This window comes from Peromyscus californicus, unplaced genomic scaffold, assembly GCF_007827085.1.
Source record: "Peromyscus californicus insignis strain IS unplaced genomic scaffold, ASM782708v3 Scaffold_16__1_contigs__length_79575227, whole genome shotgun sequence".
NCBI classification, from domain to species: Eukaryota; Metazoa; Chordata; class Mammalia; order Rodentia; family Cricetidae; genus Peromyscus; species Peromyscus californicus.
The window spans coordinates 15128281-15199540 of NW_026294458.1; the positions used below are offsets into that span (position 1 = coordinate 15128281).

General features: G+C 44.8%; 1 protein-coding gene and 1 pseudogene across 3 annotated transcripts; both read left to right on the forward strand.

The window, feature by feature from the left end:
- The first annotated feature begins 28615 nt into the window (after nt 1–28615).
- Nucleotides 28616–52272, forward strand: Tfrc (transferrin receptor). Of its 3 annotated transcripts, none has more exons than XM_052740508.1 (19): nt 28616–28741; nt 34203–34259; nt 34970–35171; nt 35323–35521; nt 36346–36495; nt 36698–36800; nt 37818–37931; nt 38281–38379; nt 38676–38815; nt 40269–40426; nt 41470–41589; nt 42456–42541; nt 42902–42965; nt 44273–44340; nt 45158–45216; nt 45351–45432; nt 46441–46662; nt 48428–48568; nt 49544–52272. In XM_052740508.1, the coding sequence occupies exons 2-19, from the start codon at nt 34224–34226 to the stop codon at nt 49784–49786; spliced, it is 2286 nt and encodes a 761-aa protein (XP_052596468.1). In that variant the 5' UTR covers nt 28616–28741; nt 34203–34223; the 3' UTR covers nt 49787–52272. The 3 variants fall into 3 exon arrangements, with proteins under 3 accessions (XP_052596468.1, XP_052596469.1, XP_052596470.1); XM_052740509.1 differs by lacking the exon at nt 28616–28741 and adding an exon at nt 28895–29080; XM_052740510.1 differs by lacking the exon at nt 28616–28741 and adding an exon at nt 29077–29178.
- Nucleotides 52273–64403: 12131 nt separating this feature from the next.
- On the forward strand, nt 64404–65340 carry LOC128111679 (ADP-ribosylation factor 1-like; annotated as a pseudogene).
- The last annotated feature ends 5920 nt before the right edge of the window (nt 65341–71260 follow it).

Below are 71260 nucleotides of genomic sequence, written 5' to 3' on the forward strand. Positions count from 1 at the left end.
CACTTTGTAGGCCAGGCTGGCCTTGAACTCACAGAGATCCGCCTGCCTCTGCCTCGAGGCAGGATTAAAGGATTAAAGGCGTGTGCCACCACTGCCCGGCATCATTTTTATTCTATAAAGATGTGTGTGGATTCCAGGAAAGGCGCAAAGCTACACAGAGAAACCCTGTCTCGAAAAACAAAAACAAACAAAATAAACAAACAACAACAACAACAACAAAAGATGTGTATGGAGGTCAAAGGGCAACTCTGTGGAGTCTGTTCTCTCCTTCCACCTTTTCATGGGTTCTGGGGATTGAGCTCAGATCCCTAGACGTTTGTGGCAAGCGCTTTTCCCCTGAGCCACATCGCTGACCCAGTTGGATTTTTGTTCGTCTGTTTGCTTGTTTTTAACTGAGCACACTTTGAATGTGATATGTTATCACTGCAGAGTTCTACCTCCTTCTATTTTTGGTTTATCTTGTTTTGCTTTTTGATATAGGATCTTATATCATCCAGGCTGACCTTGAACTCCTGATCCTCTTGCCAATACCTCCTATGTGCTGGTATTACAGGCGTGTGCCTCTATGACAAGCCTTCTTTTAATTTGTTTGTTTTTAAGTATTTATTTACTTAATTTTTTTGAGACAGGGTTTCTCTGTGTAGCCCTAGCTGTCCTGGAACTCACACTGTAGACCAGGCTAGCCTTGGACTCAGAGATCCATCTGCCTCTGCCTCCTGAGTGCTGGGATTATAGGCGTGCGCCACCACCGCCCGGCGAGATTTTTAATTTTTAAAAGTACATCTACTGGGCTGGAGAGATGTCTCAGCAGGTAGGAACATTTGCTGCTCTTCCAGAGGACCTGAGTTAGGTTCCTAACACCTACATCAGGCAGCTTACAACCAACCATTTGTAATTCCTGCTCCAGAGGATCTGACACTTCTGGCTTCTAAGGGCACTGGCATTTACATGTACATCCCCACGTGTGCACACTTGTGCGTGCACGCATGCGCGAGCGGTCTGCAAGTGCCTGAGAGACCAGAGACACCAGGTTCCCTGGAACGGTTGTGAGGGGACTGATAGGAGCAGTCGGAACCAAACCTGGTCCCGTACTAGAACAGTGTGTCTCTTAACCGTTGAACCATCTTTCCAGTCCCTGGTGAGTTTATAGCAGGGGTTCTCAACTTCCCAGTGCTGTGACCCTTTAATCCAGTTCCTCGTGCTATGGTGACCCCCAGCCACAAAATTATTTTTGTCGCTACTTCATAACTGTAATTTTGCTACTGTTACGAATCGTAATGTAAATACTTTTTGGAGACAGAGGTTTGGCAGAGGGGTCGGCACCCAAAGGTTGAGAACTTTTGGTTTATAGGCTGTCTTTCAGTTGATGTCTGGCTGATACTTTTCTCATTAGCCTGGATTTGGAGCTGGAGAGAGAAAAAACCACAGGAGTAAAGCACCATTTAGCCTCATTATCTCATTTTTATCAAGCATTACACAACACGCTGCGTAGAATATAATATACTGAGTATTCTCCTAGCAGAAGTAGATGACCTTAATAGAGGTATATTTTCCATTAGTCCAGAAAATGCTCTCCTTAAAGTTCGCCAAGCTTTCAAGCTCTTGGACACATAGCAACAATCGTCGCCAGACCTGCCTATCCCATCCCAGCAAACCCATCCGCATGGCAGTCAGGCAAATCTTTCTTCTTTTCGCCATTAGTGAATTTGTGGACACAAGCAGTAGCCACTCCAGGGATGAGCAAACACACACCCACGATGCCCAGTCCAGGGAGAATCTCGAACTGCATCTCTGCACAGTTAAACAGACTAAAACCCTACCCTTAAGCTTTTCAAAGGTGGCCCGGCTTTGGCTCCCATCAAGAGAGGCCCTGCTTGGGAACCTTCTTTACCAAAGACGTGTCTATTCTTCACATATTTATTTAGCCGACCATTTATTTATATTAGTAAGCTCTCATTTGTTGCTATTATTGTGTTTGTTTTTTTGAGTCAGGGTTTCTCTATGTAGCTCTGGCTGACCTGGAACTGTGATACAGAAGATATACCACCACACTTGGACACGTTGCTTGAAGAATGCTTTTCTTTTTATTTGTTTGTTGTTGTTTTTCTTTCCTTTCTTTTTTTTTTTTTTCCTGGAGACAGGCTTTCTTTGTATAGACTTAGTTGTCCTGGAACGCTCTCTGTAGCCCAGGCTGGCCTCGAATTCACAGAGATCTGCCTGCCTCTGCCTCCCTAGTGCTGGAATTACTGCCCCACCATGACCAGGCTTGAAGAATGTTTTCATTTCTGCTACTATCAGATTCTCCAGGTTCATTTGTTTATCTTCTGATCCAATTTTAGAACTAGCTAAAGGGAATTGGGCAGTGGTGGCACATGCCTGTGATTCCAATCCTCGGGAGGCCAAGGCCAGTGAATCTCTGAGTTCAAGGCCAGCCTGGTCTACAGATTGAGTTCCAGGACAGCCAGGGCAACACAGAGAAACCGTCTCTCAAACAAAACAAAATAAAACAACAAAGAAAATGTTTATTTCTGGCCACCTGACTAGTCTTCAACAATCGACGGGGAAGGGTAACCAAAGCTTATATGTTGTTAACAATCCAAGGAGTCATTCAGCCCAGACACCATGCTTCAATGCAAATGGGATGCCATTATTTCTCACTATTGATTTTCTTCTTGATAAACAAAGTGCTATCCAGATGCAGAGAGTCACAACCTTGATTCCACTTCAACATTGCAGCCGAGAGGAACAGACCCACTACAGTTCCAACCTAAAAACCAAATGACGGTTACATCTTTCTCCTTCACTCTGGAGCCTTGGCTGGCCTAAAGCTCAGTGTGTAGAGCAGGCTGGCTCTGAACTCACAGAGATCCACCTGCCCCTGCCTCTGCCTCTCCCAGTGCTGGGATTAAAGGCATTCGCCACCATACCCCAAAATAAACATTTTTAAGTTGTCAAGGCCAGCTGAGGGCCTAGTCCTCAGTGGACCCCTGGGTTTGGGACGAGACTCTGGCTCCTTTAGTTTTTCTTTACCAGTCGTTTCCTCCTCTGACATGAGTCCCTTCCTCCTGACTTCCTCTGGAAACGCTGAGGGCATCTTCCCTGGAGTCTCCTGTTGGCAGAAGGTACAGTGGTTGGAACCCAACCTCTAGGCCTCCTGATCAAGAGGACAGGTGACTCAATAGAGCCGCACAATCTTTTGAGAGATGCGCCAGAGTCCCCTGAGGGACCTAGCTGACCTTGGAAGACAAGGGGCAAAATATTGTCCCCCTGTCCTCACAGGTATAGGTCTCCAAGTGCCGTTTCTGAATACCCAGAAGGTTAATTGCAGCAGTTTGGTACTTTACATTTTTTGTTGTTTGTTTTTGTTTTTGTTTTTCAAGACAGGGTTTCTCTGTGTAGCTTTAGCTGTTCAAAACTCACTCTATAGTCCAGGCTGGCCTCAAACTCACAGAGACCAACCTCTCTCTGCCTCCAGAGTGCTGGGATCAAAGGCGTGCGCCACCACTGCCCGGCCCTATTTTTAAAAATAACCAGCCATCTTAACTCAGAAAAAAAAAAAAATCTCTCATTCTATGGAAATCCAAAAATTCTTCAGTCTTCATCTTTCTAACATTCTCTCTTCTCTCTTATTGGTTCCCTTTTCCTTTCTGTCCTTTCGTAACATCAGGAGACACCGTAACAGTAACAAATGTATTTACCAGCTTATTTGGAGACTCACTCTTGAGTCCAGTGCTGTCTGGCTAGGCTCAGTACTGGTCCTTCTCATAACCTGTAGACACCTGTCCAGGAGTCTTATCCTCAGCAGGGTCATGCATTAAGAGCAGGGATTGACAAGAGACAAAAACCAGTCCTTTTCCTTTCGGGGTGTATCAGGGGACACTTGATTTTAGGGGTCTCCTGAGATCTCTCATGGCTGCAAGGACTCTCTAAGTTTCTTTTAGAACTCAGTGGGTACAATAATGCCTCAAAATCAAAAGCTGATTTTATCAGCCAGGATTCCAAACAGAATCAACAGAGTGTGAGTGTGTGAGTGTGTGTGTGTGTGTGTGTGTGTGTGTGTGTGTGAGAGAGAGAGAGAGAGAGAGAGAGAGAGAAGAGAAGAGAATTTATTTTGTCAGCTTTAAAACAGTAACAGCAGCAAAATCACATCTGAGAAGCTGAGAACCTAGTAGTGAGTCCTCAAGGCTGGATGCCCAAACAGTGGGAACAGCCCCCACAATAGCTGTCTTTCATTGAGGGGTGACAACTAGTAGTTACTCAGTCCACGAGGCAGGGTGCCTCAGTAGTCCTAACTTGACGCTGGAAGCCAGGAAGGTTCCTGGAGAGAGGCTGGTCCCCAGTCCAAGAGGAAGGCAGCAAATGTGGCTGTTTCTGCTATCAGCAAAGGAACCAGCAGCATCAGCAGCGACAGGGCACACTAATTCTGAGGGGAGGCCAAGCAGGCCTTTGGAATTACCCTTTTTATCTGGGCTGCTACCGGAAGATGTGCCCACAATCCGGGCAGGTTTTCCCACATCGGCAATCAGAACACTCCTTCAGGTAAGGTTTCCTACGCAGTGATTCTGATTTGTGGCAATGGGACATTAAAACCAACCATGACACTGATAGAGGAGACACATTGACCTTATCACACGGCAATGTGAGCTCCCAGAACACATTACAAACAACACACACATACACACACACACACACACACACACACACACACACACACACACACACACACACAAGGCAGGAGAAAGTGGCCAGAAGCGTGTAAGAAGGAATTTCACAGTCTCAACCCAAGGAAGGTGCACCCTTATTCCTTACCATACATAGGATGAAGAGAAAGGAAATCCAGTTGTAACAGGAAATGCCAGAAGATATCACTTGGGACTTTCTTTGTTTTTGTTTGTTTGTTTTTGGAGACAGGGTTTCTCTGTGTAGTTTTGGTGTCTGTCCTGGATCTTGCTCTGTAGACCAGGTTGGCCTCGAACTCCCAGAGATCCGCCTGGCTCTGCTTCCTGAGTGCTGGGATTAAAGGCTTGTTCCACCGCAGTGCCGCCCAGCCACTTAGGACTCCTGTAACCATCCCTCAGCTTCCAGGGTCTTGGTTTTACAAGCTGTGGATAGGCTAGGAGCCCGGGAGAGAACTCAATGGGAGGGATGAAGTGTGCCCAGGGTGCATCCCCTGCTGGGAAGGAGAAAGTGTCCTCCGGTATATGGAGAAGGACAGACGGCTGACAGAAGCAAGGCCTATTGTGATGGTGTTCAGACCACTTCCCACATTGTTGTATGAACTTTTCTAGGTCTTTAGGAATTTCAAAGTCAAAACTACTGCTCTCAGGCCAGAGGCTGTATTGGGTTTTTTGTTTGTTTGTTTGTTTGTTTTTTGGTTTTTTGAGGGCTGTGTCGTTTTTCAAAGGTGTTGTTTATCAAAGGTATTGTGGCCAAACGACATTACAAGAGAGAATAGATTTTTAAATTTGATCTCACACTTCAAATAGAAAAGTTTAAGACTATGAACAAACTGGGTGATGGTGGCACATGCCCTTAATCCCAGCACTTGGGAGGCAGAGGCAGGTGTATCTCTGTAAGTTTGAGGCCAGCCTGGTCTACAGTTCCAGGACAGGCTCCAAAGCTACACAGAGAAACCCTGTCTCGAAACAGCAGAAAAAAGAAAGAAAGAAAGAAAGAAAGAAAGAAAGAAAGAAAGAAAGAAAGAAAGAAAGAAAGAAAGAAAGAGACTATGAACAAGATGTTCAAGGGGGTCAGAATCCTTGCTCAGGCAAGACTGGGGAGGGGAGGGAGTGTTTTGTTTGCTAAGTGGGCCCCAGAAAAAGGGACAGATAACAAACAAATGTCTTTGTGAGCCTCAGTTTATCCTTTTGGAGATGGGCAAATTCATTCGAGAGTACAATGAGATCCTAACATCTTAAAATCAGGGTAACAGACTCAGATCCAAGACTAGTCGGGAGTCCTCGATCCAATGCTGAGAATTTTGGCATATCAACCAATGAACAGGGGTCCTGAAGAAATCAGAGACCTACCAGGGGAATGGAAGGCAGAAGCTCTGGTGAGGGCAAGGGCCCAGAAATGGGGGCTAGGGGAGAACCGCAGAGATCAGGCAAGAGCCACTAAAGAGGGACCACTGGAAATGCAGCAGTAAGCAAAACAGAGGGGCAGGGCAGGGAGGAAATGGGGGCATGTGGGACCTTCAGGGCTGGCGAGCTGGTGGGATGGAAGAGTGGCGTGGGGTAGGAAGAGCAGGTGGATATGAACAGGAGATGAGCTGTCAAAGGCAGGGAGGGAGGGACCGGTGGAGGTTTGGCAGAGTGGCAGCTGGGCTGAGTGTTAGGGCCAGGCCTGCGGAGGATGGATGGACAGGGTAGAGGAGGTAGGGGAAGGGACTCCTCATTGTGAGGAGGCAGTAGCAAGAGAGGGGAGCTGCAGACTCACAACTCAGGGAGAAAGGGAAATTAGGAGCAGGGTCAGATTTGAGAGGACGGGGGTCAGATCTGGGAGCCTGCCTGGGAGGATATTTGTAGAGGACCTGAGGGTCCGAGCAGGATAAACAGAAAGTCGGGGATGAAAATAGAGAAAGGCTTGAATGGACGGGATCTCGGCCCACTTTCTGGTGCACTGGAGGACGTTTCCAAAGTCCCCATGAATGTGGAAGTCAAATGCACCAATGATGGGCCAGCAGTGACGGTTGTGGAGGAAGGACCCTGGTGCCTGTCCTGGATCTCACTCTGTAGACCAGCCTGGCCTTGAACTCAGATCCGCCTGGCTCTGCCTCCCGAGTGACATTAGGGAACACAAGACACTTGGGTTTAATCAAGCCTTTTGGTCTCTGGGCTGAAGACGTTTGTGAAGAGATTCAGCAAAAGAGAGTCTCTGGGCATTTTAGAGGATTGTTGGTCTATGCCTGGAGAGGAGTGAGGAAATAGAACTCTTTTCCCAAAAGAAAGGAGCACTGGGCGCTGGACCTGCTGGAGTCACCGGAGGGGGAGGGGTCCAGGGAGGGAGGAGGGAGGATAGAGAGAGGAAGGAACAGAGCGGGACCTCACCTCACCCCATGACTGCCAAGTGTAAGGTAAAGACAGACCAGGAGCAAGTAACTCAACTATGACACAGCCTATGATAAAAGGGGTCTCTGGTGTGACAACCAGTTTGTCATCTGCTGAGGGGCTGGGATGGTTAGAAGGCAGAAAAGAGGAGAGGTGGGAACTGGGGCCGGAGGTCAGCCACTTCAAGGGGTAGCTAGGGAGGTAGGGTAGTGGGTTAAAGAATGTCAGGTGACTGATAAGCATTTGCGTGGTGTGGTGGCCATTACTGGGATGGACGGGACAGGGAGGCAAGAATCTAGAAAAACAACTTGGAACCCAGTGACTTTTAGTCTGGGGAATTATCATTGTTTCACTAAAATGGAGGGGCATTGCAAAAAGAGCCGAGCTCTTAGGTCTCTGAGGCATCTTAAAGACGCAGAAGGCAGACAGAGCCCAGGGTCTGGCCTCAGCAGGTGAGACTGTGTTTACTAGCACACACAGCAAAAAGGGTAACCTTTCTCCTGTGGGAAATGGAGAAAGAAAACCTGAGGTCTCATATAATTAGAGCCTAATTGCACACCTAATTGCATACTACCAGCTGGGAGGAATGATTGGCATCTCAGGTGAGCATCCAATGACCTTGCTGAGCTCCTCCTTTCTTTTCCCTCTCTTTTCTCTCTCTCTCTCTCTCTGTTTTTTCTTTTGTTTTGTTTTGTTTTTTCATTTTAAGACAGGGTTTCTCGTATAGCCCTGGCTGTCCTGGAACTCACTCTGTAGACCAGGCTGGCCTGGAACTCAAAGATCCGACTTCCGAGTGCTGAGATTCAAAGGCGTGTGCCGCCACCACCACCTTTTTCTTTTTCTTTCTTTCTCTTTTTTCTCTTTTCTTTTTTCCAGACATGTCGTCTACGGAACAGAGCAAGTTTCAGGGCAGCCAAGAACAGCTAAGGCCACACACAGAAACCCTGTCTGGAAAAACAAAGGAACAAAAAGACGAGAGGGGCTGAGCACAGCGGCCCACTCCTCTAACCCCAGCCCTGTCTCGAAAATGAATAAATCAGGGCTGGAGAGATTGCTTGGCAGTTAAGAGCAGTTCCTGTTTTTCTAGAGGACCAGAGCTGGGTTCCCAGCACCCACATCCGGTGGCTCACAACGCAGTTCCAGGGGATCCCATGCCCTCTGGCCTCCTCAGGCACCATCCACACACGGCGCACATAAACTCACCCAGGCACCTACACACAAATAAAAATAAATTGAAAAAAAATATATATATATGTATATGTATATAATTAAGTCTTAAAATGTTAGCAGGTGATGGCCACTGTCTACAGGATAAAACCGTCGTATGTTTTTCTCAGATCTCCAGCAGACAAATATAAAGCACACAAATTATTTTTAAAACAGCCATCAATATCTACCCACTATACATTTTAAGTGCCAAGCAACTGACCGGCCTCCCTTTTCAGCATCCAGAAGTCTCTCTACCATTGACAAAATGGTTAGTGAATGGATGACTAGGAAAGAAAAGCAAAAAACAAAAATTTGCTACCTTTAAAAGAAGCTTGGGGGGTGGGCAGGGGTGGGGAGTGGGGGTGGGGGGGCGGGCAGGGGTGGGGACAGGGGGTGGGGGGGCGGGCGGCATGTCTACAGAGCTAGTTTCAGGACAGCCAAGACTGTCTCAAAAAAAAAAAAAAAACCAACAGACAAACAAACAAAGATCATTTCTTCCTGTGTGTGTGTGTGTGTTTCTTTTTTGAGACAAGAGTTTCCACCATTTACATTTTGAAATTTTATTTTGTCTTTTTTTTTTTTTTTTTTTTTTTCAGAGCTGAGGACTGAACCTATGGCCTTGTGCTTGCTAGGCCCTACCACTGAGCTAAATCCCCAACCCCCTACATTTTGAAATTTTAAAGATTGAATTACATTCACCATTTAACCTACAAGAACTTTTGTTTTGTTTATGTTTGTTTTTTCTTCTTTCTTTTTTGAGACAAGAGTTTCCCTGTGTAGCCTTGGCTGTCCTGGAACTCGCTCTGTAGCCCAGGCTGGCCTCAAACTCAGAGATCTGCCTGCCTCTGCCTCCCGAGCGCTGGGATCAAAGATGTGTGCCATCCTGCCCAGCCCACTTACACTATACTTTTAATCCGTTAATATTTTTAAAGTTATCTTGATGGCCTGAGAGTTCTAAGATGAAATAAACCTTGGCTTCTTTCCCCACGTTGGTTTTGGTCCTGGTGTTTATCACAGCAGCAGAAAGCAGGATAGTGCAATTTATCCGCTAATCCCGGAATCTAAATTTATGGCTCTTTGCTAATCTTTCCTGTGCTAATGGATCTAAGGTCCGGGGATACAGTGGGAAAGTAAGGGTGTGGCTGGACAAGAGATATGGAGCCTTTAATTTTATAAAGGGCAGCACTGAAATTAAACCCAAGGACAATCATTCCACTCTGCTAACAGTTAAGGACTGCTGTTGTAGGGAGAGAGAAGTCTTTCTTCACTGAACCCATAATAATAATAATAATAATAATAATAATAATAATAACTTCTTCTTTTCTTTTTTTTGGTTTTTTGAGACTGGGTTTCTCTGTGTAACAGCTCTGGCTGTCCTGGAACTTGCTTTATAAACCAGGCTGGCCTCCGGGATGCTGGGATTAAAGGTGTGCACCACCACTGCCCGGCTTATTTCCATTTTTTAAAGTATTTATATTATCTTAGCCTTGAAGTGTTGGGCAGCCTTTAATCCTAGCACTGGAGAGGCAGAAACAGGCGGATCTCTGAGTTCCAGCACAACCTGGTCTACAGAGCGAGTTCCAGGACAGCCAGGGCTACAAAGAGAAACCCTGTCTCAAAGCAAAGCAAAACAAAACAAAAAAGATACATCTGTGGTAGGAGCAAATAAATATGGCACTGAGATTTCTGGCTTTAAGGAGATCCCAATGATTGACAGGTGTTGAGACAAGCATGAGGAGAGATGTAGAATAAGTCTCATTATTGTCTGATTCAATGGCCCTGCTCAAACTTGCCAGAGACACACTCTTTCCATTTCACAGAGAAGAGTTAAGCAAGACCTCAGAGCTAAAGTGCATGGATCAGTATCTCCAAGGCAATTAGAGAACTTAAAATGAGTTTCCACACTAGGTTCCTTTGGACCCAAAGCTGCCTTGAATACTGTCTCCACTGCAGGGGTGGGTGTTGGGAGTGGGTGCCGAAGTCCTCCTGGTCTGCCTCAGCCTCCTCCTCAGAGGTGGTGTCGTCTTGCAGAGGGAATCCATCACACAACACAAGCCGGGCCATGTGAAGCCAGGCCAAGCCAATGTCCTTGCACTTCTCAAGAAGTGGCCTGGGATGACAGGCTGAAGTACCAAAACAGGATGTGCCAATGTTTCATTTCCTTGTGGAAAGTTGGAACTCTCCCCAAGAGAGAGAAGATACTGGACTGTTGGTCAACACTGGCAGCCTCCAACCTTGGGACAGTCTCTCCCTTCAGGGCCTCTGATCTGAAGACGTTACTGACCAACAGGGTCTGTAGGACTTGAGTCCAGGCCCATAGGAGCTCCGTTCAGGAAACGTTTATTGAAAACCTAGAAATGGCTACAGGAAGAGGCCCCAGGACTGTAAAGACTTCCCCCTGAACCTCCAAAACATGGAAGCAGAAGACACGGGTTGTAGGAGTATCGGCCATGGGGAGCAGGATGTTGGGCTGTCTTTGGGGCAGGCTGAATTTGAGTGCATCCCCAAGGCACCTGAGAGTGAGTGAGGCTCTGGGATTTAGAGAAAGACCCAAGAGTCAGAGAAAAATCCCATAAGCGTCCCAGACCTGAATGGGAGTTGTGGAATCTGGCCTTCAGCTCACCACATACCTTCCCTTAGGCAATGCGTGGTGTTTGTATATCTCATAGCTAGTTTGTATCTACAAAAGCTCTTGGAAACAGGGTCATTACAGAAGATTTTAGTGGACCTTCTATACTGGCCATTTGTCTATGACGTCTACTCATGAAACAAGAATGCTTTACCTGAACATTCCAAATGCTTCTGATGCGGGACAGGATTGGCACATTTTGGAAAGACCTCTCCCCGGCTGGCACTTGACGGACACATCATCAGAGAGAGCTGAAGGGTTACTCAGGAGAAACTCTTTATTACTAGGGCTCAACATAGCCTGCTGCACAGTAGATACCTGACAGATACTTTATCAAAACACCAGGGAAGAAGGGGGAGAAGAGTGGGGTCACGGGCTTTGAAGACACAGCCATTCTCAGTCACAGAGTCTGTTCTGTGGACAAGAGGAAAATCAGAGGCATCTCTGAGACAGGAAGTAGGGGCCGGACACATCGGCCCAGAGCCATCTCAGGCTTAGGAACAGGGTGAGGCAATACGGTCTCTGACAGAGGCAGTGGCTGCAGGTCATGCAAGCACCAGGTAGGTGCCCTCTGCCACTCAGGCCTCGACACAGATTTGGACCCAGCCCAGGGACTGTGCCCAGCATCCAGAGAGAAACTGACCTGGGCCGAAGGCTGGACCTTCAGGAGCTAACTGCCCAGAGATATCCAGATAGGCTGGGGTGGGAAAAGTCTGGGTGGACCACAAAAATGCTGATTAGAGTCTCTTGAAAGGATAGTCGTTGAGCCTGTTCTAGGCAAGAGCTGATTGGTGAGAAGTTCTAGCACCCACCCTCCCTGCCTGAGAGATTTTATTTATTATTTGTTTATTTTTTATTATTATTATTTTCGAGACAGAGTTTTCTCTGTGTAACCACCCTGGCTGTTCTGGAACACCCTCTGTAGCCCAGGCTGGCCTTGAACTCACAGAGCTCCGCCTGCCTCTGCCTCCTGAGGGCTGGGATTAAAGGTGTGTGCCACCACCGCCCGGCTGAGAGATCTTGCTTGGAATCCGAGAACTGGAAAAGAGGAAGTGGGCCAAGTCTGGTGTCAGACTCAAGGGATCTTTACCCAGACTCTCAATCGAAGTTCTCCAAATGTGGAGATCACTCCAGGATCTGCTTCCTTCTTGTCTTGTGACTGTATAAGTGGGTGGGGGTAGGGAAAATAGTGATTTTGGTATTTGTTTCCCAGTAAGATTTTTGTTGTTGTTGTTTATTTCTTTGAGATTGGAACATTGAAGATATTTGCTTTAGAGCAATCCTACCCTAGCTCTAGCCCTTGGCCTGTCTGCTGGAGTGGTTCCAGTGTGGGGCTGTGGGGACTACCTAGTCAGAAGCTCTTTCCAGGGCACTCGATGTTCACAGGTGTTCTTCTGGTTTCAGAAACTCCATTTTATTAGTTCAGTCAAGGTTATCACGAAATCTGTTACTCTAGGGCATGGAACACTGACTTGTAAGGCCACTTTATGAGTTTGTACAGAGCAAAAGAACCAGTGTGTTCTTCAGAATGGGATCTAGTGTCTTCTCAGGAGAAAAAAATCCTCCCAAGAATTAGGACAGGTGGATTGCTGGGTAACCGATTGCTGGGTAACCAGTAGGGTCCCAGCAAAGGTACTGAATGGTCTTAAGGGGGCTTTATTTAACTCAGGGTGGGATAGCCTCAGGAATTGCCAGTGTCATCAAGAAATATCGTAGAATAATAGATCACACAGCTAAGAAAAAATAGCTGCCAGGCAGAAACCATGCCAGCTGGCCACCCAGTGTGCTCTGTCTGGGGGAGAATGAGGAGCAGCTAATGTAATTTCCTTCCCCTGCAGCCCAGCCTTCACCCATCAGCTCGTTGGAAATGCGAAGTCATCCCCCATCCACTTAACCTTCTAAAGTAGAATCTGCATTTTACAAAGAACCAGAACCCTAGGTGCGCATGAAAGTTTAAGGAGTTCTGGGCTGGAGTCAGGCCCCTGTGGAAAGGCACTTTTATCCTAACTACTGCAGGGATTCTGCGGTCTCTGGAAGTCAAGGTGAGAGAGCTCCATCTTAGCCCCAGATGGACTGACTCTTCCGGGATGAAGAGAGCAGGCAGGCTCAGGAGGATGGGCTTCTTTTCCCAGGATTCTCTCCCTTCAGCTCTGGTTGCTGGTATCGCTCACAATAACTGGATTTGACTTTATTACAGAATCGAGGCATATAAATAAAGCTCCAGATCTCACTGGAACCCAGCTTCAGAAGCAGCAAACTTCTTCTTGCTTTCTTTTTCCTTTCTTGCTTTTTTTTTTTTTTTTTTTTTTTTTTTTTTTGTGGGGAGCGGGGAGTTCCGAATAGAGTCTCACTATGCGACCCTCCCTATCCTGGAACTCACTCTGCAGACCAGGCTGGCTTCCTCCTGCCTGTCTCCTGAGTGAGTGCTGGGATTGAAGGTTCATGCCACTTTATCTGGCTCAGAAGCAGTATTTTCTTTTTAATTGGTGTTTTGCCTGCATTATGTCTATGTGAGGGTGTCAGATACCCTGGAACTGGAGTTACATGTAGGTGTAATATGAATTGAACCCTGGGAAATGAACTCCGGTACTCTGGAAGAGCAGCCAGTGTTCTTAATCGCTGATCCATCTCTCCAGCACCCAAAAGCAGTAATTTTTTTTTTCACTTTTTTAAGTTTATTTTTCTATTATCAGCTTGATACAGTATAAATTCTTATCCTAATAGTGAAATGTTTCATTGAGGCTTGCCCAGTAATTGAGTAATACCAAAACTTATTATAAGCCACAGTCATCCTAGGGTCCCCCCTGCTATATAGCCTCCCTGGTTCTGTGGGTTACAGTCTGATTGTTCTTTGCTTTATATCTAGAATCTGCTTATGAGTGAGTACATACCATGTTTGTCCTTCTGGGCTTGGGTTACCTCATCAGAATGATATTTTCTAGATCCATCCATTTGCCTGCAAATTTCATGATGTCATTGTTTTTTCTCTGCTGAGTAGTACTCCATTGTGTATATGTATCACATTTTCTTAATCCATTCTTCAGTTGACAGGCATCTAGGTTGTTTCCAGGTTCTGGCTATTACAAATAGTGCTGCTTTGAACATAGTTGAGCATGTATCTTTGTGGTATGATTGAGCATTCCTTGGGTATATGCCCAAGAGTGATATGGCTGGGTCTTGAGGTAGATCGATTCCCAATTTTCTGAGAAACCGCCATACTGATTTCCACAGTGATTGTACAAGTTTGCATTCCCACCAACAGTGGAGGAGTGCTCCCTTTGCTCCGCATCCTCTCCAACATTGACTGTTATTAGTGTTTTTGATCATAGCCATTCCAGAAGCAGAAATCTTAAGCAAGCGTGGAGTTGTGTTGTCATGCTTATACTTCAGGTTGGCTGCCTTTAACCACGGTTTGGTTAGAAGGCACGGATCTTCATCTCATTAGTTAAGCTAATTATAAATCCCTCTGCAGGGGAGGCCACTTCTAGGGATCGTTACCCTGGGCACACTTTTGACCTGTTCACTTGTTTGGTTTGTTTTGGTTTTCTTTTGGTTTTTTTCGAGACAGAGTTTCTCTGTGTAATGGCCCTGGCTGTCCTGGAACTCGCTTTGTAAACCAGGCTGGCGTTGAACTCACAGATATCCACCTGCCTGCCTCCCAAGTGCTGGGACTAAAGGCGTGCGCCACCACTGCCCAGCTAGCTCACTTGGGTTTTTTATTGTTGATGCTTAATTGTGACCCTGTCATCAAAATCGCAAGATGGACACCGTTATAAAACTCAGACAGGAGTCTAGCTGTAAATCCTTCTACAGTGAAAACAAAGCTTCATTTTTTGTTTTGTTTTGTTTTGATTTGATTTTGGGGGGGACAGGGTTTCTCTGTGTAGTCCTGGTTGTCCTGGAACTAGCTCTGTAGACCAGGCTGGCCTCAGATTCACAGAGATCTACCTCTTGAGTGCTGGGATTAAAACAAAGCTTCAATCTTTTGTCTTTCAAAATAGCTTTTAAATAATTCAGTACCTGGTATACAGTCATAAGTGGTTTTAAGGCCGGGCAGTGGTGGTGCATGCCTTTAATCCCAGCACTTGGGGGCAGAGGCAGGAGGATTTCTGTGAGTTTGAGGCCAGCCTGGTCTACAAAGCGAGTTCCAGGACAGGCTCCAAAGCTACACAGAGAAACCCTGTCTCAAAACCCACTCACCCTCCCCCAAAAATGTGGTTTTAAGACAGAATATCAAGACTTCAAAGAATCTTAAAGTTGGGCTCTGCTGTATGACAAGATAATTGTAGTCCAAGTAATTTTATCATCTTCCTCTATAAAATGGGTAGGTTTCCCAACTTACAGAATTGTCGGAGGCCAGATAAGGGGGCAGAGACAGGAGCATCCAGCTCTGAACCTGGATAGTTAGGGATTTGGTTAACACGAGCTGACTCTGAGACCTGGGAACCCCAGCCATGGAAGACAACTCTTCCCACATTTAGGACTCAGGTGACATGAACCAGAAGAAGCCAGGCCAGCCCTCCCAGATGTGACCACCACAAAGTTGCCTCCTTGACCACATTTCCATGTCTAAGAAATGAAAGTTTGGGCAGAACCGTTTTCCAAACAGGAAAATTTTGTCTACTATGCATATTAGGCCAAGAAAACCAAAAAATTTCTGATGATTCAGTATTTTTCCTGCACATTGAATTTGCTGACTTTGGATTTATATTCCTTTTTTTCTTGTAGCTTCTTCTTTTATATATATAATAATTTTAATCAAACTCAGGCAGTCAGGATTGGAGGCAGGCGCCTCTAACCACTGACCCACCCTGCTGAGCCAAGCAGTCTCTTTCTTTATACATTTCCCCCAATTATATCAAGTTACAATGTTCTTTCAAAGGCCTCTTCTTTTTTTTTTTTTTTTTTTTTTTTTTTTTTTTTTTTTTTTGGTTTTTCGAGACAGGGTTTCTCTGTGTAGCTTTGCGCCTTTTCCTGGAACTCACTTGGTAGCCCAGGCTGGCCTTGAACTCACAGAGATCCGCCTGGCTCTGCCTCCCGAGTGCTGGGATTAAAGGCGTGCGCCACCACCGCCCGGCTTCAAAGGCCTCTTCTTAATCTAAACAACAAACAAACATAAATACAAAAGACCTCTCAGTCTAGTCAATGTCCGACCGACCATATGATACACAGTCTGTCATAAGCGTTAGGACATCAGACTTCAGTGATGGAGGCAGGAAAATTCAGATAGACAAAAGAGCAGATGAACATGTGAAAAGCCAAACTGGCTTTTTGACATTTTAGAAACAAAGTTAACATAGTTCTTTTAGTTCCTCAGCTGTCCTCAGCAAAGGCAGGTATACAGACCCTGGGGATGTAAAGGAATCAGCTGTCGGGAAGCGGAAATGGGGTTGCGTGAGTTGTCTAATGCAAACATCTGCAAAGTTGAGTTTTTTAGAATTATCTGGGATTGCCTCTCCATGTCAATATGAATGCAGATGATGAAAGTGAACTTGAATCTGGGGCTTTAGAGCAGTGATCTTAAAGGTACTGAATCCCCTCAAATTGTCCCACTTGAGTTGAAGGGACTCCAGTCGTCTCCGGCATGGATGGCAAGCATGGCTCTGGCAGGCCTTGCCCTTCTCCCCCATTCCCTCTGCCTTGCTAAAAGTCTTTAGATTACATTCCTAAGGCTAGCCACCAAGGTCTGTTTGATTATTTGGCCACTTCCTCCTCCTGAGGCTGACCACCAAGGTCCAGCAATCAGAGTATTGAAGTCCAGCAATCAAAAGCCCCCTTTGGCTGCTCTAGTTAACATGTCCAGTTAAAATTAATAACATCTTCATATAAGGTTTCCCCTTCTGCCTTTATAAACTGCCATTTGCCTACGGGCCACATCTGTCTCCTCTCTATCCACATGGAGTCCTTTGTCCCCCTCTGGCACAAATATCCCTTTCTCTTTCCCTTGCTCCCTCCCCCTTCTCCCTCGTCCTCTGTCTCCTGTCTTTGTCTCTCATTCCCTGCTCTCTGTCCCTTTGGGGCAAATAAATTTCCTTCGTGCTGAGGACTTGGTCTTGGGGTGTCCTGGGCCAATAGTGATCCTTTCACAAGTGGTCCATGCAACTCTGTGACTGAGAAGTCAGGAGGCAACATACGTGATGCTGAAGTCTAGATCATGGTTGGGTCCCTAAGGAGGCGAAATGTGGAGATTCAGGGCGGCTTGGGTTTGAATTCTGGTGGGGTTTTTTTTTTGTTTGTTTGTTTTTTGTATTTTCGAGACAGGGTTTCTCTGTGTAGCTTTGCATCTTTCCTGGGAACTCACTCTGTAGTCCAGGCTAGCCTTGAACTCACAGAGATCCGCCTGACTCTGCCTCCCGAGTGCTGGGATTAAAGGCGTGCGCCACCACCGCCCGGCTGGTACATACCTTTAATTACAACATTCAAGAGGCAGAGGCAGACCCATCTCTGTGAGTTCAAGGCCAGTATCCAAGATTATTAGGATCCAGGCCCTCTATAGTCTTCTCCCAGAGTTCCAGAAGACACATTACCAGTGGCAGATTAATTAATCTGAGGGATTCTTGAATAAATCTATGTACATGAAACTCTTTAGTCTATTCACTTTATTCTTCTAAGTCAAAAAATCTCTCTACACAGCTTCAATTCTGTTCTCATCCTTAGCTCCTCTCTGTCCCTTCCTCTCCTTGTTCTAAGTTCCTTCCATTACATCCTCCCCCGCTCTCCCCAGTCCAGTTTAAATCCACATACAATCCACAATTCTCTGGCTCTCATGCTTTCTGGTTGGGTGGGACAAGTCTGCTGGGTCACTAGGAAGCTGCATCATAGCTTAATGACCTGGTACGTGAATGCCCTTTTGTTCTGAGTTATTGTTAAAAGGAAAGTCTAGAGATACCACTTGGGCTATGGGAGAAAGGGTTAAGCTGAATTTGCACAAGAAGCAAAGGTTTGTACCTAACATCCGCATGTCTCCCTACGGATAGTTACCTTAGTTCAGGAGACAAGCAGGTGGTCTGGAATGCTTGTCTATCTGCATTTTGTCCTTGGATGTTGAGAGGTATCTCAGACAAAGTGCTTTTGCCAGAGAAGGCCCTAGCCCTGGATACTTGCTAATGGAGATAATTACAGAAGGCAGATATCTGAGTCTAATGTTAATAATGGGAAGCAAAAGCCTGGAAAAGGGAAGTCTTGCCTGTGTCACAGTTGGGAGAAGTATCCAAATACCTCAGCTGTATAGGAAAAATTGTGCCCAATGAATGATCAAACACACTGTTCTAGGCATGGAAAAGCTACAATAGCACACGAGAAATTCATAGCAGGAAACGGCTAATATTCAAAAGTGAATATCACCAAGACTCCTTAAGTCTTGGCTTTATCCTCTGGAAAGGCCCTTGGCTTCTTCCAGGTATTAGCTTTTGCCATAGTCAGCTGAATTCCTACTTCATATTTCTGCGGCCCGCAGCAGGCCAGCATGATCTACGAATTGAGTTTGAGAACAGCCTGGGCCATACAGTGAGATCCTGTATCAAACAAGTAAACAAACAAATCTGTTTCCTTTGAACTCGGGTGGCCAACTATGGCTACAGTACCAACAACAAAATAAGATAGCCCTGTTCCTTCTGAAAAGATTAGTAGTACCATGCTTCTAAAAGTGACCAGAAGGTGGGGAGACACTGAATCACAGCATCGTGGTTAGTCTTCCCGGTCAGTTTGCCTGGATTCAGAATCACCTAGAAGATAGAGTCTATATGGACACTTCCGAGCACTAACCAACGAGGAAGGCCCATCCTGAACACGGCTGACACCATTCTCTAGTGATCCAGATGGTATAAAAGGGGAAAGGGAGCTGATGAGATTGCTCAGTGGGTAAAGACACTTGCTGCTTCTCTTGATGATCTGAATTTGACCACATGGTGGAAGGAGAGAACCAGTTCCTGCAAGCTGTCCGCTGATTTCCACATACATGCTGCAGAACACGTGTGCCTCCTCCCCACAAAGTAAGTAAATAAAATGTAACCATTTCTAAGAGGGAGAGGAAGAGAAAGCTAGTAGAGCCTGGAATTCCCTGTTTCTTGGCCTGCCGTGATGGGAGCTGGACTACGCTGCCAATGCCTTCCCTCCCATGATGCACTGAAGTCTCTCAGACCACGGGCCAATACGTATCTTTCCTCTTTTAAGTCACCCCTGTCAGGCCATTGGTCACAGCAGTGAGAACAGCTAACCAGTTGGCAGGGGTCTGGATACTCGGCCTGAGAAGGATTTCTAGGGACAGCCAAGCAATCTTCAAACATCATCTAATTTACTGAAAGTCAAAGAGGGGATGCAGCTCAGGGCAGTGAAGAGCCTTCTTCCGTGTGTGGTGGGTGACGTCTCTGCGGTTGTGACAAAATGTCTAAGAATGACTAGAAGAGGACTTATTTTCACCTTCAGTCCATGGTCACTTGGTAATGTCTTTCTGGGCCTGTGGTGAGGCAGCACATTCATGACCAAAGGTCACAGTGGGGTGAAGCTGGTCACCCGATAGTGTCAGAAAACAGAAAGAGAGTCACCCCTAGTGACCTTCCTCTAACTAGACTCACTTCCTAATAGCTGATTCAGGTGTGAGTTATCTGCACATCCACCCCCCATAGTAAGTATCTCTGCTGATGCAGTAAGCCAGGTAAAGCCAAACTGAAAAAAGTGTAACAAGGCTGGGCGGTGGTGGTACATGCTTTTAATCCCAGCACTTGAGAGTCAGAGGCAGGCGGATCTCTGAGTTTGAGGCCAGCCTGGGCTACAGAGTGAGTAGGAAAGGAGCCAAAGCTACACAGAGAAACCCTGTCTCAAAAAACCAAAACAATAACAACAACATGTTTATTTGAATAAAGCAACTCCTGGATGTGTTCTCCAGTCCCAGAGATTGAGGCTGGAGAAGCTACACCCCTGAACTAAAGCAGAGAGGTTATATAGCTTGTAGGCGAAGGTTGATGACGTGTCCACCACAAGCTGGGTTTGTGTCCAAGTATGGTCAAAAGGTGAGCGCTTTAGGTCGGGACTTAGGTAGCTGGCAGCTTCAGGAGAGAAAGCTGCAGCAGCCAAGAATGCTGAACTGGGCTTTTTGATGCCTTCCCTTTGTTCCGAGACTCTCTGAGTGGGCGGGGATTGGAGAGAGAAAGAGACAGAGGCAGAGAGGAATGGGACTTTCCAGATCAGGCAAGAGTGAGCTGGAGTTTCCAAACGAACCAACATATGCATAGATTCATCCATTCATGAACTTAATACACTATCCAATCACCTGTCAATAGTACCATCAGCCAGGGACCAGGCCTCCAACACATGAGCAACCCCCCCTTGGGGGGGGGTGCTTCATATCTAAACAGCAACACAGTTCAAACTACCCAAGACTCTGAGAGGGATTCTCTCCTGAGCAATTATAGATTTACTCTCATTGGGGAAGAAAGACCCTAGTCACTCATTTGGATGAAGTAGTGGGATTTAAGGAATTAACTTTTGTTTACTGAGCATTTACTTAGGTCAAGGCCAACACATGAGTTAACATTCCTTCCAAACTGAAAATTCTATTATGAAGTTAGTTCTATCTTGCCCATGTGTGGCTAAATCTCATGCCCTATCTCTTCACATCATTATATTAGTTAATATAAACATCTTCATAATTAACTAAAAATTAATTACCTCCTTTCCCCACCTAAATAACCTTGGACTTTACTATAAGGTGGGGCAGACTCCTTCCTATTAGTCTGGATATTGCTTCTGTTTTATCATCTTGAATAAGTTTACCTTTTGCCCTGGGGAAATAAGACCATAGTGTGGTCATTAGTATAAGGACAGGAAAATGAAGTGTTCCAGGTTAGTGTAGGAAGGAGAAAAAAAAGATGGGTAAACAGTACCACCAGCAAGAGTATGAACTGATAACGCCACAGCCGTCCTTTGGACCCCATCCTGCTCCCAAACAGCAGAGTTCCACATTTTAGTTTTACGAGTCTGGATCTAAAGCTATTTCTCTGGGCTTCGAGTCCATGGAAAATGAAAAAGGAGACAGCGTGTTACCCAGGCGCCGTGGTCAGAACTCACTGCGGGTGAGCGTGGTCTAGAGGGCTCCAGGAAGACCTGCTTTGCCGTCACCAACCAAAGCCTGTGTCATGGCTTGAGAGCCTTCAAAAGGCTTCCTGCATCCGTGCTTTCTGCCTCGGTCTCCCAACTCAAAAACCTAAATCAATATTTGCTCAAGTGCAGGGTGCTAGAGAGTGGCCGCGGTGGGCAGAGGACCAGGGAGAAAGCTTCACTTTGAGTAAGTCCTTTATTCTGCTCCCTGTGAAGGCTTGTTCCCGAGGAAGAAGGCCGGGGACCAACGCCTGATGTTTTCATACACCTGATGTTTTCGTACACAGGTCACACAGCCCGCCAGGAAATCCACCGAATGGGGGGAAAGCAGCATTTTTATGATCTTGATCATGAAGAGAGTAGAAAACTTCAGTATATATGTACATAGTGTGAGTGTTGTCGTGAAAGTTTTATTTCAGTCTCATGTGCACACACACACACACACACACACACACACACACACACTTACTGGTTGTGAGAGAAGATGGGCATTTTTCCATGGAGCATAGTTACAAATGTTTGAGAAACACTGATCAAAGGGATTCTACCATTGACTTGAGCAGCATGTAGTACTCCATAAGGAACATTATTAAGTGGACAGACAGATGCTATTTGTGTTTGTTTTGGTTTGGTTGGTTTTTTTTTTTTTTTTTTTTTTTTGAAGGGGCAAGGAGGAGTTGAGATAGGATCTCACTATGTAACCCTACCTGTTCTGGAATTCACTATATAGACCAGACTGGCCTTGAACTCACAGAGATGGGCCTGCCTCTGCCTCTCAGTGCTGGGACTAAAGCATGGGCCAGCACACTCAGCCTGGTATTTTTTTTTCATTGTAATAAAATATACACAACATAAACAGATTAGTGTTTTAAACCTCAAAGCCAGGCCAGGCATGATGGCACACACTTTTAATCCCAACACTTGGGAGGGAGGCAAAGGCTGGTGGATCTCTGTGAGTTCCAGGACAGCCAGAGCTACGCAGAAAGATCCTGTCTCAAAAAACCAAATCAACCAACCAAACCAAACCAAAACAAAAAACCCAACAAATCAAATAACAATGAAACAAAACAAACAAACATCTGGATGCCATCACCTGGCAGCCCTGGGTTCTCAATGCCTTCCCTACCTCGTCTGTAGCTCACGTGAGATTCGTATTATGACTTTGCTCTGTAGGGCAAAGCAGTAAAGGTTCTTTTTTAGAGCGAGGACTGAGAAGGAGAAAGTATTTTCGTTCAGTTTTACTTTTACTTTTTTTTTTTTTTTTTGGTTTTTCGAGACAGGGTTTCTCTGTGTAGCTTTGTGCCTTTCCTGGAACTCGCTTTGGAGACAAGGCTGGCCTCGAACTCACAGAGACCCGCCTGGCTCTGCCTCCCGAGTGCTGGGATTAAAGGCGTGCGCCACCACCGCCCGGCCAGTTTTACTTTTACATTAAAAACATCAGGACTAGCCAGGTGGGATGACACTTGTCATGATTCCCATCGTTCAGAAGCAGAGGCAGGAGGATTGCTGAGTTGGAGGCCAGCCCGGTCTACATAGCTAATTAGAGGACAGCCAGGGCTATAAACAAGGACTCTGTCTCAAAACAATAATAACAAGATAAGTAAGTAAAACTGACGACACCCCTTTCTGGCCTCCCTTTGTCCCGACATCTTAACTGGAGTCTAAGTCATCGCTGGAACAAGATAGAATCGCGGCTGAGCCTCCGTGAAGACAGCACAAGCCTTTCAGTTGGTTCATTTGGCTGTCAGGGGCTGTTTTGTTTTTGTTTCTGTTTATATTCAACATTTGCATGCTGGGTTTAAAATTAAATTTATGTTTGACCCATCCAGGAAAACATAAAAAGTGTACCTTGTGATGCTTTGACACATTTACACAATGTGTGATGTTTAAATCAACTTAAACAGGTCTCCCTAAACATTCATTTTGTTCTTCTGGTAAAACACTCAAAATCCTGTCTAGAAGCTTGTGTGTCCCTGACTGGCTTTCAATTTCTTGTGTAGCCCAGGCTGGCCCGGAACTTGAGATTATTGTTACTATATGAATGTTACTGTGAAAGATCACACTAAAACTCCTTGCTCCATGCCGGTGGTGCACGCCTTTAATCCCAGTACTCAGGAGGCAGAGGCAGGTGGATCTTTGTGAGTTCGAGGCCAGACTGGTCTCCAAAGCAAGTTCTAGGAAAGGTGCAAAGCTACACAGAGAAACCCTGTCTCGAAAAACAAAAAAACCCCTCCTTGCTCCTATATTTTCTTAAAACATTTTCTCATGTATATGGGTAGTAGTGTGTGTGTGTGTGTGTGTTTTCGTGTGTGTATCTAGATGCACATACACATGTGTGCATATGGGTATGAAGGCCAGAGATTAAGCGTTCTCCTCTTGATTTTCTGACAGGGTCTTTCTCCCACAGAACCTGGAGCTAGGTCCTTCCACCAGTCCAGTTAACCATTCTGCCTTGGGGATTCCATCTCTGCTTCCAAGAGCTGGGATTACAGATAAGCCACATGCTCACCCAGCTTTTATGTGGGTTCTGACATCTGGATGGCAAGAGCCGTCTCCCCAAACCCCCTTACTTCTGTCTAACTGGATCTCAGCCCTTAGTGATCAAAACTTTCCAACTCCCTTTCTCTTCCCAGACTTGGGAAACCACCGTTCTACTTCCAATTTCCATCCGTGTTGTTGCAAATGATAGGAGTTCATTTTTTTACTGTTATTTTGATCTTTTTTTTTTTTCTTCTTTTTTCTGAGACAGGGTTTCTCTGTGTAGCTTTTCGCCTTTCCTGGAACTCACTCTGTAGTCCAAGCTGGCCTCGAACTCACAGAGATCCGCCTGCCTCTGCCTCTCGAGTGCTGGGATTAAAGGCGTGCGCCACCACTGCCTGACTATTTTGATTTTTGAAACAAGGTCTTTTTTATGTAGCCCTGGCTATCCTGGAACTCACTAAGTACACCAAGATAGCCTTGAACTCAGATATCCTCCTGTCTCTGCTTCTTCAGAGTGCTGGGATTAAAGAAGTGCACCACTATGGCCTGGCCTGAGAGGATTTAATTTTAATGGCTGAATAGCATTCTACTGTTACACACACCACATCTGTCTTTTTGACCTTTAAGGACATAGTCTGCTGTTTGGCTCCTCAGTACTACAGGATCTCCCCCCCCCCCCCCCCGCCCCTCCAATTCTTTACATATCTTTTCCCATCACACAGCATTACTCAAAACATAATAATGTTGTTACCTTGGTCAACACAAAACACAGCCCTCACTTCAAAGGGAAAAGAATTTGTTCTTGAACCAAGTATGAGTGACCAAGGAGCCCAGATTCTATTATTTTATTTATTTATTTATTTGTTTGTTTTCCGAGACAGGGTTTCTCTGTGTAGTTTTGGTGCCTGTCCTGGATCTTGCTCTGTAGCCCAGGCTGGCCTCAAACTCACAGAGATTTGCCTGGCTCTGCCTCCCAAGTGCTGGGACTAAAGGCGTGCGCCACCACCGCCCGGCAGGAGCCCAGATTCTAACTGTCCCAGATAACATTCCTCTGCAAACAATTCCCTGATGTTTTTATGGTTACAGAACAACAACAAAAAAGTAATAAATGAAGGCACTTTTTTTTCTCAAATACATTGGTGGAAACAGATAGGTGGTAACAGTGGAATTCTTAAAAATTAATTCATTTATTTTACAATTCTTTTTTGAGTATTTACTTTGTTTTTGTGTGTCTGAGTCTTTTTGCCTGCATGTGTGTGGGTACCACCCAGTGTCTGCCAGAGGAATTTGGAAGATCAGATCTTCTAAATGTCTTATCATTTGACTGGAGTTAGGGACAGTTGAGAGTTATCTTGTGGGTGCTGAGTACTGAGCTAGGTTCCTCTGCAAGAGCATCCAGTGCTCTCAACCACTGAGCCACATCTCCAGCCCCATTTAAAAAATATTTAATGTTTATGGTGTTTTGCCCGCATGTATGTCTGTATACCATCCTCACCTGGTACAGGTAGAGGAGGTCATAAGAGGGCATTGGCGCCTCCAGAACTGGAGTCACAGATGGGTGTGTATACACTGTATGGATGCTGGGAATCAAACTAGGAGCCTCTGGTGGAAGAGCAGCCAGTACTCTTAGAAGCTGAACCAACTCTCCTTCATAGAGTAGAATTTTAACCCCAAACTGGTTCTTGCTTCCGAGTGGAGCTGCACTCTAATAGGTTTTCTGCGCCCCATAATAAGTTTCTCCACTGATGCTGTAAGTCAGATCAACCCCAACTTGAAAAAGTATTAACAGATTTTATTTGAGCAAAGCACCTCCCAGATCGGTTCTCCAGTCCCAGAGATCAAGGCTGGAGAAGCCACACCCACAAGTGGAAGCAGGGAGACTTTATAGGTTGTTAGCAAGGGGTGATGATGTGTCCACCCAAGTATGGTCAAAAGCTTTAGGTGGAGACTTGGGTGGCTGGCAACTTCAGGGGAGGAAGCTGCAGTCACTGCCAAGAATATGGAACTGGGCCTTTTGATGCCTTCCCTTTGTTCGAAGACTCTGAGTGGGTGGGGTTGGAGAGAGATACAGGAATAGGGCTTTCCAGATCATTCAGCGTCTAGCTGGAGTGTCCAACTGAATGCACTCCATCGGAATGCCTTCTTTCTTCTTTTCATGAGTTTAAATCCTTCTCAGGTCTGCAGAAATCTTCCATGTTTGCCTGACCCAACATACTCTGTAAACTGCCTCTACCTATGCTGACCTAGATCCTACTCTGTGCCAGTCATTTTCTTTTTTCTTTTTTTCTTTTGGTTTTTTGAGACAGGGTTTCTCTGTGTAGCTTTGCGCCTTTCCTGGAACTCACTTGGTAGCCCAGGCTGGCCTCAAACTCACAGAGATTCGCCTGGCTCTGCCTCCCGAGTGCTGGGATTAAAGGCGTGCAAGGTCACTGCCCGGCTTTAGTAGCTTTTTACCTGCCTTAGCTCATTAAATCCACAGAAAGCCATCATGGCTCAAGGTTTAAGGGAGTTGAGAACTCTAATATTTGGACCCTCAAGGCTTTAAGTTATTCACCCCCCCAAACTCAAGGCCATTGGATTTTTTTTCTTCAGTAAATTGTACATATTTTGTTGATCTCCACCCCCCCCCCTTTTTTTTTTTTAAATAAAGTCTTACTATATAGTCCTGGTTGGTCCAGAGCTTGATAAGTCCAGCAGGCTGTCCTGCAACTCCAGTGATCTGTCTATCTCTTCTTGCAGTGTGCTGAGATTAAAGATGTGTGCCACCAAGCCTGGTTTCAGTAAATTTTGTGAAAATTCTAGTCTTTGTAACATTATGTCTGTGCATCTTTTTGAGGAACTGTAAGAATTCTGTTGTTGGTTTTTATTTTTAAAAGCATTTTGTGGAAGGTTGGCTTTTGGTTTTCTTTGTTTTTGTTTTTGTTTTTTGGATACAGGGTTTCTCTGTGTAGCTTTGGTGCTGTCCTGGATCTTGCTCTGTAGACCAGGCTGGCCTCGAACTCCCAGAGATCCGCCTGGCTCTGCCTCCCGAGTGCTGGGACTAAAGGCATGGGCCACCACGGCCTGGCCAGGAAGGTTGGCTTTTGAAAATGGACAGTTTAAATAAAAAATTACCTAAACCATGTTTAGTCTGTCCCACCTCCCACCCCACACAGTCTCACTCTGTAGCTCTGGCTGTCTTGGAACTCACTCTGTAGACCAGGCTGGCCTTGAACTGACAGAGATTCACTTGCCTCTGCCTCCCAAATGCTGGGATTAAAGGCATTGGACATTACCTATGGCTAACCAAACCGTGTTTCATTGTAAGCATGCAAGCTACTGAGCCTCCTGAAGTGGGAGGAGAGAAAAGTATTAATAATGATAACAAAACAATAAATGTTTGTATAGAATAGGAGGCAAAGAGAACTTGTTTCTCAGTATAAATAGGCTTACAAGATAGATGAATTCACGTTCATTTTCTTGAAGTTATGAGGAGGGGGAGCCTATGAACCTCCAGTCAAAAGGGTTGATGGAAGATTTAATTACATCAAGTCCACTATCACTAATAAAAACATGAAAAAATGACATCCTCTTTGGTGTTCACTTTATTGTTTCATATTAATTAATATAAAACTGTTATTTGTAGCAGAGCAGTGGTGGGGTGCAGCCACGGTGCCAGCACTCGGGAGGCAGAGCCAGGCGGATCTCTGTGAGTTCGAGGCCAGCCTGGGCTACCAAGTGAGTTCCAGGAGAGGCGCAAAGCTACACAGAGAAACCCTGTCTCGAAAAACCAAAAAAAAAAAAAAAAAAAAAAAAAGATTATATATATGATATATATTTAAATGAAACAGAAACAAAGATTTTCACCTCAAAATGCCATCATTGTTTTGATATGTTTTATGGAGATAGGAGTTCTTGCTGTGTAGCCTACGCTGGCCTGGAACTCACTCTGTAGACCAGGCTGGCTTGGAATTCAGAGATCCCTCCGCCTCTGCTCCCGGAGTGCTGGGATTAAAGACATGCAACACCATGCCGGTTTATTGTCTTAATTTCAAAGAGATTCCCTCAGTGGCTAGCCCAAGTCAATCTTCTACCAATTTGCAGTGATGCTGCGGATTTTGTTTGTTTGTTTTTCGAGACAGGGTTTCTCTGTGTAGCTTTGGAGCCTGTCCTGGAGCTCACTCTGTAGCCCAGGCTGGCCTTGAACTCACAGAGATCCGCCTGCCTCTGCCTCTCAGGTGCTGGGATTAAAGACGTGGGCCACCATCGCCCGGCTGGTGCTGTGGATTTTAAAATTATTATGTATTTGGTAGTAGTACAGTTTGGACATGAGTAGGGTGTAAAGGGACCAGCAGTTAGCAAATCCTAAATACTTGCTGCATTTTAGAGCAGATAAACCGGAGGCTGAGAAGTAGCACTTCAAAAGACATTTCCAGGGGCCCTAAAGACTCCACCAGGAAGCCCTTTATCTGTAATCCTTTTGTGGTCTAGGACACACTCTGGTTATAGTTCTTTGTAAACTTATCTCAGGCTGGACAGTAAACTACAGATAGGGAAAAAAAGGGTGTGAATGTTTACAGCCTTAACTCTACTTCTTTTATTTGCTGTGCATTTAAACAATCCTCTAACGGCAATAACGGCGATAAACAAGCGAGTTGACCTACCATCTTATCATTGGCTTCTATTTCTCCCTCCCATCGGCTCAATTTAGTAAGCGAAGTGGCTTGGTGCAAGTGCTGCTTGTGAAGATCCTTAAAAAAAACTATTTGCACTGCACATTGGAAATATTTCCTTTTTAAAGCCTGTCTGAGGCTGCAAAACAGGTTTTCCACGACGTGGTTGCTTTGCAGCGGCGACCAAAGCCCACTTCGCCCGCCAGCGGGAACGTTTTGGAGTAAAGGCTAACACTTCTGACCTTGGACCGCATGGCTTGGCTGTCGGTCAAGGTTAGTGGGGGGGGGGAGAGGGAAGGCGACCCGCCAGCGACAGCGACACCGCGGGGGAGGGGCGCGGGGGGGGGGGGAGGAAGGACGAGCCAATGGCGGGCGCTCGCTCGCGGGACACCTGCCGCCCTTGGCGCCTTTTCTCTTGAACGCCGCGCACGCGCGCGCCTCGCCTCCGGGGCTCTGGCCGGGAGCCCCTCGGTAGGTGTACGTGCGGCAGGAAGTGACGTAGGGGCCAGCGTGCCGGCAGGGAGGGGGCGGGGCCGGGCTATAAGCCTCGGTGGGGAGGCAGCGGTCCCTGCAGAAGGCGTGTGGAGTGTGGGTGGCACCATCGCGGACTGCCGCGGCGCCTCGGAGTAAGTGACGACGCGCCTGTCAGTGTGGCGCGGCCCCTCGTGTTCGCCGCGGGCGGGCGGGCGGGCGGGCGAGAGCGAGAGGTCAGGGCCGGCGGGCCGGCGGGCGGGGAGGCTGCGCGGACCTGCGGAGCCCGAGTGGCAGGTGCAGCGGGGTGGCTGGCTGGGGAGCCGCTGTCCCCGGCGCCCTCCTCCGGATCGGCGCCGCAGGCCGGGCCCTAGGCCGCGGGTTCGAGAGTGGCAGGGGCCACCACGCTGCGGCCCGGGCTCGTTCCGCCGGGAGCACGTGGCGGCGGCGGCGGCGGCGGCTGCAGGAAGTGGCCCCAGGGAACGGCTGTCGGGGTACGCGGGTGACCTTGGGGCTCCTCGCAGGCGGGCGTCCACAGCTGAAAAGGACAAAGCTGTCCTCTCTTCGGTTATTAGTGTCCTGGGCATTGAAGGTATTTGCAAGAACTGCACATGGGAACCGCGGCACCACCTGGGGCTTTCTTGCCGGGTTCTGCCTCTTGGCCCTGCGCGTGGAATCTCCTTTTCCAGGGCAGAATAGATCTGCAGCCTTGCAAGGATGTCGCTCACAGCCCTCAGGCTGAGAGACCGTAGGAATAAGACATCTTTGTAAGAGCTATTTAGACATAACTGTAGAAAGCGTGCTCACAGTGTTGGACAGCTCTAAAATAGTGATTGAGGGTAAGAATTGTATTTGCACACTCGTCGGCTAACACACTTTGTCGAGTGCTTGAAATGATCTTGCTGTATTATTTATTTATCCAGAGGACTGGACTGTTTAGTTACTTTGCTTGCCTTTTTTTTTTTTTAATGTGAGGATTGAAATGGGAAATAGTCGTCTTACAGAAATTCTCGGCCACCTGATACCTTTATTCTAGGATTAAATGCATTTGGAATGCTAGATGGCTAATGCAGTTGGCTCTGAACTGTGAAATATGACCTCTTTGACAAAGACATTTAAGCTGATTCAGGGCTTTATCTCCAAAGAAAATGGAATTTAGCCTCTCTAAAGTACCTCTGTGGGTCCTCCTGAGGTTTTTGTTTGTGCGGGATTATAATAAAACTTATTTTATACAGGAATCCGGTATCAATTTTTTTTCCAAAGAGTTTTATATATAGCATAATTTAAGGGAATGCTGTCAAGGAATGGTGGGTTGAACCTAGCCTGTGTTGACTGTGGATAGAGAAGTCTGGCTAGCTCCACCCTAAGGCTAGGCAGTTATGCCTGGGCCAATGTGCTTATCTATAATGGAGCAAGGTTCTTGGCTAACCTTGAATTAAACAACAATAAAAAGTTACTTGCAAATGAACCTCTGGCCTTGTGGAACTGTTGTGTGTATCTACAGATGAGTGCTATACAAAATAAACTTAAGTGACCTCAAGTGGTTCTGACCTTCGGCTAAGAAAGCTGTATGGAAATGAAAAACTGCTAGCTCTATTTCCTCTACTGCTTTTTCATTTCAAGCCCATAAAGCCTTCCCCAGTGAGAGTCACACTGTGAACTCCTGGGTAGCCTGGAACTCAGACTCACCTGCTCTTGCCTGGAGTGTTAGGATTAAAGGCGTGTGCCGCCACACCCAGAAAAGTTAGGCTCTTAACAGGTGGGCATGGTGGTACACACCTTTGATCCCAGCATTTGGGCAAGGCAGAGGCAGGTGGATCACTGAGTTTGAGGTCGGCTAGGGGTAAAGAGTAAGAAGCTGTATAAAGACAAAAAGCCAAAACTCAGACCTTTGCATCACTTGACAAGACATTCTAAGTATATACACCTACAGAGCTTGACTAGTGCTTTGCTCTTGTGTTTTTAAAGAACAGAGGGAGCCGGTTAAAGCCAGGGACTGACTGGGTGCTGTCTGAATTTGAAGGTAGTGGGCAGTGAGCTTACAAGGGACAGAAGATCTGGAACAGGTCCTCAGAGGAACTTCATGTGAGCTCAAGGGTTTTGAAAGTGATTTGTTATCTAATGAGATGTGCTTGTCAGAACCAATACATGACTACTGTTTCATGAAAAGGGAGTTAGAGTTACTACTCCCTTTGAATATGTGAAATACTATTTTGCGATCTCACTCTGCCTCTGCCCCCACCCACCATCTCTATATTAATTACAGAGCCCAGGTTTTGAAATGGCTCAAAGTAGATTTCAAGGTAATCATTTGTTAGTTTGGTTTGTGATTAGTCTGGCTAATACCTTTGCTTATCTACCATCTTACAGCGCAAAAGTTAAGGTCATGGATCAAAACGTGCGCTTTTATTTTTAAATTTTATCATTAGAATTGAATAGTTTTCCTAATCTTTGGGAACAAAGATAATAAATAGCTAATGTGAGAATAATCAAGATTAACTTTCTTGTCAAAGATTGTTGGTATTAGTGACAACTTGGGATAATAAGCCAAATGAGAATTGTTTTGCTTTTAGGTGTGGCCCATTAACAGCTACCAGTTTATAGTTGAAATGGTGTTTTAGCTGTTATGTCTGCCATGCTTTGGAGAATATAAATTCAGTGATTTAACTTGGAAGAAAATTCAAAAAACGTTCTTAGAAATAAGGCTATGTTGCTGGGCAGTGGTTTAATCCCACCACTCAGGAGGCAGAGGCAGGTGGATTTCCGAATTCAAGGCCAGCCTAGTCTACAAAGTGAGATCCTGGACAGCCAGGGCCGTTACCAGAGAAACACTGCCTCCAAAAAACAAAAAAAAAATTAAAATTAAAAATAAGCTGTGTTGATATATGTGAGATTCTAAGTGAGTGACTTAAGTTTTGCACACAAAACTTAGTGGATAACTGCGTTTATTTTACCTGAGGTCCGGCATTGTGTGGCTATTTTGGAACTACTCTGGTGTTCACAAATACAGAGTTTAGTGATGGGGTTAAAAGGAAATTTCCTAAATTATACTTTATTTATTTATTTATTTATTTATTTATTTATTTATTTATTTATTTAAAGACACAGGTTCTCCTGGAAGTCATGGAGATAAACCTCTCTGCCTCCTAAATGCTGGGATTAAAGGCGTGCTCCACCACTTGCCCAGCTGTGACTTGGGTGTTTTGTTCTTAATTTTGGTTCTGTAGATTAAAATAGAAATAACATGTTTCTTATGTGTGTTGTGTGGGGGGGTGTACTTGGATTATAATTAAACAAAGCCAAATGTAGACATTAAGCCTGTTTTCTTTGAGACTCAGAATTGCTCAGTCTTATTTATTTAGGGCACTTTTAAATTAAATGTGTTATAACATCAATGGTGATGCAGTGGAAGACTACATGGGTAAAGCATCCTTCCTTGGCTGGATCCACAGTAAATCTAAATCAGCAAAGCTAAATATCAACTTAAGACTAGACTAGTTTGGGAGGCTAGAAGTAGTTTAGGAACAAATAGCTATTTCCAACAAGCATTGAAGTCTAAGCGGTTTTTTTTTTTCCTAGAAAAGGATGATTAAAATTGGTTCAGGGTGGGGCCTCTAGTTCTGGCTCTGGGAATTGGATGTTTCTGGTGCAGGGGTAGTGATAAACTCAGGGACAGAAGGAGCGGGAGATTGGCTTCTGAGAGCACGTCTGATCACTTACACACAGCATGAGGGCTCAAAAATACTGGAGAATAACTTTACCAGGTTTTTTTTTTGGGTTTTGTTGTTGTTCCCACCCTCCCAAGACAGGGTTTCTCTGTAACAGCCCTGGCTGTTCTGGAGCTCACTCTGTAGCCCAGGCTGGCCTCAAACTCACAGATCCACCTGCCTCTGCCTCCTGAGAGCTGGGAATAAAGACCTGCGCCGCCACCACTAGTTTTGTTTGTTTGTTTGTTTTTGTTTTTTTGAATGCAGGGTCTTAGTATGTAGCTCAGGCTGGCCTCGAGCTCATCGTTCTCCTCCATCCTTCCAAGGGCTGGGATTACAGCCTGTGTGGATTACAGCCTGTGTGGATTACAGCCTGTGTGGATTACAGCCTGTGTGGATTACAGCCTGTGTGGATTACAGCCTGTGTGGATTACAGCCTGTGTGGATTACAGCCTGTGTTACCGGGCTGACTGTTGGAGAATGATAGTCTTGACTTCATTCTCCTCTAGTTTCTGAGTTTTCTTTAATTTCTTTTCCCCCAGGTGATAGTATGTCTTTGAATTAGTCCCTTTGGATACCAAGTTTAAGTATTTATCTGGGCACTGTACACACCTGCAGTCCACTTGGGAGGCAGAGAGGTAGCGTGATCATTCATGAGTTCAAGGCCAGTTTGGACAACTTAGTAGTAAACTTAGTAAAACTGTGAAAGGAGTTGCCACCCCATGCTTTTTTCTTTTGATTACTTAAACACACTTAATATTGATGGTAATCTAACTAATTGTTTCTACATTTTGGGTTTTTTTTTGGTTTGGTTTTCTGAGATAGGGTTTCTCTGTGTAGCCTTGGCTGACTGCTTGAATTCAGAATTGCCTCTGCCTTCCAAGTGCTGGGATTAAAGGCATGCACATCACCAGGTTGATAACATGACTCTCAATTCTTAAATTCTTCACCTTTTTGTTTGTTTTGAGCCAAGGTATCTCTGTACAAAGTCCTGGCTGTCCTGGAACTCACTGAGATCCACCTGCTTCTGCCTCCCAAGTGCTGGGATCGAAGGAATGTGCCACCCACTGCCTGGCCAAATTCTTCAAATTTTTTTTCTCTCCAGCCCCAAATATACCTTATTTTTATTTTATGTGCACATTTATCTGTGAGGGTGTCAGATCCTGTGGAACTGGAGTTGTAGGCAGCTGTGAGCTGCCATGTGGATGCTGGGAATTGAACCTGGGTCCTCTGGAAGAGTATCCAGTACTCTTAACAATAGAACCATCTCTCTGGCCCAATTCTTCAATTTTTATTTTTATTTTTATTTTTATTTTTATTTTTTTTTCTGAGACAGGGTTTCTCTGTGTAGCTTTGCGCCTTTCCTGGAACTCACTTGGTAGCCCAGGCTGGCCTCAAAGTCCCAGAGATCTGCCTGGCTCTGCCTCCCGAGTGCTGGGACTAAAGGCGTGCGCCACCACCGCCCGGCTCAATTTTTAATCTATGAACAATGATCTAGAGCATTACCACACTCCCTGATTCTAATATTATTCATATTCAGATTTCTTATTTGTCCCAAGTCCCAGTCCTGTCCTTTATAGCTTTCTCTCTGCTATCCACCTCAATGCCGCATCCAGTCAGGGGTTACACTGGGTTGTTTGTCAGTAAATTAAACACTTTACTCAATGTCAAGGACACAGTGATATGGTTCATCCTTGTAATCTCAGTTCTGGGAAGCTGACACAGTTAAAGGCCGGCTCGAACTCCATAGTGAGATTCTATCTAGCTCAATAAACCCAAAGCTTTTTCTCAAGCTAGCAGGATATTTAGGAGAAAGTTTGATGCATCATAATTAACATAGCATAGTAATGGAAGGCCCTCACTAATCTGCAGTGATCTCTCTCTCATTAATTCTCTGTCTTAATATTAGGTGCTTCTGTGGCAGCTCGGAATGATGGATCAAGCCAGATCAGCAATCTCTAACTTGGTAAGATTGATTGTCATCCATCTGTAAAAATGTAGTAAAAGAACATGACTTCAACCAGTGTGCAGAAAGGAGCACCCCAGATTCTCACCAGGCATTATTTACAACTTGAGGCCTGGTAACAGATCCCACAAAAGAAAGGCATACTCTTTTTGTGCTTTTGAGTCAGGGTCTTGCTTTGTATGTGTAGCCTTAGGCTGTCCTTGAACTCAATCTTTCTTTGTTTCGCAAGTGCTGAAAATAGAGGCAGGTATCACAACACCCACACGCAAATATGTTTCTTTTAATTAAGATCCATTGTGGGAAATACTGTATAGGGTAGCTTTGGCTCTTTGGGAGAGATTATGTAGCTGGGTAGAACTTAAAATGTGTGCCGATAATTTCAGCTACACTGGAGGCTGAGTCAAGAGAATTGCTTGGCCTCTTGAGTTCAGGGGCCAGTCTGAGTAACATGGTGAAACCCCCATCTCTTTAAAAAAAATGAATTAAAAAAGGTTATAGGAAACTTACAGAATAGAGCCCCTGGAAAGACTGTTAGCTAGCCTTCATCTGCCATTGACAGAATTGGGCACAAAGAAAAGTATTAGTTGGAAAGGGTAGCTTTTCCCTTATGAATGTATGTCATAGCATATTATGTACAGAATATATGACCAAACTCTTGTAATATATTAATACTGTTGTATCACTTTCTTTCCTTTTCAAAAAAATACCAGTTTGGTGGAGAACCATTGTCATACACCCGGTTTAGCCTGGCTCGGCAAGTCGATGGAGATAACAGTCATGTGGAGATGAAATTGGCTGTAGATGAAGAAGAAAATGCTGACAATAACATGAAGGCCAATGTCAGAAAACCCAGAAGGGTTAATGGAAGACTCTGCTATGGGGCAATTGCAGTAGTCATCTTCTTCTTGATTGGTAAGAATGTCTTAAGAAAATTCAGAAGTATTTCTTATAATGAACTATTAGAAGTCTTATTTCAGGCCAGGAGATACTTTGTACGTTTTTCAAGTGTTCAGGGGTAAGTTAGAAATGGAGTCTGCATTGAGCTCTCAACCTCTGCCTTTAGGATTTATGGTTGGCTACCTGGGCTATTGTAAACGCGGAGAACAGAAAGACTGCGTGAGACTGGCGGACACGGAGACAGACAGTTCACAAAGCTTCCAGGCAGAAGAAGAAGTTCCTAAACCTTTGCGCTTGTATTGGGCAGACCTCAAAAAACTGTTGTCAGAGAAACTGGACGCTATAGAGTTCACCGACACCATCAAGTAAGCCTCACCTTGCCAAGTTCAGTTATCTAAACAGTGTATGGGAGCAGGACAGGCTTGAAAGGCATTGAAAAGAGTGTCCCCTGCCCTTGAGTGTAGGGAGCTTTGCTGACAGGGAATCAGAACTCATCTGGAAGGTCTCCTTTCCTTCAGAATCATTTTGTCAGCTGTAGTTTATTGTGGGCTGTCAGGTTTCCTTCTGTTCTAGTGTTCCCTTTAAAATCTCTAAATAAATTTAGGTTTTTAAACTTTATATGTGAGTGTTGTCTGCCTGTATGTGTTTGCATCACTCTGCTTAGAGCCTACAAGCTCTAAGTGCTATAAACCACAGAGCCATCTCTAGCCCTCTTTAAAATTGTTCTTGATTTGTATCTGTATGTATGTGTGTGGGAGCGGTACTATTAGAGTGCTTGACCTTGCTTGCTCTCTAGGTCTCCTAGAACCTGTCTATCATTCCCTAAAATACACAGGTTAGACTAGGGTTTTAAGGGAGTCTTCATGGTAATAGATTTTTGTTTTTAAAACAAGCTTGAAGGAATATGTTACTTAGGGTTTTGGTACATTTTATTTCTGTAACAACTTAATCCAGTAGTTTTAAGTCATAGTTCATTTATCTTGGCTATGAAGGATGATATTTTTAAAACAATTTCCTTGATCCTTGAAAATGTTTATTTAAAATAGGTATTTTAATGCAGGCATTTTTTAGTTGACTGATGTACGCCTTTAGTCTCAGCACTTGGGAGGCAGAGGCAGGCTAATCTGAGTTCCAGGACAGCCACGGGTACATAGAAACTCTGTTCAAAACTAAAGACATTTTCTTACAGGCAGCTGAGCCAGAATACATATATCCCTCGGGAGGCTGGATCTCAAAAAGATGAAAATCTTGCCTATTATATTGAAAATCAGTTCCACGACTTTAAGCTCAGCAAAGTCTGGCGAGATGAACATTATGTGAAGATTCAGGTGAAAGGCAGGTATGTTGAAATATAGTAGCTTATTTTATAGAGGTAACTGCTTTCAGATCTGTTCAGTAGATCAGACTTTCAAAATGAAAATCAAGGTTAAAATTTAGAGATCAATTTCCTTAAGCCAATCAGTGCAAATCAAATTCTATGTGTACTAACGCTATTGAATTTTCCCTTCAAGGATGGCTTTAACTTTTCTATTATCTTGTAGCATTGCTCAAAACTCGGTAACCATAATAAATGAAAATGGTGCCTTGTACCTATTGGAGAATCCTGAGGGTTATGTGGCATACAGTAAAGCTGCAGAAGTGACTGTAAGTAAAAATAATACATGTGACTCTTCCAATGTCTCTACTGAGGAAATTAGATACCCAGGCAAAATTAACTGATAAGGTTTTTTATTTTGGACTTCGATTACCATAGAATAAATTCCAAGGTCCTGGTTTTGTTAAATCTGATGCTATGACCCTTTAATATAGTTCCTCATGTTTTGGTGACCCCGATCATAAAATTGTTTTCATTGCTACTTCATAACTAATTTTGCTGCCTTTATGAAGCATACTGTAAATGTGTTTCCATTGGTCGTTTCCGCCCACAGGTTGAAAACCACTGCCCTAGCTCTTGCTCCCATTGTATTGCTGTTATTCATGAGCACACATTCAAGCATGTTCCCACCTAAGGAAAGGCCTTTCTTATATCTTCATATCAGTCACTAATGAAGGAATGTCCCACAGACATGCCTGCAAGGGAGGCTTCTCCAGTCCAGGTCTCTCCCCCAGATGACTGGCTTCTATCAAGCTAAAAAATGGAAGAACACAGCATCCACCATACCTTTGTCCTGTATGTTTTTAGTTGGAGATTCAGATGTGGAAATATGTAATTAGTGCTTCCATGCCTGACCCATCTGTTTCTGTTTATCCTGGTATACTTAGCCTATATGTAGCGAAGCAATGTAAAGGCAGAATGAGATAGAGAAAAACAAGGCCCGAAATCCTGGATTTTCACTTCTAATACCACTGTTTAGTTTTGCTTTAGAATTATCAGTTGGGGGTTTGATTTTTGTCCGCCCCCCCCCCCTTTTCTTCTTAATTTCTTTTTTTTTTTTTTTTAAATAGGGTTTCTCTGTGTAACTCTGGCTGTCCTGGAACTTACTCTATAAACCAGACTGGCCTCAAACTAAGAGATCTGCCTGCCTTTGCCTCCCAAGTGCTGGGGTTAAAGGCGTGCACATCAATACCGGCCCCCCCACATTTCTTTTCTTATGATTGGTCTGTCAGATTATAGTAGTTTTGATACAACATTCCTCATTAAACCTAATGTCTTTATCCTAGGGTAAACTGGTCCATGCTAATTTTGGCACTAAAAAAGACTTTGAAGATTTAAATTACGCTGTGAATGGATCTTTAGTGATTGTTAGAGCAGGGAAAATCACTTTTGCAGAAAAGGTAAATACACTGGTCTTATTCTTTTTTGGATTGTTTTCCCCCAAATCTACTTATGCCTTTCTTTGCTCTTTATTCATGGCCTCTTTTGCATAATTTTTTGGTGTGTGTGTGTGTGTGTGTGTGCGCGCGCGCGTGCGCGCGCACCTAAATACAAATACAACTTGCTCAGTCAGTATAATGATTCCTTTACGTATGTTTTTAGGACTGACCATTTGGCATTGTATAACTGATTGGTTGCTCTTCCCTGGTGAAAATTCCTTTCTAATAGTTTGCTCTTTAGCATAAATTCCAGTATGTTATTTTCATTTTGTAGGAACAGATTTTCATGTCTTGCATTTCTCTATTTTAGGTTGCAAATGCCCAAAACTTTAATGCAATTGGTGTCCTGATATACATGGACAAGACTAAATTCCCCATTGTTAAGGCAGACGTTCCACTCTTTGGACATGTGAGTTATTTCTGGAGTCAATGTTCTCTAGATGTTCCTGCATTGTGTCTACTGTGCTTTTCTCAGATCCTCTCAGGAGACTTATGGCAGGAAGAAGATAATTGCTGAATGCTTTATTAATAGTACCTTAAATTGAAATCTGTCTTCATGCAGTAATTTTTAAGCTACATTTTATAGAAATCCTTAGACTTTGAGGCTTTAGGTTGCTAAATAGTACGTACACACACACACACACACATACATATATGGGCAGCTTCTTGAGTTGTGGATAGAACTAATTATTCTGTGTTTACTAGGCTCATCTAGGAACCGGGGACCCGTACACACCTGGCTTTCCATCTTTCAATCACACTCAGTTCCCACCATCTCAGTCATCAGGATTGCCTGCTATACCTGTTCAGACAATCTCCAGAGAGGCTGCAGACAAGCTCTTCCAGTAAGTGTGTCTGAAAGCTCTTAATCTGCTGAGGTTGTAAGTATGCAAGAATGCTAATAGCCTAAGTTGATTAAATAAACATAAAAACAGTTGTCTGTTCACATTTGGAAATTTGGGGATAGTTAACTGCTAACTTGTGTATAGATGAATAAAGTTTTTTTTCCTCAGTAAAGTGATCTTGATAAGGGACTTGTAAACTCAGTTTACTCAGTGAGCAGTTCATGAGGTCCATTTGCTTAAGTACTTCCTATGGTGAAACACTATTCCTGTTTAGTTCCTGTAGAAAATATGTTGGGGCCAGCGGTGGTGGCACACACCTTTAATCCCAGCAGAGCCAGGTGGATCTCTGAGTTCGAGGCCAGCCTGGTTCCAGGACAGGCTCCAAAGCTACACAGAGAAACCCTGTCTCAAGAAAAAGAAAAAGAAAATATGTTGGGGTTCCTTTTGACCTGACATCTAAATCCATGTGGTAACCATTAGTTCTCAATTTTCATTTAGCACAGAATTATTCTAGTGACAGTTCTGCTGCTATATGGTAATACTTTTTCTGGTTGTCCTACCTCTTCTAAAAATAGAACCTGAGCAATGCATGGTGGTGCACATCTTTAATCCCAGCACTTAGATGCAGAAGCAGGTGGATCCCTGAGGTCAGGGCCAGCCAAATCGATAGAGCAAGTTCCAGACCAACCAGGGCTTCACAGTGAGAGAGATCGATCCTTTCTCCAAAAAAGTAGTATATCATTAAATTGTATCCTGACTTGGGACTTACATTATCTGATTTAGATCAGTTTCAAGCCTTTGCTCATTGTGTAGCACCGAACAAGTTATTCTAACCCCTCTGATCTTGTTTTCAATTTAGTTGGAAAACTTAAAAAATATATTAATGAATGAGTGGCCCACAAATAAGGAGCCACTTATTTGTTATTTTTTTTTTGAGGGCTCAGTGAAGCACTGGGTGTCTCAGAACCCTGAGAAGCATCGGTGTTAGGTGGTTCTCACTAACTTGTTCTGCCTAACACCCTTGGAGTCCTGCCCACCATCTTCTCTTATGTATTGAGGGACTTATTTATGTAATCAGACATGTTGGAACAGCCGGTACTGAATGACATGAGTTGGCTAGGTGAAGATACTTAAAATCAACACAGGAGTGGTTTTTTGGTTTTTTGTTTGTTTGCTTGTTTTTTCAAGGTGGTTTCTCTGTATAACAATCTTAATTGTCCTGGATCTCACTCTGTAGACCAGACTAGCCTCGAACTCACTGCGATCCACCTGCCTCTGCCTCCCTAGTGATGGGATTACAGGTGTGCGCCACCACCGCCCGGCTTTTTTTATGTATTTTAAATGCAGACTAGCTATAGCTTTTAATGTAGAGCCTTTCTGGACAGATTACAGATTCGTAAAACAGAGAAAGAAAGGCTAGCTCAGAATGCTAATGCTTCTTTTCTGTTTCTAGGAACATGGAAGGAGACTGTCCTTCTAATTGGAACATAGATTCTTCATGTAAGCTGGAATTGTCACAGAACAAAAATGTGAAGCTCGCTGTGAACAATGCACTGAAAGAAACGAGAATACTTAACATCTTTGGAGTTATTAAAGGTTTTGAGGAACCAGGTACAGACTCTGCCTTGTACTTTCCATTCTGGTCCGCTCACTCTAGGTGTGTCTTAGAGGAAGGAGCAGGGATAGGATGCTGGCCTGGCTGGGGTTTGTGAAGTGCTAAATCTTGTTTGCCCTAAAGGGAATTTTATGTATTTGTGTACATACACACATAGATGACCGTGTATGCATATGTGTAGGCCTGAGTTCAGCATCAGGTGTGTTCCTCTAATCATTTAAAATGGCTGTTAATTTTATGTGTGTGTGGATGCATGAGTGCCACAGCAGGTAGAGGTCAGTGGACAAATTGCAGAAGTTGTGTCCGTGTGGGTCCTGGGGATTGAATTCTTGGGGATCAACTCAGGCTTGGCAGCAAACACTTAATCTACTGAGCTCTCTCCCTCACTAAAGTTAATTATTTAGCATTAAATGTATTAGAAGATAACAAGGCCTTGCAATATCAGCTTGTTAGTTTCAACAACATAGATGGAAGCTCTGCTTTATAAGTAAGCAGTTTTTTTCTTTTTTTATAAGAGTGGTTTTCTTAAGGGATCATATACATGATATATCATGTATTAAGAGCTATAGTCTGAAATTATCTAGTTTTGTCCATGTAGCATAAAAACAGCATAACTAGTATTAATACATTAGTGAACAGGGTACAGTCCCTGGGATTACATTAAACTACATTAAGCACAGCCACAGTTACTGAATAAGGGCAGTCCTTGGATTTCAGTTGATATTAAATTGCTGATGTGGTTAAAGAGTAGTAGCATGAATGGGAGGGAGTCATTGTCCTGTGAGTTTTAACCCCTGGCATCCTAAGTCATCTGAAGTTAGGCTTTTATCCTTCACACCTGACATGGTTATTTTAGATTTCATTAAAACCATTTCATTCAAAACCATTTTGAAATTAAACAAAAACCAAAAAAAAGCTGGACATGGTAGCACTCCTACAATTCCAGTGTTAGGAAGTTGAGGTTAGAGAATCCTAATTGGTGAGGCCTTGTCTCAGAATAAAACAGTGTGATTGTGTGTTGTCTTTTTTCTTTTTTTAGACCGTTACATTGTAGTAGGAGCCCAGAGAGATGCCTGGGGTCCTGGTGCTGCGAAGTCCAGTGTGGGAACAGGTCTTCTGTTGAGACTTGCTCAAGTATTCTCAGATATGGTCTCAAGAGGTACAGTAGAAAAGTTCTGACCTTAAAACATTGGGAGCTCCATGTAATTCTATCAGTTACATTCTGCATTGCTGAATTTAACCTGTAATATTTCTTCATTAAGTGTCATCATTGAATTAGTGATCATCTAATTCTTTGAAACACTGAGATGTATTTAGTATTATACTAAGCCATAATTCTTAGCCCAATGTGTACAGAAAGACAAACCAAATCTAACATGGCTCTTAAGTTTACCTGAAAATAACCCCGTATCTTTATATAATGTGCTAAGGTTAACAACTTCATAATTCTACTTCCAAGACATCCTCTCGTGGTACCTTGCTGCTACCCATGCATGCAAATCCAATATCTTACATTCTTAATTGAGGTCTAAAGTGGTGCTTTTATATAGAGTATGTTAATGTAGAAAAAGAAGCAGGGCAGTTGGTGGCCTGTGGAACATGTACTGCCTAAAGGATTTGTCACAAAGTTGATGTTCTGGAGACTTCCTAAAACTTCTTTATGCCTGTTGTGGCATTGAGTCACATCTGCTTGAGCCTAAATAAAGCAGGGATTTTGCTTGTGAATTTAAAGTGAGCCTGGACAAGGTAGACTGTCTCAGAGTAAAGTAAATCATATTTTAAGCGACTCGCTTCTAAGCGGAAATATGTCAGAACTCCATAACACTGCAACTCAACAGCTGTGAGGGAGTAACCACCAATACTGTGTGCCCTGCCATGTACTCAGTGTTATATACATACAGGTGCTGTCCTACACTGACTCACAAGATTTTGTCCTTCCTGGGTTTTTAAATCTTGAATTTATCTTCAGGTACCCACATGCTTGTAACCCCTCCTGAGGTGAACCTGTTTTCTTCTCCCTTCCAGGTGGGTTTAAACCCAGCAGAAGCATTATCTTTGCCAGCTGGAGTGCAGGAGACTTTGGAGCTGTTGGTGCCACCGAGTGGCTAGAGGTATGCCATACTCTATGTCCAGAGTGAGTCTAAGCTGTCCTCCAGAGCTACCTAGGTCTCAGTGTAGTCTCAATGGAATCCAGATTTGAAAGTAGATCCTTGGGCTGGAGAGATGGCTCAGAGGTTAAGGGCACTGGCTGTTCTTCCAGAGGTCCTGAGTTCAATTCCCAGCAACCACATGGTGGCTCACAACCATCTGTAATGAGATCTGGTGCCCTCTTCTGTGTACATAATAAATAAATAAATCTAAAAAAAAGAAAAGAAAAGAAAGTAGATCCTTAACAGTACATATCTATGTGAAAGTTTGATACTTCTTACATTAATAGGTACAAGTATGTAATATTGTCTCCTCTCTTCTAGGGATACCTTTCGTCTCTACATTTAAAAGCGTTCACTTATATTAATCTGGATAAAGTTGTCCTTGGTAAGTGTCCCTTCCTAGTTTTTATTAGGGAACAGCAGGCTGTAAAGCTGCACTTGTTATGTGTTTGCAGTGTACATTGGCCATAGCCAGGTCTAAATAATCCATCAAACATAGACTCTGCATAAAGTGCCTTTTCTAGATCATATATCCAACATGATTCTCAGATCAATAGTATCAGCACTGAAGGAATACACATTTTAAGGCTGACTACCTCAGATCTTTTTTCGAGACAGGGTTTCTCTGTGTAGCTTTGGCTGGCCTTGAACTCAGAGATCCACCTGCGTCTGCTTCCTGAGTGTTGGGATTAAAGGTGTGCGCCTTTAATCTGAGTTTGATCCCAGCCTGTGCAGAGAATCCTTGTCTTGAGAAACAAAACAAAGTTTAAAATGCAGGTGTGCAGCTAGTAAATGAACTAAGAATTTAAAAATGTCTGTATTGGGCAGGAAAAGAAGAAAAGCTACAATTCCACTAAGTCTGAGGCAGGCTTTTTCTATATTGTAGCAAGTACTTGTCCAAATGGGTGAATCAAAGGTTAAAGAAATCAGGGTAGGACTAAGAGGAGACTACATGGACAGGGGCAGATGAGATATGGGAAATCACTGAGCCTTCCTTTTCATTTTACTGTGACCTCACTGCTCTAAAAGATTACCAGTGTTGAACTCTGGCAGAGACTTACCATAGTTGTAAGTTAGCTTGTTGCCATCCAGATTGTGTCTCGTGCCTGTCACATCTCAGCAGTTGAGAGCAGCCTCAGTTACATATTGAGATTGTCCTGAGATAGGATGTAGTCGATAGAGCGTAAGGCTCGGGTTCAAACCCCAGGACTGCCAAACAAAGACAACTTTAACCATTCATGACTCCTAAGTTTTTTTGTTTGTTTTGCTTTTGAGAGGTTTCTCTATGTAGTCCTGACTGTCCTGGAATTGTGTAGACCAGGCTGGACACAGGGATAGATCCTCCTGCCTCTGCCACCTCCGTGCTGGGATTGGTGTGTGATACTACACTTAGCTGACTTCTGACTTTATTAACAGTTATTGTGTAGGGCCACAGACCTAAGGTCTTTGTCAGAGACTTTTTCTTTTGGTTTTTTCGAGACAAGGTTTCTCTGTAGCTTTGGAGCCTGTCCTGGAGCTCACTCTGTAGACCAGTCTGGCCTCGAACTCACAGATATCCGCCTGCCTCTACCTCCCGAGTGCTGGGATTAAAGGTGTGCACCACCACCGCCCTGCAGGGACTTATACTTGTAGAATTGTCGATGAAAATTGCTTGTTTAGAAAGGGAAAAATGTTAAAGTAATTTCTTTGCAGGTACTAGCAACTTCAAGGTTTCCGCCAGCCCTCTATTATATACACTTATTGGGAAGACAATGCAGGATGTAAGTATACTAGTTATATATACAATTGTATGACTTTTTTTGTCAGAACAAAACAAAACACAAAAACATGTATTATCAGTAACCAGTGATAGGAATTGAAAGTAAATTCTGTAGCAGTATTACTCATGTTCCCGGCTTACCGATCCTCAGTCTGCTGAACTGAGATAGAGTATCTGAAAGATTCTCAGAATACATCATCTTTAGGATTATTGTCCTCAGGCCTGAACTGTTGTAGGCCCTCACAGGAGATTATAAGTAGACTGCTAAGGAAGGTTCAGAGGGACTTAATAACACCAGAGAAAATACCCATGGGAAAAGGTAATCGTGATCACAGTTTTGAATGAGGGAAGAATACATTGTAGAGAATATTTACAGAGAATATTGAATCTCTTCAGTTACATTGAAGAGATTGCCCGAGTGATTAAAGATGGAGGGAAAGAACTAGATATTGATCTTGCTCCAGTGAGACGCTACGGGTCGCTTTCAGGTCTCAAACAAGATAGTAGTACACTTCCTGGTTAATCTGGCAGTCTCAGATGTGCTACAAAGAAGTGAGCAGAAAGAAGACAGGCCTATTTATGCAGGTTAGAGGGGGCTTAAAATTATGCATATGCCGCCTGTAAGATGTAGTTAAAAAAGGACTATCACAAGGAAGAAAGCAGAAAGGCAGGCATTCTGGAGACTCAGCCTTTCCTAAGGGACTGATGGTGTAGACAGCTAGGGTAACTGAGGTTTTAAGTATTTGTAGAGAAAAGAATGTTAGCCTGAATTAAGTACAGAAAAACTAGGTTTTCATGAGCTATTTCTCATTTTACAGGTAAAGCATCCAATTAATGGGAAATCTCTCTATCAAGACAGCAATTGGATTAGCAAAGTGTAAGTGGAAGTGAATGAACATTGCCCCTACCCTAGCTAGCTCCCCTACAGGGACCTGGTTATCAGGGAAGGGGTGTGGCCTGGTGGGCTCCTGTTCAGAATACTTACTAAAGATCGCTCTTGTTCTCCTGCAGTGAGCAGCTCTCCCTTGACAATGCTGCTTTCCCTTTTCTGGCATATTCGGGAATCCCAGCAGTTTCTTTCTGTTTTTGTGAGGTAAGAAGAAGTCAGTAGCATTTTCATTAGATCTTATGATAACTTTGAAACCAAACTTCTCAGTATTTAAGGTTTTAAAGTGTTGTTATTCAACTTGTAATTATTTTATGCTTCCTTATTAGTTATAATTGACTTGCCATTAGCTTAATTAGTTTTTGCTTAAATGTCAGTAATTTTAGTAATAGGATTTAGTTTCTTTTAGTACAGGGATATATTTCCATTAAAGATCTGTTGAACAACACTCTTAGATACCTATTGAAAGTATTCTAGGTGTTCAGAAATGTTCTTTTTTTTTTTCTTTTCTTTTTGGTTTTTTGAGACAGGGTTTCTCTGCGTAGCTTTGGAGCCTGTCCTGGAACTCACTCTGTAGCCCAGGCTGGCCTCGAACTCACAGAGATCTGCCTCCCCAGTGCTGGGATTAAAGGCATGCGCCACCACCGCCCGGCCAGAAATGTTCCTTTAAGCAACAACCAAACAAAATATAAGTTAACTGTGAGACAATGTTGAGCTGACCGCATTGTTCTGAGAGCCAGTGAGAAGGCACTGAAGGCCCAACAGAGCCAACAGAAGGATGGGTTTTGTCCTGCTGTGCAAGAGTCAGAAATGGCCGTGCAGCAGAGTTGGATGAGGATGAGGAGATCCTGGCATCTGGGGAGCCAGAGTGGACATTATTGTCTGTTATTGATCCCTAGAGGCTAGGACCTAAGTGGACTTACATCACTTTGGAAAGCCTAGGGAATAATGAAACACCTGGATTTGGATGTTGACATGGCTGGATTTAAGAAAAACCACAATTACTGTGTTTGTGGGCATTGTTTGGCCTGGTGTGTGTGTGTGTGCGCGCGTGCGCGGAGGTCAGAGGAAAACTGGTGAGTTCTTTTTAAAATGTGAGTTCTGGGAATAGAACCTGAGTCTCCGTGCTCTGTTGCCTTGATGGTAAACCCAGAAGGTAAGACCTGCTCTCAGCTCTCCCTAGTACAATAAACAGCCTTTTTTTTTGTCTTCTAGGATGAGGACTATCCTTACTTGGACACTACTTTGGATACCTATGATCAATTGATTGACAAAGTTCCTGAGCTGAACAAAATGGTTCGCGCAGCAGCTGAAGTGGCTGGTCAGTTCATTATTAAACTTACCCATGAAATTGAACTGAACCTGGACTATGAAATGTATAACAACAAAATACTGGCATTTGTGAAGGACCTGAACCAGTTCAGAGCAGACATCAGGGTAAGCCACTAGTTTTTTTTTTTGGTGTTTTTTTTTTGGGGGGGTTTTCAAGACAGGGTTTCTCTGTGTAGCTTTGCGCCTTTCCTGGAACTCACTTGGTAGTCCAGGCTGGCCTCGAACTCACAGAGATCCACCTGCCTCTGCCTCCCGAGTGCTGGGATTAAAGGCGTGCGCCACCACCGCCCGGCAGCCACTAGTTTTTTAAACTGGCGTATTTTACTCTCTTTGAGTGTCCTTTTCCTTCACTGCTTCCCCAGCTTCTGGGAACCACTGTCTACTCATCTCCGAAATCAACTGTGTACGCTTGGCTTCTGCGGCAGAATCTTGCTGTAGCCCAGGCCAGCCTTGAACTTGGATCAGTTCTCTGCCTCAACCTTCAAACCTTGAAATTACAGCTGTGTACCACCACTTCCAGCAGCCTTTGCTTTCCCTTAGCATAGAAATTATGAAAGATTGGCCTTTAGCTTACTTAGGCTTGTCCCAAACTAGCTCTTATAAACTTAAATTAACTTACTTATATTAATCTATGTTGTGCCACGGGACTTTTTTTTAACCTCCTGTACCACACATCCAACTTGGTACTGCACCTTACTGGCACCTCACCTAGATTCATCCTGCCTGACTTCCCCTCTGCCCAGAAGTCCTGCCTAGCTATTGACCATTCAGCTTTTTATTAAGCCAATCTTCAGAGTATAAAAATATTATCCTAGCCAGGCGTGGTGGCACATGCCTTTAATTCCAGCATTAGGGAGGCAGAGGCAGGCGGAACTTTGTGAGTTCAAGGCCAGCCTGGTCTACAGAGTGAGTTCCAGGACAGCTGGGGCTACACAGAGAAACCTACAGATTATCATCCTACAACAGTAGATACCATTGCAATACTTGGCTAGATAACTTCTTTTTGGTTTTCTAGACAGTTTCTTTTTGTAGCCTTGGCTGTTCTGGAGCTCACTGTAGACCAGACTGGCCTTAAGATCCCCCTGCTTCTGCCTCTGCCAGAACTAGGAGCCAATCTTCTAAACCCCTTAAACAGTGACTGGATCTTTCTTGAAACAACCTTTAGAAAATGGAACTTACCAAATAGGAAAAGATTTTCAAGTGCATATCAGTGTTGGACATTTTCCCCATGGGGAATTAAACTGGAAACCATTTATGCTTCTTTTCTTTTTTTTTTTTTTCTATTTATTATATATACAGTGTTGTTTGCATGTATTCCTGCAGGCCAGAAGAGGGCGCCATATCTCATTACAGATGGTTGTGAGCCACCATGTGGTTGCTGGGATTTGAACTCGGGACCTCTGGAAGAACAGCCAGTGCTCTCTGAGCTATCTCTCCAGCCTGCTTCTTTTCTTAATTATGCTGAATTTCTTCTTAATTAGGTTTTATATGAGGCTAAGAATAGAATTGAATTATCTTGTCTGGCTCAAAGACATGGTTTATATGGCCTCTGATACAAGGGGCTTAAAAATGTAGCTTTTTGGGTCTTGAATTTACATGTAAGTCATTCTTTTAGAATTAGTAATTGTCAAGTCTAAAGTGGGAAGTTATATACAGTAACATCTTTAGAAATACAATTTCTACAGTGGGGGTTGGGGGTGGCTCATGTCTAATTCCAGCACTCAGAAGCTGAGGTAGGAGGATTGCCTGGAATTCTAGGCCAGCCTGGGCAACCAAAGTGAGTGCCGGCTAACCCTGAGCTGTAGAGTATGTGACCCTTGTCTTAAAAGAATCACAGCATCTAATGAACAACTGAACCTGTTTTTGACAGGCGATGGGTCTGAGTCTACAGTGGCTGTATTCTGCTCGTGGAGACTTCTTCCGTGCTACATCTAGACTAACGAATGATTTCCACAATGCTGAGAAAACAAACAGATTTGTTATGAGGGAAATCAATGACCGTATTATGAAAGTGAGTATTCTCTTAGGAAAGAAGGAACTAAAACAAGTAGCTGTGGGTAGCACTAGTGGCCTTTGCTGCTTTAAAATTGAACACAGATTTTAATTTGTATCATGATTTCAAAGTAATATCTAACCTAGAAATAGCAAGAGACATTTAATCTTGTGTTTTATGCTTTAAAAACATTTAAGATTTATTTATTATATATAAAGAGCTCTACCTGCATGTAAGCCTGTAGTTCAGAAGGGGGCGCCAGATGTCATTACAGATGGTTGTGAGCCACCATGTGGTGGCTGGGAATTGAACTCAGGACCTCTGGAAGAGCAGCCAGTGCTCTTAGACTCTAACCACTGAGCCATCTCCCTAGTCCAACCCTAGCAACTTTTCAGAAGAAATCTTTAATGAGTTTTGGCCATAATTGGAAGAAACTGGGTGTATTACAAGACTGATATTAGTTAGGCTGGGTGTAGTAGTTTATAGTTTTAATCTTAGCACTGAAGCAAGTAGATCTGAGTTGGAGATATACATAGCAATCAACTATGACTATAATAAAGTGAGACGTCTCAACCAACCAACCATACCAAAACCAAAGAGACAGCTCGGCAGGTAAGAGCAGTTACTGTGCAAGCTTAGTTACCTACGTTAGATCCCAGGATTTTTAAAGCTGACAGAGGACTGACCCCACTGTGTGACTCTAGCTGTCTTGGAACTCACTCTGTACACCACACACAGGCCTAAACTCAAAGAGATCCACCTGCCTCTGCCTCCCAAGGCAAGCAGTTGGTGCACCCTGCCTGGGTACATACATTTTTTAATTAAAAAATCTCCATACTCTTTTTAGTAATGGAATTGAAACTTTGTCTGGACTTAGGTAATAGTAAGTAACTGATCTCCCGTGGTCTCATTAGAGGGGTTTTGACAATTTAAAGGAGAATGAGTAGTCACAAGTCACAGCACTGTGTAAGCCGATTTGTCCTTGTTTCGTAGGTGGAATATCACTTCCTGTCACCCTACGTCTCTCCAAGAGAGTTTCCTTTCCGACACATCTTCTGGGGCTCTGGCTCTCACACTCTTCCAGCTTTAGTGGAGAACCTGAAGCTTCGTCAGAGAAATATTAGTGCTTTTAATGAAACACTCTTCAGAAACCAGTTGGCTCTAGCTACTTGGACTATTCAGGGAGTTGCAAATGCCCTCTCTGGTGACATCTGGGATATTGACAATGAGTTTTAAATGTAATGTAAGAGCAGGGTAGTCTGTTTCTAGACTTGTACTGGTTGTGCTAAATTTCATTAGAGCTCAAATCTAATGTTAGGATTCTACCCAATCTTGATACTAAATGTCTTTAGGCAGCAGCTTTTAGTGCAGGGTTGGACCCACACTTCAAGTTCCAGTGGATAACACTTTCCATGTTACGATAGCGTCTCAGATTATCTTTAGAGTTTTGAGTCCTTTGTAATAACTTCCTCTTTGCATTATGCAGTTGTAAGAACATTGCTCTAGTCCTGAGGGCATCAGCTAGTATCTTTTGAGATGGGAGGAAGAGGGATACTGAGGGTCAACGGGGTAGCTGGGTGTGAGTCCCCATCTCAATGATCCTCACTGGGATTCTCCAGATGAGCTGTGTGCCCTTAAGGATTATCTGGTTTCCATTTCCTAAATTAGACAGTTACTTTCAGAAGAGATGGGGTGTGTCTGCCAGGGGGCTGACGTAGGTCCTTCTGCTGATGAGAGAAGTTTGTCTGCTTACTGCAGGAATAGGCCTTACTGGTTAACCTTACATTATTTGTGATGAGGAGACCAGAAGCCAAAGACTTCACATTTTCTCTCCTGGCATCTGCCCAGTAGTGTTTAGTTCTTTGTTTTGTTTTGTTTTGTTTTTCCCGACATTTTCTGAAAAAGAACAAGTTTTAGACTCAGTTTGTCAGACTTTAAAGAACACACTGCCAAATTTTGGCCAAAGTGTTAAGTCTTTGGGAGAAGCTTTCTATCATTTTGGCACTGAGATATTTATTGTTTATTTATCAGTGACAGAGTTCACTATAAATAGTGTTTTTTTTATAGAAGATAATTATCGGAAGCAGTGCCTTCCATAATTATGACAGTTATACTGTCGTTTTCTTTTAATAAAGCAGCATCTGCTAATAAGACCCAACAGATACTGGAAGTTTTGCACTTATGGTCAGCACTTGCCGATTTAGGAGAAAGTCACAAGCCAACGGGTTATAAGACAACTAGAAGAGAATTGGATGTAAGAGGGATTCCTCATCCAGTCAGACTTGTAACTGTCCAGAAAAAAAAGATAGTTCTCCTAGGTGCAGTGGGTTGTGGCCAAGTTAAAGATAAACGCCATTTAAAGGCTGTGGTAGTACTTACATATGCAAACTTTTACAGCTCAGTTATTCAAGATGTAACTCAAACTCAATTTTGCAAAATTTCCAGTACCTTTGTCACAAACTTAACTCACATTATCGGGAGCAGTGTCTTCCATAATGTATAAAGAACAAGGTAGTTTTTGCCTACCACAGTGTCTATATCGGAGACAGTGATCTCCATATGTTACACTAAGGGTGTACATAATTATCGGGAACAGTGTTTCCCATAATTTTCTTCATGCAATGACATCTTCAAAGCTTGAAGATCGTTAGTATCTAACATGAATTCCCAACTTCTTGTAACTCCTTAGTTTTAGTTGCAGAAACATTTGTCATTAAGCATTTGGTGGGTAAATTCAACTGCTGTACAACAAAGTCATTATTTCCAACATCCTTTTCCCCCCCAATTTAATGTGGGTGTTTTGTTATCTCTGGTTTCTCAAGGTTTTCTGTTTATGGAATAGAAGCATACATTTGTAATGTATGCTGCTGATAAGTGAATTGAACTATCTCCCTTTATTTGCATGTTATTTCCTAAATGTAGTTCAAGCAGGTTTGAATCCATTGTTGGCTTAAAGTAAGGGAATTTTGGAAGGTAGGGAGTAGGAAATAAAGGGTGTTGGGAAACAAACCTTGCAAAAAGGATCTTGGTGTACTGCTCATCACTATGGTAGCTATAAATGATGTATATATGAACAAGATTTAAGATCACGTTAGCAGGGACTAGTTAGCCATTGGCATCTAATCAGTTTTGTCATGGGGCAGTTCAAAGCTGCCACATAAGACTCACTAGGGTCTCAAGGTTCTTGGCACCACTCACCCAAGTTACATCGACCAGGTTATTTTACAGCCTCACTGAATTAATCTCCTTAATCTTCACAGCGTTTCTCTTGTACCAATATTTGAGTATCATCAGACATAAACTTAATGGTATTTCAAGGCAAATGAGTAAAGGGCATGGGTTTTGCCATAAGTCTCATTAATAAAAATAACCTTTACCATGATGAGGGTTGTTTTCTAATCAAAGCAGTAAGTTGGTAAGAGGTTTAATATTATTCTTGGGTAAAATGTGTATCTGATGAGTCATAATAACCTGTTACTCATCAGGTTATTTCTGGTTAAAATGTAGATTTTGAAAAGAATGGAGTGAGCTGTTGTCATGATTCACTGCTTTAGGGTTTGCATGACCTTTACTGTGGTAGCTTTTGAATGTCCTTTGACGTTTGGACTTGCCAACCTACCCTCAACTGTCTCCGTAGACATGCCCTTAGAAGTGGATACAGCCGGTATGTAACAATGTGAAGATTCCTTACCTGACTTAATAAAATGCTTGGATATACTGAATTGCCAGACTCTTCATTTCATAGCGAAGGTGGGCATAGATTCCCGTGGACCCCTGACTCTTTGCCATAGCTCCCCCACTGTCAACCTCACACCAGAGTGGTAGTTACACAGATGACAACATCATTATCAGGCAAAGACCAGTTCCGCTATTGCTCTCTCAGTAGACAGTCTTTAGTGTCTTTAGGTGGATCCCAAAGCAACAAAAATGGTCTGAAAGTTGGAGGCTGGAAAGAGGCTCAGGTTAAGAGCACTTACTGCTCATGCAGAGGACCCAGATTCTGTCCCCAGCACCTGTAACTCCAGCCCTGGAGCACCTGTTGCCCTCTTCTGTCCTCCGCAGATACTGAGTGCATGTGGTCCATAGGCATATAAGCAGGCAACATACTCATACATAAGACAGAAGTATTCTAAAAGTCCATTCCATTAATACCCAGTCTAGTTCCCAAAGTGTTAAATTTTTGTCACATTATTACTCTGTCAGTTGTGACTATCATAACAGGAAAGGGAGGCATGGTGGTAGGAGTGGGAGGTACCTGTCATATTGCTTCTAGTCTACAATTCCTAAAGGTGAGTTGGATGATGGTGGTGCATGCCTCTAATCCCAACACTTGGGAGGGAGAGGCAGGAGGATATGAGTTCAAGGCCAGCCTGGTCTACACAGTGAGTTCTAGGACAGCCAGGGCTATACAGAGAAACCCTGTCTCAAACAAAAGTGAATGTTGGTGCTTAACTGGTGGCATTTAGGAGTATCCTTCAGGACAGCCACCATCTTGAAGCATTAAGCTGTACTCACTTGGAAAAGATCACCTCAACTGGGCATCCTCTCAAAGGGGTGGGAAGGGTCATTGAGTATCCAGCAGCTCCCTGTAACCTTTGTTTGCAACTGCCTTAACTACAGGTGGCCTTGGAGAGAGGCTAGATGGGGATCAATAGGAAAGTCATCTCAGCTGACTAAAGACTGGTGTGGCATTTGGGGGTCATCCCTACTCCAGTAACTTCTCACCTATGCTCTGTAACCAAACCAAATAAACTCATTGGTTCTCCAGAGTGAACTTTGGTGGAATGGTACCACAGTTTGTGGTCGGGACCTTAGGAGGGATAGATGCTTCCGTCTTCCCCAGGGGAAGAGTTGTAGCAACAGCTGGCTTTAGCCTTTATTCTTTTTATAAATCAGTTTTGGGCAACATCCATAAGATAATGCTACCCACATTCGTGCTGGGTCTTCCTTTCAGGCAACCTCAGGAAATGGTTTCATGAATAACACCCAGAGGTGCTTCCGAATCCTGCCAAGTTGACAATCGAGGTTAGCCATTGCTCAGTTACTTTGCTACTGCTGGTTTCATTAGTGATGAAGAAAGAATGTGTGTGCGTGTTCACGTGGAGGTTGAGGCACAGCGTTTGGAATTTACTACTTTGTTGAGGCAGGGTCTTGTTTTTGGCATTCTGGTATGCCAAGTAAGCTTCCTGGCAAGCTTTCAGGAAGCTGACACCCACGGTTACTGAAGCCTCTCCTAGAAGCATGGAGAACAAACTTAGACTTGGAGAACAAAGCATGGAGACAAATGCATTGGATTATCCTGATTTGCCTATTGTGAGAAGCAAGGAATTGGGTGGCTGCATGCATGGCACTTTTGACAGTTTGTGGGAAAATAACGGTGCTGGCTGATTGCTTCCAGCATCTCTGGATAAAATGATAAAGGAGCCGGGCGGTCGTGGCGCACGCCTTTAATCCCAGCACTCGGGAGGCAGAGCCAGGCGGATCTCTGTGAGTTCGAGGCCAGCCTGGACTACCAAGTGAGTTCCAGGAAAGGCGCAAAGCTACACAGAGAAACCCTGTCTCGAAAAACCAAAAAAAAAAAAAAAAAAAAATGATAAAGGAAAGCATGAGCTCCATGATAAAATTAACCGGCTTCTAGCATCTCAGGATACAGTGAGGAAGAACACCAATGAACGCTGGTAAAATTGATTAGGCTCCAGATACACATAAACAGTCTAAAGGTGTCTAAATGTGCCCTGTAGGAGACTCTCTACAGAAGCCACAACAGCTCGTTTCAGAAAAATGAAACTGAAACTCTCGGTGAGACTGGCTGAATGAAAACAAAAATTCAAGTTCCAGCCTTGGAGGGTGTCAGTGGTTCAAGTAAATATATTGGTTGGTAAGGAACTGGATGCTGTAATAGGATACGGGGATGGAAGACCCCACTGAGGCCAGAGACGCCCCGATTCTCCATGCTTTATCTCACCCGAGGAAGAAAGAAGTCGACACCCTCAGCGGAGGATAATCCCTACCCTCACACCCAACCTCGGAAGTATTGCCCTCCCAGCTTTTACCTGAGGAAGTTAATCCTTCATTGCCTAACCAGCAGTGATAGCCCCTGAAGGAGATGTCAGACAATAATGATGTCACTGAGGCCCCCAATAGTTGCCTCTGGACCTATAACCAAACTTAAGGCTGAGCAGGCTCCTAGAGGAGAGGTAGAAAGTGCAGTCCATGAGGAGGTGTGCTGTACTACTAAGGAGCTTAACGAGTTTTCTAATTCATTCAAGCAGAAGTCTGGAGAAAAAAGTGTGGGAATGCATTTAAGGGTGTGGGGTAATGTGGAAGGAACATAAAATTGAATCAGACTGAGTTTATTGATATGGGCCCACTAAGTGGAGAGTCTAGGGTTAATGTGGAAGTTTGCACAGTTAAAAATGGTATGAAAAGTTTTTTTTTTTTGGTTTTTTTTTTTTTTTGGTTTTTCGAGACAGGGTTTCTCTGTGTAGCTTTGGGCCTTTCCTGGAACTCGCTTTGGAGACCAGACCAGCCTCGAACTCACAGAGATCCGCCTGGCTCTGCCTCCCGAGTGCTGGGATTAAAGGCGTGCGCCACCACCGCCCGGCATGAAAAGTTTTTTGACTGGTCGATTAAAACATTTGTCAAAAGATGGCCTTACTGAAAAGCAACTGGAGATGCCTGTTGTCCCCAGGCTTAGTGTTGATGAAGGGATTTTTTTGTTTATCAAACTTGGTGGTCAATGGGAGGAAAAATGTATTTTTATTTTTATTTATTATTTTTTTGGTTTTTCAAGACAGCGTTTCTCTGTGTAGTTTTGGTGCCTTTTCCTGGAACTCACTCTGTAGCCCAGGCTGGCCTCGAACTCACAGAGATCCTCCTGCCTCTGCCTCCCGAGTGCTGGGAAGGCCCAGAAGACACGCCCCTCGCTCATCCCATAAGATAGGAAATGGTGAGAGGCACAAGCACATTTGTTGGTTTTTCGAGACAGGGCTTCTCTGTGTAGCTCTGCGCCTTTCCTGGAACTCACTCTGGTTGCTGGGAATTGAACTCAGGACCTCTGGAAGAACAGTCAGTGCTCTTAACCTCTGAGCCATCTCTCCAGCCTGCCCCAGCACATTTGAAGAGCTTTGTTGTCTCCCTTTTCCTGTGCCAGACCTTAGGGTTAGAGATGCTGCTGCTCAGTTGGATGAACTCAATGCAATGGATTTAATTGGACCCGAGATAGCGGGGGCCAGGTGGCTGGCTGCCCTGAATCGCCAAAAGCAAGATGATTGTAGTTTTCATAATGGGCAGCATAGGCCAATATCCATAATGGCCTGACCCATAGTGGCCAGCACAGGAGAAGTGATTTTGAGGGTGGCATGACTCCTGTGGACATTTGGTACTGACTCATCGGTCATGGTGTTTCTAAGTGTGAAATAGGGAAGAAGCCTACTGCATTTTTGTTTGACCTGTATAAGCAAAGAAATTCTCCAACAAATGAAAGAAAAGGCTACATGGAGCCGTGACAGGAGGGGATCTCAGCCCGTGAACCGATTTCCAGACAAGTCATTTTACAGATCTAGAATCCCTTGAATGAAAGGATGGCCAGGTCCCCTGAGAAAGGATCTTGCTGAAAGTACCTTAAGACAGTGGTTCTCAACCTGTGGGTCGTGATCCCTTTAGGGGGTGGGTCACATATTGGCTATCCTGCCTATCAGATATTTACATTATGATTCAGAACAGTACAAAATTATTTATGAAGGAGCAATTAAAGAATTTTATGATCGGGGTCACCACAACACGAGGAACTATATTAAAGGGTCACAGGGAAGGTTGGGAACTTAGGTCCTAAGAGTCTTACCGTTAGCCTTTCTCCCATCCTTCCCCGGTGGCCTTCTACAAGTGTAACTGCACTGGAGACTTGCCGGGGTCTGGTGGATGCCCTCCAGTTAAAGTAGGGTCTAGCTGGGCGGTGGTGGAGCATGCCTTTAATCCCAGCACTCCGGAGGCAGAGGCAGGAGGATCTCTGTAAGTTCGAGGCCAGCCTGGGCTACGAAGTGAGTTCCAGGACAGGCTCCAAAGCTACACAGAGAAACCCTGTCTCGAAAAACCAAAAATAAAATAAAATAAAGTAGGGGCTTATAGAGCTCAGGTAATTAGTGGGGTTTTGGCTGAAGTTCATCTGGAATTACAGATGTGTGCCTCCGCATCAGTATTTTTTTTTTTTTTTTTGAGACAGGACCTCTGTACACAGCCATAGAGTTGTGACATGTTTGTGCTGTTTCCTCTGAATGTGGGAGATGGCCATGAGGAATGGAATGTAAACATTATAGATCGTGTGTGTCTTCTGTTTGCTTGATTGGTTGGTTGTTTCAAGACAAGGTTTCTCTGTAGCCCAGGCTAACCTCAGACATACTGCCTAGCCCAGGCCGGCATGCCTGACTGTCTGTCTTTAAAAGAAGACTTCCATTGAACATTATGAACTGTTTGGCTGGATATATACTTCTACCTTGAAAGTAATATTTTGAAGTAATTGGTGCTATTTTCTTTATTATATTATTGAAAAGTCCTCTACATTTCTGACTCCTAACTATTCACGTTCTAGGGATTGAACCTAGGGCCTTACACATACTAAACAGACGCTCGACCCTGAGTCACACACATACACACACACACACACACACACACACACACACACACACACACACACACACACCTGTTTTGGTTTGGTAGTTCTCTAAAAATATTTTTTCTGGGTCTGAAAAGATGACTCAGCAATTAAAAGTACTGGCTACTCTTCCAGAGGATCCAGGTTTGATTCCCACTACCCACAAGGAATCTAATGTCCTCTTCTGACCTTCAAGAGGAATGAGACCCACACGTGGTGCCACACATAGGAACCTGCAGGCAAAACATTCACATACAGCTGGGAGGTGGTGGCGCACGCCTTTAATCCCAGCACTTGGGAGGCAAGAGGCAGGCAGATCTCTGTGAGTTCGAGGCCAGCCTGGGCTACAGAGCGAGATCCAGGAAAGGCACAAAGCTACACAGAGAAACCCTGTCTCAAAAAAACAAAACAAAACAAAACAAAAAAAAACAAACAAAAAAAAACAAAAAACAAAAAAAAACCAAAAAAAATGCTCACACACATAAAAATAAATAAGCAAACCTAAAAGCCATGACCGTTTGTCTTGGAGACATTTTTCATGAGGGATTACGACATCTTCTATGACCTTAGCCTTTCTGGAGTGCCCTGTTCCATGTCGGACTGTTTGACTCAGTTAAGTTACTCTTCGAAGCTGTGTCTCTGGTGACTTGATCTACTCCGGGGAGAGTTTTTCAACTTTATTTTCTAACTCCCTCTTGAAAGCGTTGCTACTACAATTCTAACTTTCAAGAACGCCTTTCTCTCTGAATATTGCTTTTGACACCCACGTATTCTCGTGTACAGATGCAGTTTTATTCCATCACTCAATATTGACACAGTTTTGAGACTTTCTCCTGTTCTCGCCGCTCATTTTCCCTGAGTTTGCTCATTTTTCCTTTTCTAAAGGTGTGAACCTTCCCCCAAGTATGTGGAGTTTGGTTATCTGCTTACATTTGAGAGGGAGGGAGGGCGAGAGAGAGAGAGAGAGAGAGAGAGAGAGAGTAATTTGCACTTGTCTCCTGGAGAACCCCTCAGTGGAGTAATTGGCAGGTTCTGACACTTCACAGGGCACTAGTATCTGCAGGTCTTACTCTTAAATGTGCCTGTCACTCTAGAGAGGAGTTTCTGGGAAACTTGGTTTTTAATCTAGGGCAGTGGTTCTCAGCCTGTGGGTTGAGTAACCCTTTCACAAGGATAGCCTATAGACCTTCAGGAAAGACATATTTACATTACGATTCATAAGAGTAGCGAAATTGCAGTTATGAAGTAGCAAGAAAAGTAATTTTATGGTTGGGGATCACCACAACATGAGGAGCTGTGTGTTGTTGGGTTTTTTGGGGGTTGTTTTTTTTTGGGATTCATTTATTTATTATGTATACAGTGTTCTGCCTGCATGTATGCCTGCTTGCCAGAAGAGGGCGCCAGATCTCATTACAGATGGTTGGGAGCCACCCTGTCGTTGGGGGGAATTGAACTCAGGACCTCTGGAAGAGCAGCCAGTGCTCTTAACCACAGACCCATCTCTCCAGCGGAGGAGCTGCGTTAAGGGGTCCACACACAGCATTAGGAAGATTGAGAGCCACTGTTCTAGGGAACTGTAACTTTGTTTATCGGTTATCTGGGTTCAAGGGAGCTAGCCTGCTGCCTAGCCATTCACTCTGGGGGCTATCATTCGTTCACAGCTTTGAATAGGGTTTGTTGTTCACCCCCGCCCCCCAAACCTTCAGTTTCCAGCTGCACACGGTGAATCTCTTGTCATCTAAAGGCAAGATAGGGAACTTGTGGTAATCCTCCTGCTTCAGACTCCTGGGTACTGCTGGGATTACAGGTGTCCACTGGCATTCCCCATTCCAAGAGTGCTGGGCAAAGACTGCACTCGGCCACAGACCCGGTGTGAGCCTCCCGGTGGCTTCAGGGCTCCCTCAGCTATGACGTCACTCCCCTCTGCCTCACTTAACAGTGCTTCTAGAGTTTCTAACCTGTCACAAGGTAGAGCTGACGGTTACCCTGAGGGGAGGGTGGCGTATGCCTATTTGAATTCCTACATCAAAGTAAATCTCCCATAAAGATTCCAAGTTGAAAAATAAAACCATAGTCGCTGTGTGTGTGTGTGGGGGGGGGGAGATAGGGTGTGTGTGTCAGGGAAATGAGGTGTGGGGGGAGGGATGGGGGAATGAGGGGTTGCGGTGTGTGGGTGGGGTGTGTACATTTGTATGTGTGGGGGTGTGTGTGGGGGGTGAAGATGAGGTGTGGGGGATGGGGGTGAGGATAGAGTGTATGGGGGGGGTAGGGGTGGAGGTGTGCTCATTCAGGAAAGCACTTGTCTTGCAAGTAAAGACTAAGCCATAAATACTTTCTCTCTATAAACCCCAGGAGTCTCTTAAAATATTTGACTTCCCTTCCCCCCACTTTTTTTCATTTTAAAATGTGTATGTGTTTTAATTACTATTCGGTTGCTGTGATAAAATACCATGACCAGGGGCTGGAGAGATGGCTCAGCAGTTAAGAGTACTGGTTCTTCTTCCAGCAGACCCAGGTTCAATTTCCCAGCACCCACATGGCAGCTCAAAACTGTCTGTAACTCCATCCAGTTCCAGGTAATCCAATACCCTCCCACAGACAGATGTGCAGGAGAAACACCAATGTATGTAAAAATAAATTTAAAAAAATACCACAACCAAGGCAACTTATAGAAAGAAGGGTTTATTTGGTTTCAGGGGGTAAGTCTGTTAGTCAGGGTTCTCCAGAGGAAAAGAACTTATAGAATGAATATATATAAAGGGAGTTATTAGAATGGCTTACAGGCTGTGATCCAGCTAGTCCAACAATGGCTGTCTACCAATGGAAAGTCTCTCATTGGCCCGGTACTCGTCAAGTAGGCGGGGCCCCAGATATCTACCCATCTCCACCTCCCCGTCCCTGAGATTACAGTTTAATGCCACTGTGCCCGGCTTCCTCCTACTCACATGGATCATGTGACTCAAATTTAGATCCTCCGAGCACTGCTTTCTGATGTATCTCCCTAGTGCCTCATTCTGTATATTTTTTTGTAGTTTAGCTTTGGCATGCACATGAGTGTGAGGGTGTGTGTGTGTGTGTGTGTGTGTGTGTGAGTGTGTGTGTGTGTGTGTGTGTGTGTGTGTGTGTGTGTGTGTGTGTGTTAGAGGAAGTTGAGTGAGAAGGTAGGCAGTAGGACTGTGGATGTAGTTCCTCTGGAAGAGCGTTTGGCTAGCATATGTGAAGCCTGAGGTGCTGTGGGATGTCTTTCTGTACGCTGTGAATATCTGTTACACTCATTGGCTAATAGATAAAGCTGCATTGGCCTATGGCAGGGCAGGATGGAGCCAGGCAGGAAAATCCAAGAGAGATCGTGGAAGGAGAAAGGAGAGTAGGAAGAGATGCCAGCCACCGCCCAAAGAGCAGCAAGATGCCAGCAGACCCGTAATGCCATGGCCATGTGGCAACTTATAGATTAATAGAAATGGGTTAAGTTAAAAGAGCTAGCTAGAAAGAAGCTTGAGCCATAGGCCATCCAGTTAGTAATTAGTATAAGCCTCTGAGTGATTATTTTATAATTGTCTATGAGTCGTGGGTGAGAGAGATTTGTCCCGACCACGGGCCGGGAGGGACACAGGAAATATTCCGGCTACACTGAGGTTCAATCCCAACCACCACAGAAAGCAACAGAGACAGAGGTAGAGAGAAGGAGCTCTGGATTTGTGTCTGGTTTGTGGAGATTGCAATCTAAGTTCGATCACTACTTTTAGATTTCCACGTGACTGAGTATCCTTCCCTAAGGCTCAGAACCTCCATTTCTTCATTGCTGTAGGAAGCGGGGCTGAGCTAATGCTCTCTGAGATAGATCATTTCTTGTTCTAACATAAAACTCCTCTCCTGGGCGAGGGGCATAGCTCAGTAGTAGAGTGTACAAGGTCCTGGGTTCTATTCCCCATCACCTCTACAGAGAGGGTATGTGGGGAACAGAAACTAAAACAAACCGTTTCCCATCGTCCTGGTTCATGTTCTATCACTGTGAAGAGACACGATGACCACAGCAACTCTTATAAAGGAAAACATTTCATTGGGGCTGGCTTACAGGGCTGGAGGTTTAGCTCATCATTGTCATGGCGGGAAGCATGGTGGCGTGCAGGCAGACATGGTGCTGGAGAGGAGCTGGGAGTTCTACATCTGGATCAGCAGGCAACAGGAAGAGAGATTGACACTGGACCTGGTTTGAGCATTTGAACCCTCAAAGCCTGCCCCCAGGTGACTCACTGCCTCCAAAAGGTCCACACCTATTCCAACCAGGCCACACCTCCTTATAGTGCCACTCCCTATGAGCCTACGGGGGCTATTTCCATTCAGACCACCACAGCCACTAAGAGTGTTTATTTCCCCGGGACGTGGGGGCCCACACCTTTAATCCCAGCACTCAGGAGGCAGAGGCACGTGGAGCTCTGTGAGTTCTAGGACAGCCTGGTTTATAGAGCGAGATCCAGGACAGCCAAGGCTACACACAGAAACCCTGTCTCAAAAAAACAAAACAAAAGCCATGTGGGCAAAAAACATATACTACGTGACACACTGCAGTTCCTAACACCACCATGATGAGCAAATATTGAATGGAGAGGTGGAAAGGATGGAGGAGCGGAGTGGTGAACGTGTGGTGGAGAGAGGCTGGACTAGAGACTGGACTGTGGTGACTGTGTAAGAGAAGGCTGCAGTGGATGAGGGACATGTCCTTGCTGGGTATGCTCGACAGGGTGATGTGCAGCAGCCTGGATCTTTTGCAGACTTGTCCCCCAACACGCTGCCCATCCATACAATTATCCTGGTTCTGAGCACTGACAGGATGTCTAAGATGAAGAAGGGTCCATTTTCTGGACTGGACCTCTATGGTCGGTACTGTACCTGGAGGCCACATTGTTGGTATCTGTGGTCCGTTGCCCCAGGCCATATTGAAGCCTGAGGTTCATGTGGATGTCCATGGTCCTATAGCAGCCAGGGGCCGTGTTAATGGGAGTGGCCTGTGCAGCAACCTGCGGGCCATGTTGGTGTCTGTGGCCTATGGCTGTGTCTGGGTCAGTGGTCCTGCTTCAGCCGGGGGCCACGTTGATGTCTGTGGCCAATGTCAACCACCAAGGGCCATGAGGATATCTGTGGTCTGTGCTGCTGCCTGAAACCATGTTGATGTCCTTGGCCTGTGCTGCCCCCAGGGGCTATGATGCTGTCCATGGTCTGTGCTGCAGCAGAGGGCCATGCTGATGTCTGTGTTCCGTACTGCCACCTGAGACCATGTTGTGGTCCACGGCACGTGATGATGCTGGAGACCATATGGATGTCCGTGGTCCTTGCTCCCAATTACTGTAAAGGGCAAGGAAGCTACTTTGGTAGTGATATTGATGACTACAGATGCACCATTGAGAAAGAGGGACATAGAAAGCTTCTGTGACAACCCCTAACCCAGCCCCATCCCCACCCCCAAATAAAGTAGCAGCCTAAACAGGAAGTCATCAAAGAGAACTCTTAGGAAGTGTGATGAGGATGCTGAAGTGTAGTTCTCCACATTGATGGCATCTGTCGGGGGGGTGCAGGCGGGGAAGGACTCAGTTTTCTTTAAGGGGCTGGCCACGGTGAGTTTGACCATGCTCCAGTGAGTATCTGGGCAACACAAATTGGACGTGGTTTTTGGTTTATTTTTTTGAGGGGGTGGGGGCCAGGGAGGTCACAAAGGTGAGGGGGTGGGCATGGGAGGATCTGGATGTAATCAGGGTTCATGATGTGAAATTCACAAATAATCAATAAAATTCTTCTTTTAAACGGGCATGTTCAGGTCTGGAGAGCTGGCTCGATTGGTTAAATGCACTTGTTGCTCTTGCAGAGGACCTGGGCTTGATTCCTAGAACCTACATGGTGGCTCACAACCATCCCTAACCTCAGTTCCAGAGGATCAAATGCCCTCTTCTCACCTCCCTAGGCACCAGACATACACATGGTACACAGACATACACGAAGGCAAAACACTGATGTTTACCGATCCTTTTGGTGGCGTGAACCTGGGAGACTGGGGCCTAAAAATGAGGCGGACTAAAGTCTCGTGCAATAGCAACTTTATTCAGAGCATCAACAATTTATACTCTGAGGGTTAAGAGGAATCACTTGAGTGAGGTGTGCAGTCACAAGGACAAGCCACACGTGGCAAAAACATGTTTTCCCACAGAGCCACATGACTAACAACAGCTGAGGTAATACTCACTCCCGTCTGCTACACCTGGGAGGAGCCTGAAAACACATTCCAAGAATTCTGTGTTCTGAAGAAAGTGAGGTCACAAGACTCTTGTTTTCTTGGAGTTTTCTCACAAGCACTCAACATTCTCACAGGACTCCATTCTTGGACTGTGTTCTGACAACTCATTAACATAAAATAAAATAAACCTTTAAAAAATTTAAAAGAGTATTTCTTGCTGTAAGCCCAGATTCAGTTTGTCCTTTTGGGGTGCCTTTATGGGGCAGGACTGGGGGTGTCGCTCAGTTGGTAGAGAGCTCACCTGACATGTATTAAGCCCTGGGACCCATCCCCAGTGATTCCTAAACTGGGTGTGATGGTACACCCAGCCCTCAGTTGGAGGCAAGAGGTTAAGTTCCAGGTCATCCTCAGCTGCCTAGAGTTCAGCTAGCCTCACAAAGACAACCTGGAACAAAAGCCCCAGCCTGGCCCAGAGCAGCCTCTGAGGTCCCCTCGCTAATGTTGCCTCCACCTGTCCACAAGGGTGTTAGTCAGGGCTCTCTAGTGTCACAGAATCTCTATTCAAAAAGGGGATCCATTGGAATGCCTTACAGACTGCAGTCCAGCTAACCCAACAATGGCTAGCTGGGAACAGAAAGTCCAAGAATCTAGTAGTTGCTCAGTCCCTCGAGGCTGGATGTCGCCCTGGTCTTCTGGGAGATGGATGATGGAATCCTGAAGAAGTCGGCTCCAATGCTTCCTTCTTCCATGTCCTTGTCCAGCAGAAGGTGTGGCCCAGATTAAAGGTGTGTCTTCCTGCCTCAAGATCTAGAGTAAAGGTGTGGGTCTTCTTCCCACCTCAAAGGTCCAGACTAGAAGTGGATTCACCCACTTCAAACCAAGCAGAGAATCTCTCTCAGGTGTGCCCTCCATTTCAGGATCGTAGTTCATTCCAGATACAGTCAAGTTGACAACCAAGAACAGCCACCATAGCAAGCATGGGGAATATCTTTGCAAACTTCTTCAAGGGCCATTTTGGCAAAAGGAAATGGGCCTTCTCATGGTAGGCCTGACTCCGGCAGGAAATACAGCGGTTCTGTACAAATGGAAGCTGGCGGAAATAGTGACCACCATTCCCATCGCTGGGTTCCACCGAGAGGCCACTGAGTACAATAACAACATCTTCACTGTGTGGGATGCGGGTGACTTCAGGACAAGGTCCAGCTAATGTGGTACCGCTACTTCCAGAACACACAAGGTTTGATCTTGGTGATCGACAGAAACGGCAGAGAGTGTGTGAATGAGGTCCATGAGAATGCTGGCCAAGGACGGGCTCTAAGATGCTGTTCTCCTGGTGTTTGCCAACCGGCAGGACCTCACAACGCCAAGAATGTGGCCAAAATCACAGAGCGGCTGGGGTTGCACTCTCAGCACCACGGGGACAGGTACATTCAGATCACCTGTGCCACCAGCATGGCCGGGCTTTATGAAGGACTAGACTAGCTGTTCGGTCAGCTCAGGAACCATACCACTCCCTCCTCACATCCTCCCCTCTGTCTTCTGCTCTCCTTTCCTGTGGCAAATGATGTGACTCTGTGGTCCATTGAGGCAGTTTCCGGTATGCCTGTGCAATACTACATAGCTTCTTTTTTTTTTATTGTAAAAAGTCAACTCACTATGAGTGCCCCAAAGGGATTTTGGGGCCTCTGGGAGCCATGGGCTGAAGATTGGTATGGGAAGCTGTTTGCTGGTTGTTTTTTGAACCAAACTCCGCGCATTAAAAAAATAATAATAATTAAAAAGACAAGACAACCAGGGGCCAGGGAGATGGGTCAGCAGTCAAGAAGGCTCATTGCTCTCAGTGGTAGAAGCTGTCAGGGTTCTCACAACTGCCTGTCAACTCCAGCTCCAGGGGATAACAGCACCCGTTTCTGAACTCTGTAGGCAAACACACACACACACACACACACACACACACACACACACACACACACACACAGGAAAACAAATCTGTAAAACGATGCTAAAAAGCTGGTCATGGTCCAACATGCTTTTAATTCCAGCACTTGAGGGGCAGAAAGAGGCAGGAGGGTCTCTGTGAGTTCAAGGCCAGCCTGATCTACACAGTGAGTTCCAGGAGAGCCAAGACTACAAAAAGAGAAATCCTGTCTCAAATAAATAGATGGGAATGAGTGAATAAACAAACAAACAAACAAATAAAAATAAAGCAATGCTAGATGTTGTAGGGTATTCACTGGAGAAGTATGCTCAGACATGGATTTAAGCCAATAGGAAGTCTTTATTAGCTGGCCAGGTGTTCAGTATCCCAGCGCCTTTCTCACGATGAGCTTTTAAGCACAAAATCATGTTCTGGGTTGACACGCTTCAGTTAACAAGAACAGTCAGCCAGAAAGCAGAACTACAGAAGCTAAAAAGCAGGGTTAGTACATTTTGAGACTTTCCCAGAACTATGTGCACTTTGACGGAGTAGGTCTTTGTTTTTAGATTGGCAGGTGGTGCTGTCTACATGCTGAGTTTTACAGCCTGAATGGCACTTCCATCATGGAGTCAGTTGTGCTAAGGTCTGGGGGTCTGCCTCAGCAGACAAGAAAACTTGAATATACAGAAGGGGGACTGTGCCTAGTATAGCTTTTGCTGTATAGCCTGGAGCTAGTCCACGGGATTAGCGATTTCCCTGTGGGAATTAACTACCATCCACAGCATGGTCACAATGGCACCCTCATGACTGGCCTGTCTTTAAGTCACCTGCATTCTATAGCACTGTGTTTGTATTCATGCTCACATGGTCACCCAGGGGTGAGCTGGAGACCTCTGTGGGGTGCAGGGCCCAGCCTTGTCTTTGATTGGTGAATGATTGGGCCGCGGAATTCCCAGCTTGCTCTTGGACCCACTTGGGCATGCTGCCAGGAGGCCCGAGTCTCACTTGCAAGAACATGTGCAAGCTGGGAGGGTAGTCCACTGGGGACCAGATCTCTGAGTGTGCTAGCTCTACCTGTGAAGTAGCTTCTTCCCGCCGTCTGAGCGAGTCTGATTTACTGGCTGTCTCAGGGTTTCTATTGCTGTGAAGAGACACCATGACCACGGCAACTCTTAGAAAGGAAAACATTTCATTGATGTGGCTCGCTTACATTTTCAGAGGTGTAGTCCATTATTATGGTGGGATATGGCAGCAGGCAGGCAGATGGTGCTGGAGAAGGAGCTGAGAGTTCTACATCGTGATCTGCAGGCAACAGGAAGTGAACTCTATCAGTGGGAGTGGCTTGAGCATATAAGAGACCTCAAAGGCCACCCCCACAGTGACACAGTTCTTCCAACAAGGCCATACCTACTCCAACATGGCCACACCTCCTAATAGTGCCACTCACTATGGGAGCCATTTCCTTCCAAACCAACACACAGACCAAGGACGACTTCTAATTTTTTCTTTTGTATATACTAAGCATCTAAGAAGCTGGAGCTGTTACACTTAACAGGGAAACTATAGGCAGGGTTTTCTGTCCCACCAGCCACACATAATGGCACTATTAGGAGGTGTGGCCACGTTGGAATAGGTATGGCCTTATTGGAAGAAGTGTGTCACTGTGGGGGTGGCCTTTGAGGTCTCATATATGCTCAAGCCACTCCCAGTGATAACCACATAGAGACTTATTATTAATTATAAACGCTTGGCCGATAGCTTAGACTTGTTACTAACTAGCTCTTACAACTTAAATTAACCCATATTTCTTTTTTTAAAAGATGTATTTATTTATTATGTATACAGTGTTCTATCTGCATGTATGCCTGCCGACCAGAAAGGGGCAACAGATCTCATTAAGGATGGTTGTGAGCCACCATGTGGTTGCTGGAAATTGAACTCAGGTCCCTGGAAGAGCAGTCAGTGCTCTTAACCACTGAGCCATCTCTCCAGCCCTAACACACATTTCTTCTCTACGCTCCACCATGTGGCAATATCTTTTCTCAGCATAGCATGCTCATCTTCTGCTTCCTCTGTGTCTCCTGGTAACTCTCCCCTCCTTCTTCCCTGCGCTCTTTTTGTCTGGAAGTCCCACCTAACCTCTACCTGCATAACTATTGGCCATTTAGCCCTTTAATAAACCAATCTGGGTGACAAATCTTCACGGTGTACAAACTTCAGAACTGGTTTACTTGGGCATCCTCATGGACCCTTCCACTGCTTTCAATAAACAATTAGTAATCAACCAATAGGCAGACAAAACACAGGACACCCTTGCAATCTTTTCCTCTTCATTCAATAACATAGAGGTGCCTCTGGTAACCTGCATCAATCTGTTTACCCTGCAGACAGCTGTCCAAACCTGAGCATCTGCCCTGATTGCCCTAGCTAATGTTCCTCTTGGTCTTACGACCAGACCACTTGAAGCTACTAAGTCGTCTTGGATGGCTAAAGCGACATTCCAGGAACCTGCTGTTTTATTAGGGACATGCCTGTCACAGATGTCATAGGTCAACACCCTCACTTTTGCTGTTCACCCCCCTGATTTCTGACACACTGATCGCCTTGTCTTCTGGAAGCAGTGTGGCAACTCACAGACCTGTGTTGGCTTCGATTTTCACACTGTTGACCTCTGGGTACCTAATTTCCTGTGATGAATCAATCCCTGTAGGTCTTACCCTGCTGTGATTTACCAAACACACAGGGATGACTATGGAGCAGCCATAAAGTCGTTAAGTAAGAGCGGGATGTGATGAAACCGAGGTTTAAGGAAGATTAGCCAGCAATTAACGAGGAGGCACAGCGTCTGAAGTCAGCAAGGTCATCTAGAGAACACTCACGGTAATGACAGTTCAGGGGTGTAGATGTTACAGTATTATCTCTTATAATCCTTACATCCTCTGAGAGAGGATCCGAGAAACAGGCCGGCTGGGCTGGTGAAAGCGTCTTCTCCACGTTACATCTGGCACGTCACATCTGGCACATCAAAGGTGTACGGCTACCATTTGAATGAAAACTGCCCGAGAGAAAGCTAGGGCTTGGGACACAGGTTCTCTCTAGGTGTACTGAAGCGAAGTAAGGCTCAAAGCCTGTGGAACTGAGACACGGCTATGGTCCTGGAGGAAGAAATGGCTAAAAGAAGCTGCCAGGAACCAGAGTCTGAGCCGGGCGGTGGTGGCGCACGCCTTTAATCCCAGCACTTGGGAGGCCGAGCAGGTGGATCTCTGTGAGTTCCACGCCAGTCTGGACTACAGAGTGTGACCCTGCCTCAAAAACAAAAAGACAAATAAACAGAAACCAGTCTGTTTTCTGGGTCAGTGAGAGAGCCTGGGGTGGAATGAGACGCTACATTTGTGTTTGGGATGTTGCTAACTCCTCAGACCCCACGTGACCAAATAGAAATGCCTGGCAGTCAGCTGAACACTGGTACCAGGAGGTAGCCAAGGGTGTCTTGCAGGGAGAGCTACATGTGTGAGCCTAATTACCTCAGATGTAGTAGGGTGGCATAGTGGAAACAAGCTTCCTCAACTAGAGAGGGAAGCCAAAAGAGACTCTAAGAACAGGCTGGCCTGGGATGGGCACCATTGGGGCAGAAGGAGAAAGGCAGCAAACGCTTGTGTTGTGTCTCTATTTTAATCGAGGAAAGCTGAGCAAAGAGAGGACCTTCAGGAAGGCACACAGGTGAGAAAAAATACCTCACCACTGCCACTCGGAACAGTGGGGTCTGTTAGTCTTGACTTTCCAGCTGTCTTTTGTCGTTTTGTTTTTGATCGTGTAGTTTTGTTTTGTTTGAAACACTGTTTCCGGTAGTCCAGGTTGACCTCAAACTCCCTGTGTAGCAGAGGATCACCTTAAATTCATCCTCCTGCCTCTACGTCCGAGTGCTAGGATTACAGGCAGGGCTCACCACACCCAGTTTACTCAGCACCAGAGACTGTATGTCAGGCAAGCAACTGAGCTTCATCCCCGACCTCTTGGTCATGATAACGCCTGACACAGCTGGACCACAACTGGACAGTCAGTGGAGCACCAGCCTAACTCTAGATGTCCACCAGAGGGCGTCAGAACTCAGGACTCCATGGTATTTCCTTTAAGAATGTAGCCCATGTTGACCTCAGGGTTTATAATCTTTTGACTCTGCTGGCTCTTACTCCATCTGGGCAGAGGAGGCAGGCATGTGGGAGAAGCTGGCGGCAAACTGCTCCTCCCTATGCCCTAGTAAGGTTTTGAAAACTGAATTCCCCGGGGGTGTGTGAACAGGGCCCGCTGAGCAGCTCCCAGGAGCTCTGACCTAGTGATAGGTGAGGGCACCGTCCTGTTCTTGGTTCTGGGAGGATATGGCCTGTGTTAGCAGATACTTTCACACCTGTGGAATCGTCAGATTCCTTCACCTTCTTCTAATGGCCCTTTCCTGACTCCAAAATCCTTTGCTTTTGTCCAATCCAATCATTGACTCTGATACCAGCACTTCACTTCCCAGGGACCTCAGTTTAGACTTGTTCCAGGCACAGGGTACAAAGACCAAAATAGCTGGTCTCTCTACCTCCCTACCCAGCTTCACCAAGCACTGTCCATTTCTGGTAACATGCTGGAACCACCTGGTGAGCTTTTAAAAGCCATAGAGATGGACAGTGAGAAGGCTCTTGGCATAGGCTGCCAAGCTTGAGGAACCCATACACCCCTGAATCCATGTGGTAGAGGGAGAGAACCAATTCCACACATTGTCCCTCGAGCCCCCCATGTGTGTAAATTTGTGTGTACGCACACACACATACACATAAAAAAAAAAAAAAAGAAGCCAGAGATGCTGAATTCTTTTTCTTTTTTTCTGGAGTGGGAGTGGGAGGTTGTTTTATTTATTTTTCTATTATCAGCTTGATACGGTATAAATGTTTATCCTAATGGTGATAGTGAAATGTTTCATTGAGGCTTGAGATGCTGAATTCTATGCCAGAGATCATAATTTTAATTATGCTAGGGTGTGCGGTATTGCTTACATTTGTGTGTGTGTGTGTGTGTGTGTGTGTGTGTGTGTGTGTGTGTGTGTGTGTGATATGGGCTGGAGAGGTGGCTCAGCAGTTTAGGGTATTTCCTGCTCCCAGCACCAACATGGCAGTTCACAAACATCTATAACTTCAGTTTCAGGGGATCCAATGCCCATTTCTAACCTCCTCGGACACCAGGCAGACACGTGGTGCATATTTATACACAGAGGCAAAACACTGATGCACATAAAAAAAAAAATCTAAAACAATTGAAAGTAAAAATACTCCCCCCCCCCCCCCCCCCATGGACCAGCACCTGAAACTTTGATAGAAATGTCAGGCCTCGGCTTCCCTGTCCAACCTGCTGAATCCAAACCTGCCTCTCTCAACAAGATGCCCAGGCGACTGAGAACCGCCGCTCCAGCTGGTATACCATTCCCTTCATTCATAACTGTTGGATTATTCGTGCCATGGCAGTGGCTGCCCGAAGTTTTTCACTGTGACCTACACACAGAAAGAAACAGCCTTTTACATCAAGGTGCAGAACACATACAGGTATAGACAATGAATCAGAAATGTCATAAAAACACCATGCTCACTACCTATGATAGGCGCTCATCCATTCCACAGACATTCTTGGCATCTCCGTTGTATTGGGCATTATTCCAACCGCGTGTGCATAGAACAAAAATTCATGTTGCGGTGGAGTTTATAACCTGCTGGGGTGGGAAAAGGAGAGCGTCAGGAAGTCAAAAATAAGCCACGAATATGAAAGGCATGCTGGAAGATTAGGAAATCCCTCTATTAAGAAACAGCTTGAGGAAGGCTGACTCGGGACCTGCTTACATTCCGGGACCCTGATGTGAATGCCCTTTAGAAAGATGTAAGCTTT

Coding starts and splice junctions, on each gene's coding strand:
- Tfrc (XM_052740508.1), top strand. CDS start 34,224: ATGATGGATCAAGCCAGATCAGCAATCTCTAACTTG. Junction 35,522..36,345: donor GAGTTCACCGACACCATCAA/GTAAGCCTCACC, acceptor ATTTTCTTACAG/GCAGCTGAGCCAGAATACAT. Junction 48,569..49,543: donor TCAATGACCGTATTATGAAA/GTGAGTATTCTC, acceptor CTTGTTTCGTAG/GTGGAATATCACTTCCTGTC.